Source organism: Vigna umbellata, chromosome 11 (genome assembly GCF_029865625.1).
Source record: "Vigna umbellata cultivar VRB3 chromosome 11, Vumbellata_1.0, whole genome shotgun sequence".
NCBI lineage: Eukaryota > Viridiplantae > Streptophyta > Magnoliopsida > Fabales > Fabaceae > Vigna > Vigna umbellata.
Window position 1 is genome coordinate 12,987,927 of NC_142175.1, and position 60,948 is coordinate 13,048,874.

Below are 60,948 nucleotides of genomic sequence, written 5' to 3' on the forward strand. Positions count from 1 at the left end.
AATTGTACTTGTCCTTATACCATAACAAATTGCCCAAAACAACTGATCCAAAATAAAATCCCATACTAACCTCACGTTAACACTAATATATAATGACTGTAAATGGAAATGCAAAGGAAATCATAAAGGAAAGGAAACAAACCCACAAGGAACTCAGAATCTAAAACTGAATTGTAAAGTTATTGAATGATAAAGCATAGAAAGTAAAATCAAGTGCAACATTTAACATAACAAACTCAAAGGTAAAGTGAATCGAAACTGGAACATAAAAGTGCTTTATTGAAAAGTAAATTCAGAATTTACAAGATACCAGAGTTTTTTAGAGAGCCAATATATGTCACCCAATGGAAGCTCCAAGAACTCCAAGGATCAAAGTTTCTACCTACGAAAGCTGGAAATTCTAAAACTAAAGCGAGAGAATGATAACCCTAAGCTAGATACACAGTCTGTCACCCAATGCACATCTAAACCTAGGAATGGTGCCTGTCACCCACCACTCGTGCTTTGCAAAGTTACACACTCTGAACCACTTTGATCTTCAACCGTCGACTGCTTCGCACGTGCCTCCAACCTCCATTCTGACCGATCAACATCTTGGGCTGGCCTCCTTTGGTTAATTTTCTGGATCATCATCCTTTGGGCTGTAAAACCCGTTTCTCTCACGCTCTCTAGAGGCTCTCTCACGAACCCTAGTTGCTGGGTTATTCTTCTCTCATTTGAACTTTGCTCAAGAGAGAGTGCTTTCTCCTCCAAATGAAGTCTCGAGCTCAAACCCCCAAAGCTGCCTTCTTTGAAACTTATCGTTTCACTTAACCCATATCCATGGAATCGGCCCACCTAAGAGCAGCAACTTCCAATGTCCAGCAGTGCAGTAACTAAGAAGGACCCAATGTAGAATGTTCCAAATAGCTCAGCATTAGCGGCCCAAGTTGTGTAATTAGATCAACCCCTATTTTTCCAGTGCAGCAATGCAGCGATGTAGAACAGCAGTCGCGGCCCAAATCCAGCCAATGCATTTTAGCCCAATTGCTCCTCCGTTGAGAAATGGTCCAAACCCAGTTCCTAAGGCCCAATCTGCAACAAAGAAAAATTAGTAGAGAACTAAAGAAAGGAAAAGAAATTTAACAAATAAAAAAGAAATGTTTTTATCAAAAGATTTTCTAAAAAAAATATTAATTCTCAAATTATTTACAAATACCAAAAATACTCCTAAAAACCTATTTTTAACTAAAATTTCTATAAAACTAAAGAATTGAAGGAAAAACCTAAAATTGTCCTATTTCAAGACAATTAGAAACGAAAAGAAGCTAAGAAGGACTCCTAAACACAAGAAAAGAGGGAAAAAGTGAGAGTTATCATATATTGAATTAAGACAGTTGGAAATATGAGGCCTACTTGAGATTTTCATACAAATATGAGGACCATTCAAGGGTTTAAACCTAAAAAAAAGGATTTTAACTCGCACATTTGACATCGGTTTATTTCTAACCGAAGCAAAAAATGATTCGGTGACATTTTTGTAATTATCGCAAACGTATATATCTCAATTATATAAGGACAGATGCCTAAAGCTGGTGCGGTGGCCTTTTTGTAATTATCACAAACGTATATGTCTCGGTTCAAAAAGAATTGGTGTTGAAAACTGTCGCGGTGGCATTTTTGTAATTATCGCAAAGGTCTATTACCTTGGTTGTTTAAATAACCGGGACATAAAAGAGCTGAAATTTTTATTTTTTATTTTTTTGAGAGGGTTTAGGCATCGGTTCTTTATAGAACCTAGGCCGTAGACCCTTATTGCCTCAGTTAAAAAAATAACTGAGGTAATAACATGTGTTTAGGGTTAAATTTCGCGAACAAAGACAGAAGTTGCGTCGCTCCTCTCTTTTCTCCTATTTTCTTTCCTTGGCGAGAGTGAGGCTTCCTTCCTCTTCTCTATTCCGATGGAGGCACGGCGGAGGGATCATCAATGAAGCGACGAAGACGCAACAGAGACACAATGGGGGCGCAAGGGCGCGGTGGTCATTCTCGTTCTTTTTCTTCTTCTATTTGTTCTGAGTCGCAGTAAAGGAGGAAGCTTCCTTTCGTACCCTTTTTCTGATTTTGATTGGGTTGTTTTATATTTGATTGATCTCTACAGGAATGATGGTGTTTGATTGATACTCTACAGGTGATGGTGGGAGTGCGCCATTCTCGTTCTTTGTTCTTCGTAGTTGGAAATCTTTGATGATGGTGTTTGAGATGGAGCGGTGGGCGTTGATGGATTGTGGCCAAGGGCTAAAACCTCACTTGGCGAATGGTGAAAAAAAAATGAAAAAACCCCTTTACTACTGATGACAAATTTATGAACACCGAAAAACGGCGCCAAAAACTTGTTTAACCCTTGGCAAGTGTGACCGAATCGTATCAAGTAATAAACTCGGTAAGACCAAGTATCATTCTCCCAAATGACTCACGGCCTAGTTAATTATATGATTTCTTGATTATTTAAGACTTGAGAACAAATTGTTATAAGTTTCAAATGCAAAAGACAAAAAGTAAACATGTATGCATGTGATGATCAATGGGAAAGAAGAAACAAAACACGTGAATTGAAATATGTGGATGAGTATGTTGTTGGGGCAATCAATTTCATCTTATGCACTGTCATATATTTTAGGAATTCATCATTCTTTTCATCAATGTTAATGCCACTCTCTAAATTACCTTGCGAAGAAAGCCTATCCTTAATTACGAGTTCATACATTTCCTAGCATCCCTAATAATTAATTCTGAAGCACAGAAGCTTAAAGGCAACCAACCCTCATACCCCTATGTCTAGGCAATATGCTATTGGGAGAATTTCCTCGGATCTAGATTTCTCCTTATGTGTCCATATCAACAAAATCAATAATCATGACATCGAATGAGTTAAACAATGCATGCTTTGAGCAAAGAGGAAAAACCCTAACTATTAATAAAAGAAAGCATGTATCTCAAATAAGATGTTTAAACACAAATTCCATATATGAGAGCTTCAAAAGATTACATTGATTCCCCAACAACAACAAAAGTTTATTTCACCATATTCATGGTGACGGCTCTCCTCTTCTCTTTCTAGGGTTTTTCTATCTCTTCCATTCTTTCATTATTGCAAAGATTTCAATCAAGACATGCACATGCTTTAGTGTTCACACAAGCACATACTATCCAACAAATGCTTCTTTTCATGAATGATCAATCAACTAAGCAAAGATGTTCTTATGTGTTCATGGAATATTTTCTCACTAGATAAAGTGTTTCACTCAAACACACAAGTGTATAACAGGTATTCACTCTACTATCACAATGTCACATGAATTGACTTTGCCTTTCATTTAACCACAATCAAATACATTCACAAGCATGCATCATCACAAGGACTTTTCAATGGCTTATAATGTGGTTGGGCTAACAAGAAAAATTGGTTTTTCTAGATCGCAAAACCCTTGAGTTAAGAGAATCATCTAACACAATCATTCTTACTTATTCCCAACTTTCCTTTTGCATTGAGCTTTTCTTTTTCTTCTTTTTCTTTTTTTTTTCTTTTTCACATCTTACCTCTTAGCTCAATGCTTTTAATTTCCTTTTCATAACTTACCAACAACCGGAAACTTGAACATATATCAATACCACAAAATATTTTCTACCTAACTCAAGGTAAAGCTTTTCACAAAGGGTTTTCAAATCTTGTTCAAGGCTAAGGGTTCAAAGGATAGAACACATAGTGCTCTCTTTTGTGGGGCTAAATTCATGCATTTGGCTAATAAAAGGGTTACCAACAAATGGCCTTGATCATATGATGCAAACAAGCAATTGATTCAATCATAGAAAACCTGGGCAAAGTCATTTATACTTTCAAAGTAATAGCATTCAATCACAACAACTCTGGAGCTCAAAGTCTCACATATAAGCTCATTCACATTCCACATATACATATCCTTCTTAGTATCATAATCACAATCACAACATCATGCATTTGTTCACAAGGCTTGTGAACCACTTGTATAAGCATATAATGTGCACAATCTCAACATCAATCAATATCAAAGCATCATCAAGCACTACTTACCACACAACAATCATAAGCCAGCCATCATAACAAACAAAGTTTCTAATTGAGTACATCAAACCCTATTCTACTAACAGAAGCAAATAAGTTTAGAATAAAATAGAAGATATAACAAATCCTACTCTAGTGCTGATAGCATCCATCAGTAAATGCTATCTCAGCTCCTCATCAGTCTGTGTTGTCATCTGCATCCTCCTCCATGGCTGAAGCTTCAGCTGCTCCAGCTTTGCCGCCTTGGGCCTGCTCCTCTAGCCAAGCTACCACATTATGGAACTCATCCATAGTCCACCTGTGTGCTGGGGGTGTATCATACATTCCAACAATGATGCTCTCTCCCAACCCCAAACTTAGATGGAAAACTAGTTAGAAAGTGAGTGGAAGGGAGATTTTCTAACGAGGAATGAAGGGGAAAATGTAGAGAACCTTTGGAAAAGTGTTTAGGAGTGAGTGTGCAGAGAAGAATCTGAAAATAGAGGCCAAAGCGTGACTTAGGGTATAAAAATACTGTAATGGGCTCGGGTTTTGCTAAGGGGCAACCTAAGCCCATTTTGCGATACCATCGCTCAGCGGCGCTTTCGTGTTGTGCTTTTCTTCTTCCTAGCTTAACCTAGGTGCCTTCTACTCATGCTCCTCACTTGCTCCCTGCAATTAAGTTCTCATATCACTCATGCATCCAATCCCTACCATACAACTAAAGCAGAACAAACAACAAAAATACAATCAATCAACTGGGTTGGCTCCCAGGTAGCGCTTGTTTAACGTCATGAGCCTGACCCAAAATCCTCCAGCACCCTTCAGTAGATGCAAATCTTTCTTACCAACACCCATCAGTAGGTGTATACAAATGTAATATCCTTCAGTAGATACTCTTCCGCCTAACATCCATCAGTCGATGTAAACCCTGTAACAAACTTATAACAAAAATAAAAATACCCAAAAGTTCAAAATTACATCACCAAACCAAAAATTAAAAGTTCTTAAATCACTCGGTTGCCTCCCAGCAAGCGCTCTTTTAACGTCACTAGCTTGACCCAATAAAACTCAAGTTCTTTCTTCTTTTTCTTCTTTCTACTCAACTTCTTCAGGAATTTGATAAAACCAGGAACCTGTTGCAATGTCTCAATCATAGGAACTTTAATCTCCAATTTCTTGAACATTTCCATAAAGCGCTCAAATTCCTTCTTCCTATGATACTTCTTTGGATGAGGATGGAGTTTTTCATATGATTCCTTCTTCTTTCCTTTCATCTTCTTTTTCTTACTTTTCCTCTCCCTAAATTTTCTCTTTTTCTTTTCTCTTATTTTTTTCTTCCCTTCTCTTTTTCTTCTCAACTTCTTTATTTTCACACAAATTTTCTTTCTCTCTTCTCTCTCAACCACTTCGTTTTCTTTTTCTTCATCTTTATCTTTCTCACTCAACTCTTCTTTTTCTTTTCTCTCTATCTTTTCCTCATCTCTCCCTATTTTTTTCTCATAAAAAATCTTGTCACTTTCAGTGACAATGGCTTGACCTTCCTCCTTAGGGTTAACTTCAGTATTAACCTCAAAATCGTCCAATCTCTGACTAATATAACGAAGTTTCATCTCCATCCTTTTACATGATGCTTCAATGTTTTTCTGAGTGGAGATGGACACCTGCAAAAACTATTAAAGTGTGTCATCGAATGTTGACCTTCTTTCTTATAGAGAGGGTTGTTGTTGCCATTGTTGTGGTGGCGGCTGATAACAGTTGAAAAACTGTTATTTTCATGCTTAAAATTGATACTAAAAGCAACCTTTAACACTTAGAAACTAGCTTGAAATCATGCTTTTGGTTATATTTTTAGAAATAAGAGAGTTGGACAGGTTTATGCTTGATTTTAGTGTTTTTGTGCAGGTTTTAAGGTGAATTTGGTGAAAGAAGTGAAGAAGGACAAAGATGGAATCAGAAAAGACATCAAAAAGTGCAAAAGGAGAAGCCGCAACTGCTGCTCAACGACAGTTTACCGCTGAGCGGCACTCAAGCAGTCACGTTGGATCCGCTGAGGGGTGATTTGAGCGCTGAGGGGAAGAAAACAACTCACGCACTTATCGCTGAGCGGTACTATTTTTGGGCTTGGGCCTACTTTTCTGTATTTTTAGAATAGTATATAAGCTTTAGGACGTCCTAGGGTTTGTATCTTTGGTAGAGACGAAGCAAACACTCTCTTTTCCACCCCTTGAAGGAAGATCTTGGATGCACAGGCTACCTCCTCCTCTTTCTAGGGTTTTATCTTTCATTCCTTCATTATTGTTCATGTAGTTTCACCATGAATATGGTAAACTAAACTTTGTATTGTTGTTGGGGAATCAATGTAGTCTTGTGAAACTCTCATATATGGAATTTGATTTAATGTCTTATCTTAAGATATATGCTTTCTTTCATCTTTAGCTAGGGTTTTTCCTCTTTGCTTATTGCTTGCTTTGTTTAACTCATTCATTGCCATGATTATTGATTTTGTCGATACGGGAACGTACGGGTAAGTCTAGATCCGGGGAATTTCTCCCAATAGCATATTGGTTGCCTTTAAGCTCCTGCACTTTAAGAACTAATTACTAGGAATGCTAGGAATTGTATGAACTCGTAATTACGGATAGGCCTTCTTGCAAGGTGATTTAGAGAGTGGCATTAGCATTGATGATAAGAATGATGAATTCCTAAAAATATATGAGAGTGGATAAGATGAAATTGATAACCCCAACAACATACTCATCCATCTAATTCATTGAAGTGTTTGTATTCTGTTTTTCTCCATTGATCAAATTCATGCATACATATTTAATTACTGTCTCTTGCATTTAAACCTACAATCAATTTGTTCTTAAGTCTTAAATAATCAACAAATCACATAGCTAAACTAGGCTGTGAGTCCTTTGGGAAAACGATACTTGGTCTTACCTTGTTTTATTACTGATAACAGTTGAAAAACTGTTATTTTCATGATTAAAATTGACACTAAAAGCAACCTTTACACTTAGAAACTAGCTTGAAATCATGTTTTTCCTCATGTTTTTAGAAATAAGAGAGCTGGACAGGTTTATGCTTGATTTCAGTGTTTTTGTGCAGGTTTTAAGGTGAATTTGGTGAAAGAAGTGAAGAAGGAGAGAGATGAAATCAGAAAAGACAATAAAAAGTGCAAAAGGAGAAGCCGAAGTCACCGCTCAGCGGCAGTTTACCGCTGAGCGGAACTTAGGAGCTTGCGGGAGGTCCGCTGAGGGGCAAAATGGCCGCTGAGGGGAGAAAACAAGTCACGCACTTACCGCTGAGCGGTAGTTTACCGCTGAGCGGCACTCTGGAAGTCACGTAAGGTCCGCTGAGGGGCAAAATGGCCGCTGAGGGGAGAAAACAAGTCACGCACTCACCGCTGAGCGGTATTTTACCGCTGAGCGGCACTTTAATGGGCTTGGACTTGACTTTTTGTAATTTACGAATGATACATAAGCTTTAGGGTTTCCTAGGGTTAGGTATCTCTGGCTGGAACGAGGCAAACACTCTCTCTACCACCCCTTTGAAGGAGGATCTTGGATGCTGAGGCTTCCGCTTCACCTTTTTAGGGTTTATTCTTTCATTCTTTCATTGTAATTCATCTAGGTTCACCATGAATATGGTGAACTAAACTCCTTATGTTTGTTGGGGAATCAATGTAGTCTTGTGAAACTCTCATATATGGAATCTGTTTTTACATCTTTTAATTAAGACTTATGCTTTCTTTCATCATTAGTTAGGGTTTTTCCTCTTTGTTTAATGCTTGCATGGTTTAACTCATTCGATGCATGATTATTGGTTTTGTCGATACGGGCACGTACGGGGAAGTCTAGATCCGGGGAATTTCTCCCAATTTTATATTGGTTGTCGTTAAGCTCCTGCACTTATGAACTGATCATTAGGAATGCTAGGAATTGTATGAACTCGTGATTAGGGAGAAGCCTTCTGGAAAGGTACATTAGAGAGTGGCATTAACAATGATGATTTGATTGTTGAATTCCTAAAATATATGAGAGTGGATAAGATGAAATTGAACCCCAACAACATATCCATACATAAATTTCATTGAAAGTGTTTATCTTTTGCTTTTTGCCATTGATCACAATTCATGCATACATGTTTATTTTCTGTCTTGCATTTTAAACCCCAATTAATTCGTTTGTAAGTCTTAGTTAATTAAGAAATCACATAACTAAACTAGGCCGTGAGATCTTTGGGAAGAACGATACTTGGTCTTACCAAGTTTTATTACTTGAACGATTCGGTCATACTTGCCGATTGAAAACAAGTTTGTGACATCATAATTTGGTGTTCATAAATTTGTCCATCAATTACTTGATACGATTCGGTCACACTTACCGATTGTTCACCAAGTTTGTGGCACCGTTTTTCGGTGTTCATAAATTTGTCATCAAGTCTTTGGCCCCGTTGTCGGGGACTCGTGGTTTAACTAGTTTATTTGTGTGATTATTGATTATCTTTGACTTGTTTTTGAATTTTGAAATTTGAATTTCTGTTTTTTCTTTTTTCTTTTTTTATTTTATTTTATTTTATTTTATTTTATTTTATTTTCTGTTTTCTGTTTTTTATTTTTTGTTTTTATTTTTTGTTTTTTATTTTTATCTCTGATTTTATATCTTCTCTATCTTTTTGTGCTAACAATTATTTTTAGGGTTTTGTGCCTAATGCCTACAGGATGCAATTCGGTCAAGAATTTAATTATATGGGCACTCAATTCTACCAAGTAAACAAAGGAAAGCAAGAGATATCATCTTTCAGGCAAGGCATGGAGGAATCACTAGGTCACGCATGGGAAAGGTACCAAAGCCTATTAAGAAAGACTCCCATGCATGGATTTGACGAAGTAGAAGTAGTCCTAATCTTCCTTGGAGGTCTTGGTTCACAAACCAAGATGATGCTTGACACCTCAGCAGGAGGAAATATCAAATGGAAAACTCCAGAGGAAGCTATAGAAATCATTGAAAATATGGCTACAAGTGATAATGAACTAAACAGTGAAAGAGGAGCTCTTATTCAACAAAAAGGAGTTCTACAGTTACAAACCAATGATGCCTTGCTAGCATAGAACAAGATACTAACTCAACAATTGGAGACTCTCACAAAAACGCTTGCACAACTGCCAAAAGAGTTAAAGACTGTTGCACAAGTTCAACCACAGTTGTGTGAATTATGTGGGGGTGACCATATCAATGGTCAATGCGCCTTTCCAGCAGAAGCTTTAGAGGATGTTAACTTCATGGCTAATCAATTTTCATACCATCAGGGGAATTTCAATCAAGGGTGGAAAGTACACCCAAGCATTGGTCACGGACAAAGTGGGCAAGCTGGACAAGAAGGGCAATTTAACAACCAACAACAACAACCAACCTTATGGCAACAAATTTCTATACTTAATGAAAGATCAACAAGGTTGGAAGAAACTCTTCAGCAATTCATACCGAAAACTAAATCTTCTCAAAAGAGCACGGAAGCCGCTATTAAGAACTTGGAGATTCAAATGGGTCAGATTACCAAGCAATTGGAAGAAAGGCCTGACAAAAATTTTGGGGCTAATGTTGAGGTTAACCCCAGGGAAGAGTGTGAAGTGTTAGTGAGTGTAAATGTTGAAAAAGTTGAGTTGGAAAAAGAAGAGAGAGAAGAGAGAGAAGAGAGAAAAGAGAGAGAAGAGAAAGAAGAAGAGAAAATTTGTGTGAAGATTGAGAAAGTGAGTAGAAAAAGAAAAGAAAAAAAGAAAGTGAGAGAAAAGAGAAAGAGGACGAGAGGAAGAGAGAGAGAATCATATGAAAAACCTCTTCCTCATCCAAAGAAGTATCATAGGAAGGAAAAGAAATTTAAGTGCTTCATGGAAATCTTCAAGAAATTGGAGATTAAAGTTCCTATGATTGAGACATTGCAACAGGTTCCTGGTTTGATCAAATTTCTGAAGAAGTTCATTAGAAAGAAGAAGAAAAAGAAGAAGGAACTTGAGCTTTATTTGGTCAAGCTAGTGACGTTAAAAGAGCGCTTGCTGGGAGGCAACCTAGTGATTTAAGAACTTTTAATTTTTGGTTTGGTGATGTAATTTTGAACTTTTGGGTATTTTTGTTTTTGTTATAAGTTTGTTACAGGGATTACATCTACTGATGGATGTTAGGCGGAAGAGTATCTACTGAAGGATACTATGTTTGTATACACCTACTGATGGGTGTTGGTAAGAAAGATTTGCATCTACTGAAGGGTGTTGGAGGATTTTGGGTCAAGCTCGTGACGTTAAACAAGCGCTACCTGGGAGGCAACCCAGTTGATTGATTTTATCTATATTATTTGTTTTGATTCTGCTTTAGTTGCATGATAGGGATTGAATGTTTGAGTGTTCTGAGAACTTAATTGCAGTGAGCAAGTGAGGGGCATGAGTAGAAGTCACCTAGGGTAAGCTAGAAAGAAGAAAAGCATAACACGAAAGTGCCGCTGAGCGGTGGTATCGTAAAATGGGCTTAGGTTGCCCCTTAGCGGAACCAGAGCCCATTAGGGTATTTTTATACCCTAAGACACGCTTTGGTCTCTATTTTTAGATTCTTCTCTGCACACACACTCCTACACACTTTTCCAAAGGTTCTCTACATTTTTCCTTTCATTCCTCTTTAGAAAATCTCCCTTCCACTCACTTTCTCACTAGTTTTCCATCTAAGTTTGGGGTTGGGAGAGAGCATCATTGATGGGGCTGAGCTTTTCAAAGCACTAGAGCAGGATTTGTTTTATCAATCACTTATGTTTTTAGAATAGGATTTGATGTACTCAATTGGAAATTTTGTCTGTTGTGATGGTTTGCTTATGATTGTTGTTTGATAAGTAATGCTTGATGATGCTTTAATATTGATTGATGTTGAGATGTACACATTATATGCTTATACAGGTGGTTCACAAGCATTGTGAACAAATGCAAGATGTTATGATTGTGATTATGATTCTAAGTAGGATGTTATATGTGGAATGTGAATGAGCTTATATGTGAGGTTTTGAGCTCCAGAGTTGTTATTATTGAATACTATTACTGTGAAAGCATGAATGACTTTGCCCAGGTTTTCTATGATTGAATTACTTGCTTGTTTGCATCATATGATCAAGGCCATTTGTTGGTAACCCTTATATTAGCCAATTTCATGATTAGCCACTAAAAGAGAACACTATGTGTTCTATCCTTTGAACCCTTAGCCTTGAACATGATTTGAAAACCCTTGTTGAAAAGCTTTACCTTGAGTTAAGATGAGAATATTTTGTGGTATGTATAAATCTTCAAGTTTGGGGTTGTTGGAAAATAGAAAGGGAAATTAAAAGCATTGAGCTAAGAGCTAAGAATTAAGTATGTGAAAAGAAAAAGAAAAAGAGAAAGAAAAGAAAAGAAAAAGCAAAGCTCAATGCAAAAGAAAGTTGGGAATAAATAAGAATGATTGTGTTTATATGTTTCTCTTAACTCAAGGGTTTTGTGATCTAGAAAAACCAATTTTCTTGTTAGCCCAGCCACGTTATAAGCCATAGAAAAGTCCTTGTGATGATGCTTGCTGGTAAGTGTTTTTGATTGTGGTTAAATGAAAGGCAAAGTTGATTCATGTGACATTGTAATAGTAGAGTGAATGAGTGAATATCTCCTATACACAAGTGTGTTTGAGTGAAACACTTTATCTAGAGAGGATAGATTCCATGAACACATCAGAACATCTTTGCTTAGTTAATTGATCATTCATGAAAATAGCATTTGTTGTATAGTATGTGTTTGAGTGATCACTAAAAGCATGTGCACATCTTGATTGAAGTCTTGATGATGAGCTAAATTGAGTATTTACTTGTCTTGAAATTAAATATATGTATGTACTGTTGAAGTGTGTCCTCCAATGTTGTCCTTCTTCCCGATAGAGAGGGTTGTTGCTGCCAATGTTGTAGTGGTTGATTCTTAAATTGTTCGACAGCTTGCCAAAATTGACTTTGATCCATGCTTGAGTGAGGTTCCCACAAGTGGTTGAAATTACCTTGGTAGAATTGAGTGCCCATATAGTTAAATTCTTGACCGAATTGCATCCTGCAAGCATTAGGCATAAAACCCTAAAAACAATTGTTAGCACAAAAAGATAGAGAAGATACAAAGAATAAAAGATAAGAAGATAAAAGATAGCAAGATAGAAGATAAAAATAAAAACAGAAAATAGAAAAATAACAGAAAATAGAAAAAAAATAAAAATAGAAAACAACAAATAAAAACAGAAAATGAAAAATAAAAAATAGAAAACGAAAAAATAAAAACTGAAAACATAAAAATAAAAATAAAAAAAAGAAAACAGAAAAAAAGAAAACAAAAAAATAAAAACAGAAAATGAAAAAATAAAAACAAAAAAACCGAAAATAAAAACAGAAAAATAAAAACAGAAAATAAGAACAGAAATTCAAAATTCAAAATTTTAAAATTCAAAATTCAAGTCAAAGATAATCAATAATCACACAAATAAACTAGTTAAACCACGAGTCCCCAAGAACAGTGCCAAAAACTTGATGACAAATTTATGAACACCGAAAAACGGCGCCAAAAACTTGTTTAACCCTCGGCAAGAGTGACTGAATCGTATCAAGTAATAAACTCGGTAAGACCAAGTATCGTTCTCCCGAAGGTCTCACGGCCAAGTTAGGTATATGATTGTTTGATTATTTAAGACTTGTAAAAACAATAACTTTGGGGTTTCTAATGCAAAATACAAAAAGTAAACATGTATGCATGAATTTGATCAATGGAAAAGAAGAACAAAACACTTGGAACAAATTATATGGATGAGTATGTTGTTGGGGTTTATCAATTTCATCTTATCCACTCTCATATATTTAGGAATTCATCATTCTTTTCATCAATGTTAATGTCACTCTCTAAATTACCTTCAACCCGATGTCTCGGCGAAGAAAGCCTAATCATAATCACTAGTTTACAATGTCTTGTCTCCCTAGCAATTAATCATGCATTATAATGAACAGAATCTTAAAGGCAACCAATCATCGTACTCCTATGTCTAGGTTTAGACTACTGTTGGGACAGTTTCCCCAGATCTAGATTTCCCCGTATGTGCCCATATCGACAAAACCAATAATCATGACATCGAATGAGTTAAACAATGCATGCTTTGAGCAAAGAGGAAAAACCCTAACTATTAATGAAAGAAAGCATGTATCTCAAATAAGATATTTAAACACAAATTCCATATATGAGAGCTTCAAAAGATTACATTGATTCCCCAACAACAATACAAGTTTAGTTCACCATATTCATGGTGAAACTAGATGAAAAATAATGAAAGAGTGAAGTATAGAACCCTAGAAAGTTGAGTAGGTAGCCTTAGCATCAAAAATCTTCCTCCAAGGGGTGGAGAGGTGTGTGTTTGCTTCGTTCTCTACCAAATATACTAACCCTAGGTCACCTAAAACCTTATATAGAGTTCTAAAAATTACAGAAAAGTAGGCCAAGGCGTCATCAATCCTTCCCTTCAACTGCATTTTTACCCCTAAGTGGTGCCAACGGGTCTTCAAAAGTGCCGCTCAGCGGTAAATGGCGCCGAGCGGTACTCGCGGCTTCTCTTCTTTTGCACTTTTTGAGTTCTTTTCTAATTCCATCTCTTTCCTACTTCACTTCTTTCATCAAAATCATCCTAAAACCTGCATAAAACAATGAAATCAAGCATAAACCTATCCAACTCTCTTATTTCCAAAAATATATGCAAAAGCATGATTCCAAGCTAGTTTCTAAGTCTTAAAGGTTGCTTTTGGTATCAATTATAAGCATAAAAATAACAGTTTTTCAACTGTTATCACAACCCCAAACTTAGAACTTTGCTTGTCCCCAAGCAAACAAGATGTAACTCAATCTTCCACCAATCAATACAATGGTTCACCACATTCAGAAATCTCTTTTTAAGATAAGTAAGTACTCAATTAAGCTCATTGCAAAGACTTCAATCAAGACATGCACATGCTTTAGTGTTCACAAAATCACATAATATCCAACAAATGCTATTTTTCATGAATGATCAATCCACTAAGCATAGATGTTCACAAGACATGCATGTTTTTAATTATTCCCAACTTTCCTTTGCATTGAGCTTTTCTTTTTCTTCTTTTCTTTCATTTTTCTTTTTCTTTTCTTTTTCACATCTTAGCTCTTAGCTCAATGCTTTCAATTTTCCCTTTCAAAACTTCCCAACAACCCCAAACTTGAACATTTATCAATACCACAGAATATTTTCTACTTAACTCAAGGTAAAGCTTTTCGAAAAGGGTTTTTCAAATCATGTTCAAGGCTAAGGGTTCAAAGGATAGAACAAATGGTGCTCTCTTTTTGTGGGCTACAATCATGCAGTTGGTTAACAAAAAAGGTTACCAACAAATGGCCTTGATCATATGATGCAAACAAGCAATTGATTCAATCATAGAAAACCCGGGCAAAGTCATTCGTGCTTTCAAAGTAATAGCATTCAATCACAACTACTCCGGAGCTCTAAACCTCACATCTAAGCTCATTCATATTCCACATATACAACATCCTACTTAGCATCAAAATCACAATCACAACATCATCATTTGTTCACAAAGCTTGTGAACCACCTAATCAATATCAAAGCATCATCAAGCACTAATCATGCAATGAGTCATAAGCAAACCACCATAACAGACAAGTTTCAAATTGAGTACATCAACCCTATTCTAAAAACAGAAGCAAATAAGTTCAATATTACAAAACAAAAGATAGAAAAGATCCTGCTCTAGTGCTGATAGCATCCATCAGTAGATGTTATCTTAGCTCCTCATCAGCCTGTGATGTCATTTGTATCTTCCTCCTCTTCATTATCTTCAGCATCCTCAAATGCGTCATCATCATCCTCTTCATCTTCCTCCATGGCTGAAGCTTCAGCTGCTCCAACTTTGTTGCCTTGGATTTGCTCCTCTAGCCAATCCACCACACTATGGAATTCATCCATAGTCCACCTGTGTGCTGGGGGTGTATCATATAGCCCAATAATCATCTCAGCATTTGCCACCTGTCCTCTGTGGATGGATTGTATATGTGCATCTATAAGAGACATGTACATGTCTCTCATCTCGAATGGCTCTGCCTCATAAGTCTCTATAGATGCCTGACTCTATGTTGGTCTTCTTTCTCTATGAGGACGTTGTGGTGGAACTGGCTGAGCTTCTTCCTCTCCTCCACAATACTGCTTATAATAAGATTCATCAATGGATTTTCTCGGCCTTTCAAATGGTGGAGCAGAAGTGTCCACCCCAACTATCTTGCAAAAATGTGTAATCAAGGAAGGATGTCCTAAAGGTGCCTTGTTGTTCATCGTGTTGGCACACATTTGTATTTCATTGGCAATCACTTGGCCAATGTTAATTCTCATATTTCTAAGCACATAGTAGAGCAGAAGTGCCTTGCTGAGAGTGATGTCTGAAACATGAGAACACGGCTGAATGTTGGCATGGGAGAATGTCATCCAATACTTAGTAAGAGAAATCAGATCAGCCCTCCTGATATTCACCACTGCACCATTTATGTTCCTCTAGAAGTGTCCTCCAGGTACACATAGAACACTCTGTTGAGAGGGTCACACCTCACACAAAAAGTGACTCCTAGGTCGTCTCTCAAGGACCAATTTGGGTTCAGTCTCAGATCAACACATAACACATAGTGGGGGGGTTTTGAAAGTGTTTTTGTGAATGCAGATGAACTAAATTAAAACGGGGATATAAACACGGATGTAAACACATGATTAAAAGAGTTGGTCACTTAAGCTAACATCACAACTTAATTACCACAACTGAACATAATAGACAACATTAAAGTAAATGAAAATATTAAACCGAACACTACAATAAATAAATACCCCAACACAATTTTGACTATTAAAATGCAACACTCAATTAAAAAGATGACAAGCAATTGAACATATAATGTAAAATATTCTAAAACAAAAGAACTAAGAAAATATAAATTTTTCTACCATTTCACGTGACCCATGTACTCTTTTCAAGCCAAAGGTAAAGTGGAATTTCTTCTACAATGGAATCTGTGCCTCCTTCAAGGTGTCACATGTGCATCCTCAAATGGAATAAGAATTAAAGGGAGACATTCTCTTTCTTCCAGCAACCAAGACGGTGCTTTCCCAAGCAATGAATTAAACTTCTCCTCTCAACTTAACCACTGTACAAGTACACCTACCCCCATCTAATCACCTCTTCATTCTCAAACAATTGGCTGCAGCAATGTGCTCACCATTCCAGCCGTGACACCTCCACCTAATGAAATGCACGTTCCTTCAATGCTTGCAGTTGGACGTAAGCCTCCACAAGAATTCACCTAATAATTCTGGATATCTTCTTCTCCTCCAGCGAGGACGTGTCAGCTGCTCAACATAATAAAATGAAAGTGCTTCCCTAAAATTAAATTCATCACAGGACGTAACACATCCAGCGTGTTGCTGGAACAACCCCCAGCCCCTCACAAGTCACCGAATGCTTCTAAAGAAAGAAAAAAAATGAAATCTGCGTTAAAAAAAATAAAAGCTGCCAGCGTGGAGGATTTCTTCCGGGCCGTGCACACCACATTCACGCTGCTTTAAGGTTGTGACGCTTGTGTGCTGCTCATGGACGTGGCAGTGATGACCGAGACCTCCTCAAGCTTCATCAACTAAACATGAAATTAAATGCCCAATGCAATCAGCCCCCCTTTCCGTGTGCTTCTTCTTTTTCATTTAATAAAATTGCTCAAGAAAAACCAAAGTCACTGCTGGACAAATCCCTTTTACTAAATGAAATAACTTCTAATTGTGCTCCACGTCACAATCCCTACATGCTGTTGTTGCTTCTCAATGTTCCAAGAGGTGCTTCTCATAACGCGTGGCGGCTGGAGCTCTCCCTATTCAACAACCATTTTTTTTCCTTCAACCGAGAGCCCCTGGACACGTAACTCCCTCTAAGGACGTGGTAGCTCCAACTGGGTGCAGCAAGCTGAGCGTGTCTCTCCCAAAACCCAACCAATCTCCGTGTGAAAGCAGGCCCTTCATCCCATCATCACCAACCCGTCAGCATATTGGAATTAAAAGACAAAAAGAACATTCAATCAAAGTGTTGTAACCAAATGGAAGCGGCAATGAGAATTCAACAAAGATGATAAAAATTCATTCCATTCCTTCAATTCAAAAACAACGTTCAGCCCCTAAGAAAAAGTTCCTCAACTACAGTAGTCTCCACCCCCCCCAAAACTCCAAAGACCGAGAGCGTGTGGCAAGTGGCGGCTAACCTAAAGGCCGTGTGTCTCCCCTTTAATGAGGGTGGGTCCACACAAAAGAAAAACCCTAGGGTCCAAGTCACTCATCTCTACTTTTGGGTCTAATCTAGTTTACCAAAAATTGACCCAAAATGTAAGAGTTGATTCAAAAATTCTAAACTACTGAATTACAATTTAATTAATTCTAAAATGTCTGTGTGGAGAGTCTTGAATTTAATTGCATTCTTCTTGATGTCCCAAAATGTATCTCCAAAATTTTTACTGCAATCAATGATGAAAATAATTAACTCAGATAATTCAAATTAATTAAAATAAGAATTTCTGGTCAAATTAGGCACAATTAGCAAAAACGAAAAAATATCGGACATTTAAGCACAATTCCCTAATTAATTCTAGCACAATAAACTAGGTGAAGTCAAGAAAATATTGACTCATCACACTCTCCACATCATTAAAATCAATGCCTTCCTCCATACAGAGAGCAAACTAGCACTGCTCTCCAACCCATTCAGTACCCAAAAACCTATTGATAGAGGTAGGATCATACCTAATAGCGTAGCCTCTCACATAGCTTAGGTACTCCTCAGCTGGATAATCACCTATCCTCCTTGCATTGGTGTAAAATTCCTTTACCACTACTATATTGGCTGGTGCAGGGTAGGTGGCTAATCTCCTCCAGTTTCTTCCCATCAGTTGCTCTCCAAACTAAGGAACAAAGTTAGGTATCATTCCAACTTTCCTCTCCATCAGGAGTCTCCTATCTTGCATAACCTTAAAATGCTTCTCATATTTGCGAGATAGGAACCTACTGGAATGAGGTTGTTCAGGTTCCTTGTCTTTCCTCTTGGAGGCTATGGTCTTCAATCTTTTGCTGAAGAGGATGTCATCCCTACATCAAACACAAATTACAAAACCACAAAACATGTTGTTAATCATTAGTAAACCATAAACAACACCCCAAATCCATGTTAAACCACAATTGGGAGTCAAAAGCACCCCTCAGCGCAACCAGTGCACCAATCTAGCAAGAAAAACAGCCAAAATATCAAGTCTGTCAGAGTCGCGCTCAGCGAAAATTTCCCCTGACCGACGATTCTGCAGATTTTTGAAAATGCTCTTTTGACACTTCCTAACTCCACCCACATGCAATTTTTATATTTCCAGACCAAAATCAAGCATTTCAATCGGTTCAAACATCAATTAATTCATCAATTCATGCATAGAAATCAAAATCCCTAAAGAATCATGCTTCAACAATCATATTCATGCTTTTCAAGAACCCTAGAATGAAAAATGCTTAACTTACTTGGGTGGAAATGCTTGATGAGTAGAAAATGCTCTAGTGATTTGAAAAACTCAGCCCCACTAATGATGCTCTCTCCCAACCCTAAACTTAGATGGAAAACTAGTGAGAAAGTGAGTGGAAGAGAGATTTTGTAAAGAGGAATTAAGGGAAAGGTGTAGAGAACTCTTGGAAAAGTGTTTAGGAGTGTGTGAGAAGAGGGAAATCTGAAAATATAACCAACCTGCACCCTGGAATATAAAAATACCCTAATGGGATCGGGTCCCGCTAAGGGTAAACCTAAAAACCCAAGTATGCAGTGATACCGCTAAGCGGTGTTTTCCGCTGAGCGGCACTTGCGTGACTTATTCTCCTTCTTCCTAGCTTGCCCTAGGTGTTTTATACTCATGCCTCTCACTCACTCCATACATGTAAGTTCTCAGATCACTCATACATTCAATCCCTATCATGCAACTAAAGTAGAATCAAAACTAACAACAAAGATAAAGTCAATCAACTAGGTCCTCGTTTTTTTTTTCAGTCTCAATGGGGTCCATAAACTTGTAAAAATAAGCCAATTAAGCCATCTCCGTTAAGTTTTCATTGACGCCGTCTAATTGTGATGACGTGGTGCACACATATGTATACATCTTTTATGTTATATTATTTAATGGTTCAGATTAGAATTTCTTCATATTAAGAGATTAGGGTTTGCTTTCTGCCATGGTTGCAATGGATTGGGGCTTTGATTCTGTACTTTCATTGATGGGTCCAAACGTCACCTCATAGCCCTTGGCCAAAAACCTTGCACCAATCCCACCGCCCTCCTCCAACCACCACACACTTAACCCTCGCCGCTTCCGCCGTGGAAACTGTCGTTGCCCAAGAAGAAGCCCCTCCAACTCTCTAATCCAAGGTTCTCTTCTCACTTTTCGCTCCCAAACATTCAAATAATGCTTTCAATTTCTCTCATTTATCCACCTCTTTTAGAATTAGAAAAAAAAATCTCTTATTTATATTTAATTTATTTTTGGTGATTAATAGAAGCTTGGAGTGGTTGTGAAGGCAATAGAGAAGCCAAGACTTGTGTTGAAGTTCATTTGGATGGAGGAGTGTTAACCCTCGACAAGTGTAACCGAATCGTATCAAGTAATAAAAATGGTAAGACCAAGTATTGTTTCCCAAAGGACTCACGGCCTAAACAGTTATGTGATTTGTTGATTATCTTAGACTTGTAACCGAAAATATTGTTGTTGAACTATGAAAAATAAACATGAATGCAAGGTTTTGATTAATGGACTTGAACAATGCAAAAACGGTTGATGAATAATATGAATGATTATGTTGTTGGGGTTTACCAATTCATCCTATCTACTCTCATTTATTCAAGAATTCATCTTTCTTCATTAATGTTAATGTCACTTTCTAAATTACCTTAAACTCAATGTCTTGGTGAAGAAAGCTTACTCCTAATCACTAGTTTACAATGTCTTGTCTCCCTAGCAATTATCCATGCATTACATTCACACAGAAGCTTAAAGGCAACCAACCATCATATTCCTATGTCTAGGTAATACTACTATTGCGAGAATTTCTTCATGTCTAGATATAACTATATGTGTCCTTACAAATAACATCAATGATCATGCAATTGGATGAGTTAAACAAAGCATGCATAGAGTATAGAAGAAAAACCCTAACAATTAATGAAAGAAAGCATATATTATAAAGAATCAATTCAATACATGAGAGCTTCAAAGGATTACAATGATTCCCCAACAACAATGAAGGTTTAGTTCACCATAATCATTGTGAAACTAGATGAAAAACAATGAAAGATAGAACCCTAGAATTTGAAGAGTGGAGCTTGAGCATCCAAAATCCTCCTCCAAGGGGTGAAGAAAGTGTATTATGCTTCGTTCCAGCCAAAGATGACTGACCTAGGTCGACTAAAACCTTATATATTATTCTAAACATTACAAAAAAAATGGCCCAAGGCCCATAAAGAACACTGCTCAGCGGTAATTTCCACTGAGCGGTACTCGTGTCTTATCTTTTTGTGCACTTTTCACCTCTTTTTTGATTCCAACTTCTTCCTACTTCACTTCTTTCATCCAATTCATCTTAAAACCTTCAAAAACAAGGAAAACCAAGCATAAAACCCATTCAACTCTCTTATTTCAAAAACATAAACCTTGGATGCAAGGTGTGGATATTCTTCTGAAATTTTTGAGGTCATAATGCAGAAGTACAAGTTGTAGGATAGATGGAGCTACCACTATAGAATCTAATTTTTCTTAAGAATTTATAAATAAAACCAGCAGAACATTGATTATTATCCTGACTTGAGAGTGGAGTAATAGAGGCTCCCAGTGGATCCTTATCTTAGTAGGTCTCCCACTTACGTCACAACAGTAGAATCTTTTGCCCTAAATAATTAATAGTTTAATTAAGCCATTGTTTGGATGAGAAGAATAAAGGTGAAGTTAGGATGATTTGAAAGATGAAGAAGAAGTGAGAGTGAGAGAGTGTGAATGGCATCATCGTCGTCGGCGTTCATGGTGATCTGCATCCTGCACTCGCTCATAGCGGTCACGTGCGGGGCACTGATGATGTTCTACATGAAGAAGGTCTACATGTTCGGCCACAGAGTCCAAACTTCCACCAAGCTCTTGGGATCGACGCCCCACGATCAGCTCCTCATCAAGACTTCTAATTCCTTCTCCGGCCTTCTCCTCGTCGCCATTGGCTTCCTCCTCTTCATGGTCTCCTTCGTCAAGGATCACGATTTTCAGGTCTTCTTCGCCAAGGGCCGCACACTTCTCCACCTCTTCATGGCCATGTGGAGGATCTACTTCGAACGCAAGGTCGAGGATATTTCATTTGGAGGCCATCAATGAAAGTACAGAATCAAAGCCACAATCCATTGCAACCATGGCAGAATGCGAACCCTAATATCTTAATCTGAAGAAATTCCTAATCTGAACCATTAAATAATATAGTTGTACAAGACTTAATAACAAGTTAAATAAAAAATTCAACGTCATATAAGATGTATACATATGTGTGCACCACGCCATCACAGTTAGACGGTGTCAATGAAAACTTAACTGAGAGGGCTTAATTAGTTCATTTTTACAAGTTTATGGACCCGATTGAGACCGAAAAAAAAAACGAGGACCCACTTGAGATTGGCACACAAATACGAGGACCAAATGAGGGTTTAAACCTTAAAATAACCATTAGAATTCCATTTGTTAAAAATAATTTGTAAAAAAAAATAGCTTGTTTGTTGTTATAAAGGAAAAAATTTATTAGCAGTTAAAAATACTAATATAAATTAGGAAAAAACTGTAAAACTAAAAAAAATGGTACTTTGAAAGTGATTATATTTTAAAAGTAATAGGACTCGATTATTTTAATATTAAATTATTTATTTATAAATATTTTTGTTATAAACGAATTTTATTTTTTTAAAACATACCATTTATCTAGAAACCACTTTTCTAGAGTTCTTTACCTTCTGTCTAAGAGTTCTAACATCTGAGTCATCTCTTTGACAATCAAATGATACCTAAACGACCATATATTTCTACCCGATAAATTTCTAAAATAAAGCAAATAAGTTTCGACTCATGTTTCTCTTTCGTCCCTAAATTTATTTTCCGCCCAGTGATTCTTGTCGCATGCGTCTTTTTGTCTCTTTTCCTAATGTTTAGAGTTTCTTATGCGGGAAGCAAAAAGGGGTGCATTCTTAAAACTCGCTAGCGTCGGTGTAAGGTGAGGGAAGATAGATGTTCAATTTTAATTAGTGTTTGTTATTTAATTTTAGTACTTGCATGTATATCAAAATGGTTGAATTATATGTTTAAAATGTTTATACTTTCTTAGTTCAATTTGGTAGAGTTTTAGTTGTTTGATTGGGTGAATTCTGATTTGATACAGTCGTGATGTAATTACTGATGTGAATTAGGTGTTTTATATGTATCTTGGATGTTTATAATTGGTTGAAATGTGTTTGGAGTAATAAGAGACCAAGTCATGAGTTTTAAAGCTAAAAAGGGGAGGGGGTTTACTAAGTGAGTTGGTGAATTAAGTATTAGTGTAAGAAAACTAATATTCAAAGTCTGTTATGAGAACAATTAAAGGTTGTTAGAAGCATGGTTTGGGTAGACGCTGTTTTGGAACTAAATACGGTGGTTCATGGTTGGTGTTTGAGTGATTTTTAGTGTAAACGTGAGGTTTGGGTAGTGAAGGTCTATAGTAAAGTGTTGGGACAGGTTTGGGAAGTTTAGGGTCTGTAATTGAGTCAATAAGAACTTGTCTAGGCCTTTAGTTTTTTGTTTTGGTGTATGGAATGGTAGAATTGGGTTTAGGTAGTCAAGAATGGGTAGTTTTTGGCTTGGAGTGGTCATTTTGAGTTAGAGGCTTGTTTTTAGATGTCTCTTAATGCCTAAGAGGTTATAGGAACAATTTAAACTTGTGTAGATGGTTACCAAAGTCAAAATAGGTGAATTTTAGAAGCTGATGCAGCGCCCAAGTGCCCCCTCGGTGCCCCCCTGAGTGTTATTGCACTAGTTATTGGGTTTTAGGTTTCAGGATCTCAAATTCGTGGTTTCAGATATCAGTTTCGGACGTTCTTTAGGTTGTTTTTAGGGGTTTTTATCCTTTCGGAGTTGTTGGTGAGGGTGTCCAAGCCATTTTTCCTTGCCTAGTGTGGGTATCAAGCAGCTGTGAAGAAAATTTGTGCTACTGTGTGATTTTTGATGACTTGTAAGGGTGTTTCTAGTTATTTAATGTATGGTCAGTAGTTTCGTGTATTGGTATACTATGTAAAAGTGAAAGAAAATGTGTATAAATTATCAAGTGGATTCAAAGTTATGAAGGTTAGTGCCAAGGTGGAACTTCTTGGTGTTGGTTTTAAGAATCATTAGTATGAATGTAGGGAACTCAGTCTTGGAGGTTATCCTAACACTCTAATGGTCTTTCATTCTCAAGTAGAGAAGATTGACACATGTGGTGAGATTAGTAAGAGGTCTTAGTCTTGGGTGCTTCTAGTATGATCCAAGGCGTGGAACAGACTAACCTTGTGAGTGTAGTAGAGTGAAACTCATTGACAATGACTTTGAAAAGCAGTAGAAACCACCATAAGTGCACAACCCGCCATAACTCAGCATTCATTCTAAGTCCGGACAGTCTAGTCAAAGTATTGTCATGCATAAAGGCTCTGTTCGCATGAGAGGAATTCACTGTTCACAGTGATTTGCGAGCGACGATGGACAGAGGTGAGCGTGTTCGTTTCAAGTGATTGTCGAAGACGGAAATGGACGGATTTGCGGGATGGCATGGTTTCAACGATCTTCGTATAATTGAGATGATTTGCGCGGATTCTTACCCATTTACACATTTGCCCTGCCTCATTTCCATAATACCGTATACATAATAACATAAAATATTACCCACGTTTGGCATATGCTTGCTGTAGTGACATGAACCATAAAGTGTGCTGTATGAGGATGAGCTGAAGTTCTGTGCAAGGAGAGGAGGAGTTCATATCAGGTAATGGTGAGGTGTGAAGAGTTTTAAACGTTCTTGCAGGTTGGAGGCATGTGTGTGGTGGAGGGCCGGTGTTGAAGACGAAGAAGGGTGGTGTGTTTTGAAGGGAAGGAAATGGCTGGGTGAAGATGAACCATGCGGTTGAAGAGGAAGAAGACAACCATGGTTATGTAAAATACAGTGCAGAGATGTGGCTACGGGTGAAGGAAGTTAAAAGCGAGGGTGGTGTAATCGGTTATTGGAGGTGTAACCAGTTACGCTGAAGAGGATGAAAACGAAGCCATACGTAATCGGTTACGCACTGAGTAACCGGTTACCAGCATTCGAAAATTGGTGGTCCTGTAATATTAGATGCCGAATGAAGGAGACGAAGGTGGACAATGGCGGAGCCTGGACGATGCACAGCGGATGGCCTGCAGCTTGTTGTTCTTCTTCACAGACCCGCATGAAGGTGAGGAAGGTGGAGGATGGTGGATGATGGTGGAGGCTGGACGTAGCAGAGGATGGGATGCAGGTTGTTGTTGACAGACAAGAGCTGAAGGTGACGAAGGTGGATGATGGTTGAGGGTGGAGGATGGAGTCTAGATGGGATCAGAGTGAACCATGCATTATGCGTGAGGAAGGTGAGGATTTACCACAAATTCAGCGAACCGGACCGGTCCAGACTCTGCTGGCTCTGAGGAACGTAAGGTTTCTGCGAGTGTCAGAATGAACCGTGTTCGACCGGTTGAAGAACGGAAACCGCAACATCTTCGAAAAATTCGAAACTGTTCGAGCTCCTAAACGCAAAGAATCGAAAGAATTTAACGTTAGTTTTCGGAAATTTACTTTGAAATGCTATAATTTTCATCATCTGATTCGAAATTGATTCAATTCAAAATCATTTGCATTTCCTGAAGCGAAATTTTCTCAAAATTACGTTTTCCGGCAGCTGATATTTTTAAACTTTTATTATTTTTATTATTACTACATTATTACTACATTATAACTTTTATTACTACATTATTACTACATTATTACTACATTATAATTTTTATTATTTTTAAACATTAATTTTAACAATTATTTCTAATTTTTTCCTCTATATAAACATTTTTACAATTAAATATAACATTACAAAATTACATTTTATAATACTTTTATAACTAGGGGCAATTTGGTCATCTTCATTTTCTACCAATTAAACTAATTTTTAAAATCTATCACATCAATCAAATCCTACACTAATTCTCATAAACTTTACTTCTAAATCCACTCTCAATTATCCACAAATCCACTCAAAAAAACAACTACAAAATTACCCTCAAATCCACACAAATACATTCAAATCATCTCCCCCAAATTCCCCCAAAAGAACACACCCAAAGTGTTGGTTGTTTTTGTATGATATATTTGCCTTGTGTATAATGTTTAAATGTTCATATATATATATATATATATATATATATATATATATATATATATATATATATATATATATATATATATATATATATATATATATATATATATATATATATATCATTAATTATTTTGTATTCTAGCTTACCCTTTCTTTCTGTGTTGTTTGTCTATGTGTTATTTTCTCTTTTGCGATGATCACCTTAACCGGTGTGAGCTTAGGGAGGCAGTCTTTTCAGTTGTTTCAACTAGAGGTGAGGATGAAACAGATAAGTTGTTAGATGGTTCTACAAAGGTAGATCTCTATTTTTATTTTAGGTTTGTTTGGATCTAGTAGTTTTATTATCATATATATAACGTTTTAAATTCTAGTAGTTTTATACTATTAAAATGGAATGTTACAAAAACAAAAATAGTTGATTTTATTTAGTGTTGCCAAAATGGGTTGTAACTTGCGAGCCAACCTGGTCCACCATGGGTTTGAGTCGGGTTGAGTTGGAAAAAAATGAAATTTTTTTATGCGAGTTAGTTTTCAACCCGGCTCACTTAGAACCCAGCTCACCTGGGTTGAACCCGTGGTGAGCCAGGTTGGCTAACCATCCCACCTAATTTAATTTAATTATTTATTATTTATGTTTCAATATTACTAGTTAACAATTTTTATTATATTGTAGATGGGATAAGAAAAGATGTTTCAAGGAAGAAAAATATTATAGATTTATCTATTTAAGACTCTAATATTATAGATAGACAAATGATACAAAAATTATCAATATTAAAAACTTATGTGTTCACCTTTTGTGCTTGTTTTTGGATTACGCTTGGATTGTATGATATTTTTTTTTAATTTTGAATTGTCATTGGTGTTTAACTTCATTTTAGAGTGAAATTTTTTTAGATTTAAATTAAAAAAAAATTATAATTTTTTATTTTTAAAAAAACTTATAATTAAGTGAATCAGTAAGTCAACCCGTTTAACCCACCAACCTGTGGTAGGTCGGGTCGGGTTCAAATTTTTTCAGCTCACCAATAAATGAGCCGGATTGAGTTGACTCACTAAGTGACCAACTTGTGGTGGGCTGGACCGAGTCGAGCCGAGTTACCAGTTTTGACAGCTCTAATTTTATTATTATTTTTTTTATCTTTTCTTTCATCTTTCACACAAAATATTATAACATGGGTTAAAAGTCAACACAAATAAAAGTTTATGTTAATTATCCAATAGACGGGTAATAAAGTCTAAAATCATAGACATTATATCATTAACATTTTTAAATAAAATTCTAATTAAAGCAGTTTAGTACAAGTCAATATTAATAATTTTATTTTAAAATTTATTTAACTTAGAGTTGATTATTAAATTATAAAATTTATTTAATTTAGAGTTGACTATTAAATTTATTTTCAGTATTAACTTAATTTTTATTAGTTTAATACAATATTTTTGAATTTTATGCAATGTTTTATTGTTTCAACATATTTTAAATATTAGAGCTTGATATGAAATTTGTATAGTTTGAATAAAATAAATTGTTATTTGTTTATTGATTTTGTGTTAGAATAGTGTATCTAGGACAAATTTGTTCCATTGGTTGCTTTTTTGAAACCAAATATTTAACGTTAGGAATGAGAATGTTTTTGAGTTTGATGTATATAAAAGGAGTTTGAATATAAATGTTGAATTGAAAGTAGTGAATGATTATGTTTAAATTATAGAATGTACTTGTCATTTTGAATGTGTTTGAGAGTTTTTTTTTTTCAAACTAATTTTGAACAAAATAAATTTAAAAGTTATTTGGCTCTACTATTGATTTTTTTTTATTTTTTTTTTCACTTACATACCAACATATTGACTCCCAGTTTTATTTTCGATCAAGAAAAAAAAATTCTAGCGAAAATAGACTTTACTTTATGCATTCGCACAAACGAATTAACTTTTTAACTTTTTTTTTCGACAAAAACAAAATTGTAACTCAAATTTTTATTCAACCAAATTTTTATTTGAGTGATGAAATTTTCGTTTAAGTAAAAAAAAAAGATTTTTTTTATTGTCTTTTTCTCTTGTATCTATAATAAATTATACCTAGATGAGTGTCACGCCCCAATGTCTCTGTGTTTCATTAATGCACTCACGCCCCTCCACGTGCTGTGCCATTAATGTGCACTTTCATTCTCTGATTAACTCTGACATGTGTCACATCGGAAGGTTCTGCACTCAATTCTGGAAGCCAGGTGTCAGCACAGGAAGGAACGTCCGTATGAATTGGTAAGAGAATTAAATTCCTCTGAACAACTCTTCCCCCCTCTGCGTACACCTTCCTCTTCCCCAGAAATTCAAAATCTCCATTTTTCTCCTCCTTCTCTCTAAAACCTTTCTTCTTCTCTCTTCTGTAACTCACCATCCTTTGCTCCGTTCACGTTTCAGCACCGTGAGAAGCATCCCTGCACCGTGAGCTTTCCATCAAACCGAACAGTTTTGGATTCTGAAACGGGTAAGTTTCACGTCCTTAACTGCTCTTCATTTATCCCCATGCAAGCCTCGTTTTGAACTGCATGCACTTTCTCTGAACCCGTGTTGGTTTGCTGAAATTTTAGTTTAAGGAGTTTGGGTTGAAACGTAAAGGGTAGAAGAGTTTATACTGGGATCTGGTTTTCCTTTTGAAGAACGAACGCGCAATCCGGGTAAGGGAAGCTTTAGTAATTTAATTTAATACTTGTTTGATGTATATGAAAGCAATAAAGTGTACTGGATGTCTGAAATGCATGAAATATTTGATGTTTAAGTATGCATGAACGAACATGGTTGCACTGGATGTATATGATGAATATTGTTTGAACTGTATGCTGAGAATGAAACGTATGATTCGGAGTATGATTAAAATTACTGTATGGTTTGGGATGATAATATGAATTTTGTAATGTATGAGATTTATGGTGGAGAGAAATTATAAGTTATGAATCATATGAAAACTGTAAAGTTATTGTAAAATGATAAATCTGGAAATTTTCATATTCTCTGCTTGATAATGTACGCTCGTCATCGAACGGTCTTATACCGATCGGTTTCCCTTGAAATAACTCAGAATAAGAATTCTTTCGTTTGGAAAGGATTCTGATTAAGAACGAGCGTCCTTTGAGTGAAGGGTTAGGTTCGAGCGTTCGGCTCAGCCTAGCGTGTCCAACGATTGAAATAAATTGAAGTATTTTAGTAACGCTCGGTTTTATATTCCAGCGTTCGTCATAGGTAGCGCTTAGTCTTATACTGAGCGTTCGTTCAAATGAGCTCTCTGTCTTAGATTGAGCGTTCGTCCTAGTTAGTGTTCGGTCTAATACCGAACGTTCGTTCTAAATGAATGTTCGTTCTATTTAGTGCTCGGTCATCTACCGAACGTTCGTTCCTTCTTTAAATTATTGGCGAACGGTGATAGCGTTCGTCCGGAAATTTAAATAGCGTTCGTCCAATAGTTCTATTGACGTTCGTCCAAGTCCTCCGTGACGTTCGTCCAAGATTTTATTAAAAGCTTATTTTCGCGCTCGGTCATTGACTGACAGTTGTCTCCTGAATTAAAATCTTGTCCAGTTTATTTATCTAAACAACTTGTAATTTCACCTATCCATTGGATTCGTTCAAGTGTTACTGAACTTAAATTTTTCTAAGTATTATTTGGATCGTACTGGAATCAGTTCATTTAACTGATTCGAAGGAGTCTTTCTTGGTACAGCTCTTAACGTTCGTCCTCGTTATGAAGGGGAGTGAACGTTCGTCTTTTTATGCAAGTGGAACATAGAATGAAAATGCATTTAAGAGGAAGAATTAAGATGTGCGAACACTATAAGAGTTGAAATTATGATTATGCTTTTTGAACGAGCGTTCCAGGGAGGAACGACTCTTAGTTGGAAATTGAGATTTGTAAGTATGAACGTGGTAAGCTTAGATGGTGGTTCATCCTGATATTCCGTGAGTGCTCGTTCTCAAGTAGAGATGAGTATGTCATGCGTGGGAATGGCAGGAGGTCTAGTCCATAACTGTAACTTGGACAGAACAGACTAACCTCATGTGGCTACTGATGAGCATTCCAGTTACCCCACTTGAGTGCACGGACGCCTTAGCTACACAGGATTCATACAGTCCGGACGGTCGGTCTAGCATCAGGGTTTGGATGGAATTATTGTATGAATGGAATGTACATGTTTGTGAATTTACTTGTTGTACTTGATAAGTATGAAATATATGTTTTACTTAAGTTAAATTCAATAAGCTTACCCTTGCACTTTCCTTGCGTTGTCTGTATACGTGTATCCGTCTTGTCCTTGCCATGATCATCCGTGTGGATGTGAGCAGAAGGTGATACTTCCCTGGAACAAACACTCGAAGAAGAAGTCCTAGCTGAGGAGAATCTCGTTGAAGTGGAAGTGAAGGCCGAGCAGTAAAGACGTTCGGTTTTCAGTTAGTATATTAGGATAGCGAGCGGCTGTGAGCGAGCGCTCTTTTGGGGATTGTAAATAGTTGAACGTTCGGTCAATATTTTGTAAACCGTTCGTTCTAATTCTTTTCTGAACGCTCGTTATTTTGTGTGTATATGTAAGGCCGTTCGGCCATTTTTGAACGCTGCTCTCTTTAATTGTAAAACTGCTACATAATATTAATACATGTTAATATTCTATTATATGGTTGCTGACTGTATAAATTTGGGATGTTACATTATTGGTATCAGAGCAGTTTTGTTCTATAAAAAGGACACTGTAGGATATGAGTGCACTGTGCTTTTGCTGGGTGCTTATTATATGTTTGGTGAGTTATTGTTTTTAACTCTTAAACATTTCTAACGTTCGTTTTTCTCTGGCTCAGAGAACTAATGGCGCCTAGACTTCCTCCTCCTCCACCACCCAATGGACCAGACACGTCCGATAGTGCCAGGTTGTTGGAAACTGTGATCGAACGGTTGCAACAACAAAACGCTACACTAATGGAGCAGAACGCAGCTGCTTTAAGAAGTCTTGAGGCCGCACGCGAGAACTCTGAAGCTACTCAGAGACAATTAATGGAACTCATCGCCGCCACAAGGGGCACACCAGGAGCGTCCTCTTCCAATGCCGTTCATCATACCGAGTGGAGTTTGGAGAACTTTCTTCAACACCATCCGGCCAAGTTTAGTGGGAAGGGTCTTCCGGATGAGGCAGATCAGTGGCTGCAGGATATGGAACGGATTTACAACGCCAAGAGGTGTCCAGATGAGAATCGTTTGGCTTTCACGGAATATTTGCTTACTGGAGAAGCAAGCCATTGGTGGGCGAGCGTGAAGGCTTTATTGACGGACGCTCACAGTCCTATTAACTGGGAAATATTCAGAGGCAAGTTCTATGAGGAGTACTTTCCGGATAGCGTTCGTTTTTCTAAGGAAGTGGAATTTTTGCAATTGGTACAGGGAGGAAAGTCAGTTTCTGAATATACGAACAAGTTTAAACACTTGGTTCGTTTCAACACCATGGCAACCAGTGAAGAGTGGCAATGTAGAAAATTTGAGAATGGGTTGAGGAGCGATCTAAAGGTATTGATCTCCAGTCTTTGCATTCGGTCTTTCCCTGCAATGGTCGAGAGGGCTAAAGTGTTAGAGAAAAATCTGGCTGATGCAGAACAACATAAGAAACAACAAGCGTCAAGGGGACCAGTTCTGTCGAGGCCCAATCTGAACCGGAACAGGACACCGTACGCTCGTCCAGCACAGAATAGTGGATCTCAAGCGTTGGTAGTTGCTGGACAGTCAGGACAACAGGGGCCGGTTAGATGTTTCCAGTGTGGAGGACCCCATTTCAGGTCGTCATGTCCTCAGTTGATTGGAGGGAAATATTGCACTCGATGTAGAAGGAACGGCCATCTGGAGAATGAGTGTAATATGGGCGGACGCGCAGTGATGAGGCCACCGAACGCTGGAAGGAATCAACAAGGAAGAGGTGGACGAGCCCAAGCTGTTGGGCGTGTGTATGCGATCACTGGGGCGGAAGCAGCGAGCTCAGGTACGCTCGTCACTGGTACCTGCTTAATTCATGGAATACCTTGCTGTGTGTTATTTGACTCGGGGGCGACACACTCCTTCATCTCGAAGGCGTGCGTTGCTAAGATGGGAATAGCTGAGAGCGAGATGCAGTTTGATCTGGTGGTGTCGACCCCAGCAGCTGGCGAAATCAGGACATCTACTGTGTGCGTTAGATGTCCTATTGAGGTAGAAGGGCATAGATACAAGGTGAATCTCATCTGTTTGCCTCTCAAAGACTTAGAAGTAATTCTGGGAATGGATTGGCTGAATACCAATCGCATTCTCATAGATTGTGGAGCTAAGGAGTTGATTTTTCCAGAAGAAAATGAAGAAGAGTTGGGGGTGACGCTCGGCCAGTTGAAAGAAGACATCATGGAGGGCGCGAGTTGCTTTTTGATCATGACGCATGAAGACCGAGAGGGTGCGAATAAGAGCTTTGAACGTTCGTCCAATAGGTACACTGAAAGACGGACGGTTGTGGACGAATTCCCGGACGTCTTTCCGGATGAAGTGCCAGGACTACCTCCTGTTCGTGAAGTGGAATTCACGATTGATTTGGTAACGACCGCAGCTCCCATATCCGTTCAACCATACAGAATGGCACCTGCTGAATTGGTTGAGCTTAAAACGCAAATTGAAGAATTGATGGACAAGAGGTTCATCCGCCCAAGCGTGTCACCTTGGGGAGCGCCCGTATTGTTGGTGAAGAAGAAGGATGGCAGCTCACGGCTATGCATTGACTATCGTCAATTGAATAAGCTGACCATCAAGAACAAATACCCATTGCCTCGGATTGACGACTTGCTGGACCAATTGCATGGAGCGAGCGTCTTCTCAAAGATAGATTTGAGATCCGGCTATCATCAAATTCGAGTTAAGGAAGAAGACATTCAGAAGACGACCTTCCGTTCACGCTACGGACATTATGAGTACGTAGTCATGCCGTTCGGTGTGACGAACGCTCCAACAGTCTTCATGGACTACATGAACAGGATCTTTAGGCCGTACTTGGATAAGTTTGTGGTGGTGTTCATTGATGATATTCTCATCTACTCCAAGAGCTGTGAAGAGCATGAGGAACACTTAAGGGTGGTACTTGGAGTGTTGAGAGAAAAAGAGCTGTACGCTAAGTTGTCTAAATGTGAATTCTGGATGAAGGAAGTGCAGTTCTTGGGTCATGTTGTATCCGCGGGTGGAATTTCAGTTGATCCGGCTAAGGTACGAGCGGTTTTGGAATGGGAGAGTCCACGCTCGGTCACGGAAGTGAGAAGCTTCGTGGGGCTCGCAGGCTACTATAGGCGTTTCATTGAAGGATTTTCTAAGATAGTAGCACCATTGACTCGTCTTACAAGGAAGGATCAACCGTTCGCATGGACTGATTTGTGTGAAGAGCGCTTCCAAGAGTTGAAGAATAAGTTGACGAGCGCTCCAGTTTTGGGGATTCCGGACACTGCCAAACCCTTTGAAGTCTACTGTGATGCGTCTCACCAAGGGTTGGGGTGCGTTCTAATGCAAGAAAGACGAGCGGTGGCGTATGCCTCTCGGCAGTTAAAGATACATGAGAGGAATTATCCAACGCACGACCTAGAACTGGCAGCGGTCGTCTTTGCCTTGAAGATTTGGAGGCACTACTTGTATGGATCCGTTTTCCAAGTCTTCAGCGATCACAAGAGCCTCAAGTACCTCTTCGATCAAAAGGAGTTAAACATGAGACAAAGGAGGTGGCTTGAGTTCTTGAAGGATTATGACTTCGAGTTGCTTTATCATCCTGGTAAAGCGAATGTTGTGGCGGACGCGTTGAGCAGAAAGGTGGTGCATGTGTCGTCCATGATGGTACGTGAGTTGAACCTTGTGGAAAGTTTTAGAGACCTAAGGTTGCAGTTCGAGTTGGAGCCGAACAGTATTAAATGCTGCACCTTGAGGATATCAAGTGATGTGTTCGACCGAATCTGGAGGAAACAACGAGAGGATGAAGAATTGATGAAGATTTTAAGCGCGCTCGGTACGGATCAAGCCAAGCATTTCAACGCTGGAACGGACGGCATGTTACGTTACATGGGACGGACGTGCATTCCCAATGATGGCGAGCTGAAGAGGATTATCTTGGAGGAAGGACATCATAGTCGTCTCAGCATACACCCTAGTATGACTAAGATGTATCAAGACCTTCGACGTTCGTTCTGGTGGCCAGGAATGAAGAATGACGTTGCACGTTTTGTGGCATCTTGTCTGACCTGTCAGCGAGCGAAGGCGGAGCATCAGAGGCCGGGCGGCCTATTACAACCTTTGGAGATTCCTGAATGGAAGTGGGACAACATTTCAATGGACTTCGTGACCCACTTGCCTCGCACGGTCAAGAATCACGATTCTATTTGGGTAATAGTGGATCGTCTAACAAAGAGTGCTCACTTCCTAGCGGTCAACTTGAAGATGTCCATGACTAACTTGGCCAAGCTCTACATCAAAGAGATCGTTCGTCTGCATGGAGTGCCGTCCAGTATCATCTCTGACCGAGACACAAGATTCACCTCTCGGTTTTGGCAGTCGTTGCAAAGCGAACTGGGCAGCAAACTCCAAATGAGTTCAGCGTACCATCCTCAGACGGACGGTCAATCCGAGAGAACCATCCAGACGCTTGAAGATTTGTTAAGAACGTGCGTACTTGATCACATGGGCGTTTGGGATGAAGTCCTGCCGTTAGTAGAGTTCACCTACAACAACAGCTTCCAATCAAGCATTGGAATGGCTCCATTCGAGGCTCTTTACGGACGCAAATGCCGCACACCACTTTGCTGGTTTCAAGAAGGAGAAAACATATTGACTGGACCCGAGCTCGTTCAACAAACGACTGAAAAGGTGAAATTAATTCAAGAGAGGTTGAAGACGTCCAGAAGCAGGCAGAAGTCCTACGCAGATAAGAGGAGACGACCCTTGGAGTTCGAAGCTGGCGATCACGTTTTCTTGAGGCTGAATCCAACTACTGGAGTAGGCAGGGCGTTACGACCAAAGAAATTATCTCCCAAGTTCGTGGGGCCGTATCAAATTCTAAGGAAGATTGGACCTGTAGCGTACGAGTTAGCTTTGCCTCCTCAATTATCCAACCTTCATCCAGTGTTTCATGTCTCGCAACTCCGAAAGTACGTGGCCGATCCCTCGCACATATTGGAGCTGGAGAACGTTCGTCTTCGACAAGACCGAACGCTAGAGATGAACCCGATTCGCGTTGAAGACGAACGCACTAAGTTATATAAGGGAAAGGACGTTCGGTTAGTTAAAGTAGTGTGGGACGAAAAGACGGGCGACTCTACCTGGGAAGTGGAAGACGCTATGAAGGATTTATACCCTCACCTCTTCCCTGGTAAGATTTAATTTTCGAGGACGAAAATTTTTGTAGTTAGGGGGATTGTCACGCCCCATTTAATGTCTCTGTGTTTCATTAATGCACCCACGCCCCTCCACGTGCTGTGCCATTAATGTGCACTTTCATTCTCTGATTAACTCTGACATGTGTCACATCGGAAGGTTCTGCACTCAATTCTGGAAGCCAGGTGTCAGCACAGGAAGGAACGTCCGTATGAATTGGTAAGAGAATTAAATTCCTCTGAACAACTCTTCCCCCCTCTGCGTACACCTTCCTCTTCCCCAGAAATTCAAAATCTCCATTTTTCTCCTCCTTCTCTCTAAAACCTTTCTTCTTCTCTCTTCTGTAACTCACCATCCTTTGCTCCGTTCACGTTTCAGCACCGTGAGAAGCATCCCTGCACCGTGAGCTTTCCATCAAACCGAACAGTTTTGGATTCTGAAACGGGTAAGTTTCACGTCCTTAACTGCTCTTCATTTATCCCCATGCAAGCCTCGTTTTGAACTGCATGCACTTTCTCTGAACCCGTGTTGGTTTGCTGAAATTTTAGTTTAAGGAGTTTGGGTTGAAACGTAAAGGGTAGAAGAGTTTATACTGGGATCTGGTTTTCCTTTTGAAGAACGAACGCGCAATCCGGGTAAGGGAAGCTTTAGTAATTTAATTTAATACTTGTTTGATGTATATGAAAGCAATAAAGTGTACTGGATGTCTGAAATGCATGAAATATTTGATGTTTAAGTATGCATGAACGAACATGGTTGCACTGGATGTATATGATGAATATTGTTTGAACTGTATGCTGAGAATGAAACGTATGATTCGGAGTATGATTAAAATTACTGTATGGTTTGGGATGATAATATGAATTTTGTAATGTATGAGATTTATGGTGGAGAGAAATTATAAGTTATGAATCATATGAAAACTGTAAAGTTATTGTAAAATGATAAATCTGGAAATTTTCATATTCTCTGCTTGATAATGTACGCTCGTCATCGAACGGTCTTATACCGATCGGTTTCCCTTGAAATAACTCAGAATAAGAATTCTTTCGTTTGGAAAGGATTCTGATTAAGAACGAGCGTCCTTTGAGTGAAGGGTTAGGTTCGAGCGTTCGGCTCAGCCTAGCGTGTCCAACGATTGAAATAAATTGAAGTATTTTAGTAACGCTCGGTTTTATATTCCAGCGTTCGTCATAGGTAGCGCTTAGTCTTATACTGAGCGTTCGTTCAAATGAGCTCTCTGTCTTAGATTGAGCGTTCGTCCTAGTTAGTGTTCGGTCTAATACCGAACGTTCGTTCTAAATGAATGTTCGTTCTATTTAGTGCTCGGTCATCTACCGAACGTTCGTTCCTTCTTTAAATTATTGGCGAACGGTGATAGCGTTCGTCCGGAAATTTAAATAGCGTTCGTCCAATAGTTCTATTGACGTTCGTCCAAGTCCTCCGTGACGTTCGTCCAAGATTTTATTAAAAGCTTATTTTCGCGCTCGGTCATTGACTGACAGTTGTCTCCTGAATTAAAATCTTGTCCAGTTTATTTATCTAAACAACTTGTAATTTCACCTATCCATTGGATTCGTTCAAGTGTTACTGAACTTAGATTTTTCTAAGTATTATTTGGATCGTACTGGAATCAGTTCATTTAACTGATTCGAAGGAGTCTTTCTTGGTACAGCTCTTAACGTTCGTCCTCGTTATGAAGGGGAGTGAACGTTCGTCTTTTTATGCAAGTGGAACATAGAATGAAAATGCATTTAAGAGGAAGAATTAAGATGTGCGAACACTATAAGAGTTGAAATTATGATTATGCTTTTTGAACGAGCGTTCTAGGGAGGAACGACTCTTAGTTGGAAATTGAGATTTGTAAGTATGAACGTGGTAAGCTTAGATGGTGGTTCATCCTGATATTCCGTGAGTGCTCGTTCTCAAGTAGAGATGAGTATGTCATGCGTGGGAATGGCAGGAGGTCTAGTCCATAACTGTAACTTGGACAGAACAGACTAACCTCATGTGGCTACTGATGAGCATTCCAGTTACCCCACTTGAGTGCACGGACGCCTTAGCTACACAGGATTCATACAGTCCGGACGGTCGGTCTAGCATCAGGGTTTGGATGGAATTATTGTATGAATGGAATGTACATGTTTGTGAATTTACTTGCTGTACTTGATAAGTATGAAATATATGTTTTACTTAAGTTAAATTCAATAAGCTTACCCTTGCACTTTCCTTGCGTTGTCTGTATACGTGTATCCGTCTTGTCCTTGCCATGATCATCCGTGTGGATGTGAGCAGAAGGTGATACTTCCCTGGAACAAACACTCGAAGAAGAAGTCCTAGCTGAGGAGAATCTCGTTGAAGTGGAAGTGAAGGCTGAGCAGTAAAGACGTTCGGTTTTCAGTTAGTATATTAGGATAGCGAGCGGCTGTGAGCGAGCGCTCTTTTGGGGATTGTAAATAGTTGAACGTTCGGTCAATATTTTGTAAACCGTTCGTTCTAATTCTTTTCTGAACGCTCGTTATTTTGTGTGTATATGTAAGGCCGTTCGGCCATTTTTGCACGCTGCTCTCTTTAATTGTAAAACTGCTACATAATATTAATACATGTTAATATTCTATTATATGGTTGCTGACTGTATAAATTTGGGATGTTACAATGAGTATTATAATTGTAAAGTAAATGTTCATTAACATATTTAATTGATTTATGGTTTTTTTAAATAATATATATTGTATGAAAGCGTTTATTAAGAACAATAAGAATAGTATGAATTTGAGGTTCAAAATCTAAAATTGTCACATACTAAGCCTTCCACGTGTATGCTTGTGTTATTTTCTTTCCCTACTCTTTCTCTTGTGTATAAAAAAACAAGCTTCCTCTGGTTAATAAACTAAGATAGACTTTCTTTGCTTTTGTTCAATATTTCTCTACTTCTTCATCTCTGCTCTGTTTTCTCACATAGTATCAGAGAGTACAATATTTTTTTTTTCAAATGGTCTCTGCTTTATCTACTGTGCTAACCTCAGATCATTCCACTTCTATTTCCTCAACCTTTCTCCCACATTCTTTCAACAATTATATAATCTGGAAACAAGTTTTGGTAACTGTTGGTAGTTTGAAACTTCTGTAGTTTCTGGAGGGTTCTTTTGTCCCGCAAAAATTTCTTACCTCTGCATACGCGCCCACCAATGTTTTTAATTCTTCTTACATCAATCATGATCAGCAAGATCAATTGATTCATGCATGGCTTCTTGCGTCCATGACCATTCCTATCTTGGTTGGTTTCTCATAATGTTTGGCTAAAGCTTCGCACATATTTTGCTTCTCAGACTCACGTAAATATCAAGTTGAAACTTCAACTTCGAACACCTAAGTAAGACCAATCTGTCTCTGCCTATGTTTTGAACATCAAGAAAACAGTGGACCCTCTTTGCGGCTGTTGGAACACCAATTTATTGAAGCAATCCTTGATGGATTATAGGAAGATTATGATCAGTATTTTACTTCTATTACGTCTAGGCTAGACCCTTATATCGTTGAAGAAGCTTTACTTTGACACAAGAAGAACATTTTGAAAAACACAGAGTAAGATATTCTGTATTAATTATTGACACTTTGTTGTAACAAATATTTTGCTAGTTTCATGGTCTAGTTACATAAAATCCTGAAACTGAAAAAGAATTCTTACACAACATTACATGAAGATGGACAAATTAATAACTTATAAATTAGTTTCAAGTTGACCACCTAACATAAATAAATATTAAAAATATGTTATTAATAAATATTAAAACTATGTTATATTAATGTTAAATTATAACATAAAAAAACATTACAGATATGTTATATTGATGTTAAATTAGATCTAATTTTTAACTAAATAGGTTAAGATCAAATTGTGTAAATATAATTAAGTATGCCTTTAATACTCTTCTTTTTAGTAATAAAAAATTGAAGGATAATCATGTTTTTATTAGTTAAAAAAAACTATATTTAAGTTTATATAATTATTTAAAATATTTAGTTCTAGGAATCATATTTGGAATTATAAATTTAAGATCTAAATTTTATTTTTATTTTATTATAAAGTGGTAAAATGTGATAAAATCCTAACATTGTATGTCTCGAATTAGATGATAAAAAAACATCAATGTCTTCTTAGTTGTTACTCTTTTCTTTTTCAAGAACTTTAGGAAAAAAAATTAAAATGAAAATTTTAAAAAAATATTTACAGTAAAAATTATCATAAGATATTTAAAATAATATGATATAATAAATATATAAAAAATAAATTAAGACTTGAAGTTATAAAAACATCAATTATGATTTGAACTGTATTAACTAGTATTTTCAAAAAACCTTCGATATTAATTTCCTAAATGTTTGCTAACATGTATACATAAATAGTTTATTTCCAAATAAATTATTATTGACTTATTCGTCAAAGCATTTCTTTAGCCAAACATAAAAGTTTGATTGATAATTGACTGCATCACAGAACACCTTCAACTGACAATTTCACAATTACAACCTAAGTATTGTAGGTCATATATGTATTAACTAGTATACATATCTCTCTTAATTTATATTTTCTATATATTGCGATTTAATAAAAAGTTTATATTAAATTATTTGCCCAAACCTTATCCCGTCTTTGAATGAAAGAAATTATTAAAGTAGTTTACCAAAAAAATTTAGGTAGTACTACAGATTTAGAGAAGGTACCTATACATATTATTTTGTTTCTCCTCATCCTTCCATTTATTGACTATATACAAATTTTACTCATAATATTTCAATTGTCACTGATCAGTTTTCATACACAATCAGAAACAAATACAAAATTTCTTCCTAATTTATAATTTTAAATTTATATATAATCTACTATATTTTGTTTTTTTTTTTCTCACCATCCCTTTATTATTCCAAAATTTCATTCTTCCCATTCTAGATTCCTTCTTTTCTCCACTTTAGGAAGCATTTCAATTTTTATTTTTATTTTTAACAAGCATACTTACAGACTATTTTACAAGAAAATTGAACATGTCTCATTCCTTCCCTCTATCATCAAAGAGACCTATTATATTTGGTTAAATTTAATTAAAGAATATTTTGAAATCCAAGATTAACTTTAGTCCAAACCTGTGGCCTCATGTAAAATTAATTTATACTATAAATGAATCCCAATTTCACCTTAATTGATATAATATCTGTCAACAATTTCCCGAACACAGAAAAAAAAATGTAACAAGAAGTGGCAAAGACAGAAATAATCTCTAATATAAATACCATCTAAAATTAAATCTAACTGTTATTTAATTCATAGACTTACTAAAAAAAGTTGATTAGTTGGCATTAACAAAAAAACAAATTTGAATAAAATTTTAATTAGAAAAAGTTACATAATTTAGTAGTTTATTTACTACTTTTTAAATTCAAAATAAGCAAAGTTCTTTACTCCTTTATCTTTAGAACAACACATTTGATTTCATGAAGAATACCCGTTCCTACTAGGTATTCTTTAATGCAAATTATTAGATTAAAGAACTCCATTATCAAAAGTAAATTAGAATAAACAAAACTTAAAGAGAAAATAAAGCATCTTGAGTTTGCTTGGAACTAAGCTAGCTTCATCAGAATTAATTCCCTTCAACCATTGATTATAACATAAAGTAACAACTTTTTAACACTTAGAGAAGTACAAACACGAGTGCAAAACATAATATGCATAAGGTAAGTTCTAGTACAGTTACTTAAGTAGAGACATGGATAAAGCTGAAACCCTACAATGAAAACCTCTAGAAGGGAGAGACACCTACATTAGCTGGTGCGAAAAAACCATCTTTGATAAGCACATCCTCTGCTTCCTAGACACTCACAGAGAAATATTTCAGATTAGAAACCCTAGAAATTTCACATTGATACGCTGCCAAAGGAAAATGAGGTAACAGTAGCTAGGGTTTTCAAGTACCTGACGAACATTAGCTTTCTTCACGGGTTGATGATCAGGCATAAGTCCGAAATGAATGTGTGGAAAGTGGGCCCACTGAAAGGAAAATAGACCCCACATGAGAAAGAACAAAACATTTAACCGACAATTCAACAAGTACTAGTTTAGACATCTGGATTAAACAAAAAGAAAACTCTTCAATTAGTAAAATTTGAAAATAATCTAGAATGGGTATAAAGTCCCTAAGAGAGTAAGGTTTAGAATCTCCTTGGATCTCACATTCTTTGCAGCTGCACTAAAGGCCTCTCTGTGACTTATATCAGGGTTCCCAGCTTTGATACGTTGGATCTCATCCCTACAAAATTAAATGATTCAAAAGTCAATAAAGATTTGCATTTATGATAAAGATTTCAAGATTTGAGTTACTACACTAAACTAAATTAATCTTTTAGGGTGTGTATGTTACCAAGTTAATAGAACTTGCTAATTAGAATTAACATAACAGTAAATTAATGTTACTAAACTTACTTGATGAAGCGGTTGTAAGCAGATGGAACTCTCTGTCTCTTCTCTGGAGCTGGACATGCAACACACGGACAATGCACAGGCAAACAGACAGGAACATTAAATAACTTGGCTCACCTTTTTGCCTAATGCACACACTCTCTCTATGCCCTCTTTCTCTCTATTCTATCATTACCTCATCATTATCTTTAACAATCACTCTCCCAATTGATTCAGCACTATATTTTCGGGGGAGGATTCTGTCTCACTCAGTGTATGCATGTAAGGAGACATGCATAGACGCAAAGAGAAAGAAAATGAATTTACATATTTTAGATTTGATTTCTTATATCTCCTTTAGGAGGAAAAAACTTGGTTTTTTTTTCACCATTTGAAATTTCATTATGGTAATTGAGAAGATCAAAGAATATGGGAATGTGCTGCTTCAATTTGAAAAACAATGGAAACTGCATGTTTAGTCAATTTTGAGAACAAAAGCTGGATTTCTCGTGACTCACTACAGTGTACATTAATACAGGAAAGGGGAAAGAAGGCAATGCATGAGATAAATGTGCTAAAGATTGTTCTCTCTTTGCCACTTGCAGCATACGGAGAAACTGGTCAGTCTTTAGATTGACAAGTGAGTTTTGATAGGGATAGAACAATTTTTAGGTTTTGTTTTTCATCCTTTATAGGTTAAGTGATAACATTGTGAGGTTAAAAGAAGTGTGAAATGGACTGAATGGTATCAGAGGAGTTTCCTTTTCTTTTCCTCTATCTTTTCTTTTGTGGTATCAGAAGGATCTCTGATCACCGCACCCGAGAAATAGAGAAAGGAAACTTGGTAAAAAGAAATTAAAAACAGACATGAAAAACAGGTGGAGGTTTAATTTTTAGGTGACCACACAGAAAGAAAAAGGTGTTAAGAAAAAAAAAATCAGAAAACAAGTGCGGCTTTTTCAACAGTCATTAGGATAACAAAATAGAGAAAATTCTCACGTCTATTAGCCGATGGAGGCTTAGGAGTTTCTTCAGGTCCTCCTCGCATGGTGCTGGTGACCAAATCATTAGGGTTTGGCATCTGATTCATCACCATGTTTGCGGAAGGTGCATTACGAATCTCCTCCTGAAATATCAAACCAAATACTCATATAATTGGATCATTGCAGCTATGATTTAAATTCTTCTCTAGTATATAATTAGACAAAATAAAAGGAGAAAGAATTTATGAATTGAAAGCCCTAGCTGTGTGTGGCTGACACATGCAGATAAATATATATACCAGAAGATTTTGAGGAGTGAAGAAGGTGTGGCCAAGGTGGAGCTGATTAGCCGAAGGAAGAAGCAGGCCACGCATGTTGACGGAGAGAAGGTTGGTGCAATGACCACATCTCACAGTGACAGTCTTAAACAAACTGGAGCAAGGAACACTCACCTAAATTTTTCAGAAGAAGAAGAAGAAAAAGAAAGAGAGATGTGAAGTGAAGGCAAAGAGATGCAGTTTGATTGATTGCATTAGAAGAGAGATGATGAGAAAAGTGAAGAGGAGGGTGATGGATGATACCGCTAGGACAGTGTCACAGAAGTTGCAATGGACATAGCAGAGCTGGTCGGAGGGAGAGAGGTGTTGGTCCGGTGAAAAGGAAGTGGATGAGGAGGACATGTTGTTCCTCTTTTTGTTGATTCCCTTTTCTCTCTTTCTGATGATTTGATTTGATTGATGGGATTGACTGATCAGTCGCGGTTTTGGTGATGGACAGATAAACTTCCTATGGATCTGATCCTCTTGATTCTTGAGTTACTATTAAGGAGCTGCTTAGGGAGAGAAAAAAAAAACAAACTCACTAGCAAAAGAAAAACAGAAACACCGTCCAGAGATACCACTTAAGTATTGAAGAATCCAAAACTCCTACAAAGCGCTCTCTTTCTCTCACCATTTTCAGACCTATATATTTATATATATATATATATATATATATAATAATAATAATAATAATAACAAGTATACTTAGTCAATTTCAGAACAATTTACTGTTCATCTCAGCAAGATTATACAGTTTCCACCTGGGTTTATCTTTAAGATGTTTTCACACAGAAGAAGAAAATCCAAACATTTTTTTTTTCTGTGGGTCTGATTATTGTCATAGTTTTAACTTACAGCATACTTTTACATTTGTCATAGCCCACCACCATATTATCACCATAAATGTGCATGGTTGCATATATACATTAATTCAAAGGAGATACACTCAGAATATATAAAATATTTATACTGTTAAACAGTTTGTAATCACTTCACGTGATTTTAAACATATTCAAAATAAATAGGGTCTCTGATTGCTGTTTAACAGCATGTGAATTTGAATCTTTTCACCTGAGGTTTACACAGAAGAACTTACTGTGTTTTAGTTTAGTAATAGATGCCCTCTTAGTGTATCCAAAGACACTTGACTTCATGTGAAAATCATAATTACAACATAATGAAGTTAAGTCATAATGCAGAAACATAGCTAACAAAGTAACGTTTATAGAGAACATATATAACAGTAGTAAGAGTGGTTGTTAAGTAAAAAAGATATAGAAGATAGATAGTATGAGATGCATTTGAGAAAAGTGTGTGAAGTGAATAAAAAAGAAATAAATGAACGGTTGGCATTCCCAATGGATGTGTGTGAGAGAAAGAGGTAGCAGAGGCGGCAGAGGTGGGGGAACGGAGAGCGAAAGGGACGTGTGCATGGGAGTGATTAGCTTTGGCTCATTCACCTGTTGTTTTCAAAGTTAAGAACGTTCACAGAGTGTCCTCGGTTTTCTACAATTCCATTTCGTGATCACATTTTATCTCTATCAAATCAAATCAAATCTTTGTTCTTTCTAAAGCCTCTCTGCGTTTAAAATGCAGCAAGAAGCCCTACGATGGGCCAGTACTGCAATCAAGATGTTATGTTAGAGCCATCTTGTTTTCTAACCCTTTCAGACTTCAACGCTTGTGACCCACCTCACTCTTCTGTCATTAATTTCCCCTTTGCAATCAATTCACTCCTTCACACACAGTACTTCTACTATCTCATCATCTTTATTTCCATTTACCACTGTTCATTGTCATTCCTTTCTGCTCTTTTTTAATTAATTCGCATGGATCCCATCCTATCCAACCATTTTTTTCTTATCTATGTAATAACCTAATACCATATGTCACTTCAAATTTTCACGTTTTGGTTTTAACATAAAGTCCACTTCATAGTACATTTGTTTCTCAATAAATAAAATTACCAGGCATCCTATAATACAATGTTCAACTGGTTCAGATGTCCAATTCATTTTTGCATTCATTCTTTTTAAAATGTATCGGAAAGAAAGAGACAAGTCCGAGAATTTGAATCCTTTAAACTTTAGTCTTTTATTTGAGGCTCATTTTGAATCTGTTACCAACCTCTGTTTAGTTTTCATAATAGTTTGACTATGTTCGTATTTTAATTATTATATTTTTTTATTATGAAAAAAATTGTTAAAAGAAACTTTAAGTGACACTGATAGATAGATACTGAGAAAAAATGAGGTCTTCGTATACTAATTTTGAACTTCTGAAGATGTAAGAGTTCTTTTAAAATTTGAATAAATTAATTCCATGATTTCTAGAAAATATAAAATAATTAAGAGAAGACGCACGCCTATGCACACAAATGTACCATCCTTATTAAAAAAATACTATTTTCAATCTAATCATAATTGAATTCTAAATTAAATAACAAAAAAAATTATTGTTATTTTAAAAGAAGTTATTCCTCATCTTTTTCTCAAAACAAAGCAGTTGTTTAATTATAATAGGGTTTTTGCTATTATTCACATACAAAAATGATGCATAAGATATTTCAACTCACCAAACAAACCAACTTAGAACAATATAACAAGACTGATTTACATTCCAATTAACTACATATTTTCAAATTATTGATATGGGTTTATACCATTGTCAAGACAACCCACAAGGATATCAGAGGAAACTAACCATTATTAAATAAAGATTCCAATATGGAGCAGCATTTAAGGCCAAACTATATAATGTCAAAATTAATATTTCTACACCACATGACGACAATTTATATTTTTTATTTTTTTCTAAATATGAAGCTGTCTCCATTTTTAACATAAAAAAAAGGATAAACTTTGAGAAATGGTCGAATCAAAATAAGATAAGCTTTCGTTTTGACAAGTTACAATTTGGATGAGATAAATGAGATAAAGTGTTTGTTGATGGTGTTGCTTTTGGTTTTGAAGTCTTGGATTGGAACACTATCTTATCTTTTTTGTTTTCCAAAAATGTAAAAGGATGACCAAACAATAACGCAATTGGATTAAAAAAATCTAGAATATTAGTGCATGAGAATGATATACTTGGTGACCACATCTATCCAATAGTTCATGGGATGTCATCCCGTGACCATGTCTTCACCATTCAAAAGTACAGGTTGATTAATTTAAGGATCCATTTGCTTCAGCTAGCATTCAAGGTACAACAATGTTGGTGTGTGTATTTTCTTATATTTGCTTTTTAACAACATTGTCTGTGTTAAATGTTTTTTTGTCTTACAGTAATATACTATAGAACCCCACAAACTCTTTTTAGTTATAGGTTGATTCTTTTTCTGTTTTATATTTTATGACAACTTTTTACCTATAATGTGAGGTTTTTAAGAATATAATAATACTAATCTCTACTTTATTTAATGAATCGTGATAAATTTAAGAATATGATGTACTGTTTTAAAATTTTAATTTTGATTAGTAAACAATGTAACAACTTGAATATATAGTTGTAGGTTTCCTGTATCACTTATTTTAGGTTTTTGCTTATTATAAAAGGAAATTAACAGCAACTTGAAGTACGGTGACTAAATTTATTTCCATGAAATTAATATATAGTATGTATGTTTTGAATAATATTGAAAATGGGTTTACAACATTACAGCATACATACACATGCATGATGAAGCATGATGAGCTGTGAAGTAATGTAGTATTTATGGCATTGACTGCAATGGCATGACTGGCCATATTTCTTGAGATTCAAAATCAGCTAAAAGGGTTGAAACATGGTAGCCAATTAAACTATATTTAGGCTCTAACATATCATTAAATGCTACAAAAAATAAATGGAGATGTAAATTTTTACACTATTCATTTTTTATAGATTTTAAAAATTAATATATATTTTTTCTATAAATATTTTCTTACATATCATAAACATATAGCAACTACTGAAATCACCTTTTTAAGAAGAATAACTAAAGAAATAGAGAGACAAATAAAATAAGATAAAATATCTTATGTGAAGGTAAACACTTATTAGCTTATTTAATTTTAACTGGGCATTCATTGTTCCTTGGATCACACTCACCAATGAAGGGTTCTGTATCAAGTGTTCTAAATTAAAAGTACCTATTTCTTCAATTTGGCTTCATAGTGAAAAAAATATATATTTAATTTATAAAACAAATTTGCTTTTATATATGAAACATGATAACAAAATTTTACTTCTAGGATGATTGACATTGCACTCTAATAAATCTTCAAGACTAATTAAACAAAATATATGATGTCTCCAGAAAAATTAGCTACCTTAATTAACACTATTTCTGAAAGTTATTGTTTGTTTTTGAGAAAATATGTAATAACACTAAAATGAAACAAAGGGATATTCTAACTTTCACACAAGAAGAATTTCATGCCTGAAATTTGTAATAGAAATAAAAGGGAGGAGAATTCCTATTCCTTATTTTTAAACCGTATTGGTGGTCATTTACAACTAATTCATCAATCAATGGTTTGAAAATAACTTCTAGAAAACAGGTCCACTATCATGAAACAAACATTGATAATATACAAGGTAGTCTAATATTTAGAATGATGTAAACACACAATAACATCTCCACCGTAATTCATAAATGAGATTAAGATAAATTTAGTTGAAGTGTGTTTCAAAAAGATTAATTAAAAAGATATAACATCAATAATATTTGTGCTTAGATCACAACTCAAAGATAATAAATTTCTTACTCTTCTTCCATATAACATATTTAACTTTATTATTTTCATCTCAATTAGATAAATTTAAACTTATACTTGAATAAATACACAAACACCTATAATTTTTTAATTAGTCTAATAATGCAAGAGATTTTGTAACTTTTCAACAAACAAATAAGAAGTTTTTGGTTGGGTAAAAATGCAGTAGATAGTAGGAGAAATATGATGAGGCTAGCTAGAAGAAACTCAAGCTGCTATATATTTGCTAGGTCTAACCCAAGCCTAGTCAACTAAGTTACCTTTTCGTCTCAAAAATCGATGGAATCGAACACAAATTATGGTGATAGTTCAGAATTTACCAAACCCAAAGAAAAAAAAAAAGCTAATACCTATCTTTGTCTTTTGCTACACCTTTTAACTCCACCAATTAATCAACAAATTCCATTTCTGTCTTTGTCTAAGAAAAAGGATTTCACTCTAATCCATTTAACTTTAGAATCCAAAATCACTAGTTATGCTTTTACACACAAATCCGGGGAATACATTGCTGATTTGACTCCTCAGACATCACTTTCTCATACACACATACATGTAAATACCTGTCAGTGATAGCAGAACGCAGAGATCTTTAAATTTCGTTGGTTTTCATTTGTCCTTTGCAAGAGCGTTCATTCATATCTGTATATCTACACGTCAATATATATATTTATAAATTGTTTTTTCTTTGTTTTAGGTTACTGAATTGAATTTGGTTAGATCTCTGGTAATATTGTAGCATCTAGAGAGAGAGTTTTATTACCTTTTTGGAGATGCTTGCAAAGTAACCCTAACTTTGCTCAAAAAGATGGCTGTCACTTCCAGCGATACTTAGAAGTTGTAGAAAGCTATTACTTTGCATGCCACTTGTCCAATGGAGCTTATTCGTGTTTCTGCATACCCAAATATGTTCATCACTGTCTCTAACGGGTAGTGCACATGAATTAGCTATAGCATGTTGAGTTGAAAAAGAGATAAGTGGGGTCATACCAGTAGTAGGGTTGGTTTAGTTTCAGCGTCACTAGCGCTGGGGCATCAACAAAATCCTATAACGTATCATCACAGAACCAACTATTACATCAACCAAAAGAGAAAGAATAGTAATCATGATTCTCCGTAGAATGAAATGATAATTTTAAACAAAAAAAATGTCAAAAATAGTTTATCTGAATTTCTCTTTCCCAACATATTCACCCTTGTTTTAACCATAAAAAGTCACAGACCTATGAATGTGATCATATGGTTTTTTTTTTATATGTCAAATTATATATCAGTTCAGAATTTTTGTTTGAATACTTCAGTGGCCTATTCTGAATCCTTGAATATGGTGTTGCATAGATACATAGATGAAAGATACTTTATATACCCTTGTTTAAGATGGTCACCAATAGATGAGTTTTGGTGAATCTAATTAAGCTAAATATTTGTTTAGGATTTTTCACTGAAGTTTATATCATAAACAAGGACACTGATAGATGCTAAGGTTGCATATCCTTAATAGAAGAACAAAGTCTCTTGAAATAAATCAATATTTAAAAAAAAAATGATTTATTCTCAATGTAATATAGGTTTCACATCAAGTATTTTTCTAGGGATTTTTCTTTATTTATTCTGTGTTATATGACAGATTTATTATATTTAAACATGAATACTTTTATTCTAAATATATAATTGGCAATATATATATATATATATATATATATATATATATATATATATATATATATATATATATATATATATATAAAGACTGGTTAGGAAATGTGACTTATTATGGGACATCTGTGTAACCGTCGATAACTTATTCAAAAATACTTTTTTACTTAAAAAAATAATCTAGAATAAATTGTAGAAAAAAATATTAAGTTTTAAAGAATACATGTACAATGATGATAAAAAAATATATTAAATATTTAAAATTCTACCTATGACAGGTAAAAAAATTTATTATTATTTTAAAACTATGTAACATGTTTTATTATCATATGATAAAATATTAGAAAGTTAGAGGAGAAAAGTAGGAGAAGTTTATTATATTTTATCACTTTTTATTTTGACATATATTTAAAAACAAAACTATGTGTGGACAGTATTATAATAAAAAAAACATCTAATATATGCATAAAACAAAAATTAAACTCTCAAGTTAGATAGATATATGTCCCTCCTGACACTAATGATGAAATTGGTAAGAAGTGAGTTATAAAAAGATAATATTTTATGACAATTGTTTCTTTTAGGTATTTGTTCCTGTTGTCTTCATGGCTGCTAGTATCATACAAGAGAAAATGGCTCCATCATAAAAGCTAAAAATATTATTAAGACACAAAATAAAAAATATATACAATTACATCTTAATTAAAATGTGTACGAAATTGTGCATCTGTATAAATATATACAAAGCATATTAAAAAAAACAAAGAGATTTATGTTTTTAATAAATTGGTGTAGTAATGGCCGAATGAATAATCCTATGGAAATTAGGATTAAACACTGAGATATTCATGCATTATATCTTAATAATTTCTGGTGAAAATTAGCTATATATCATTTTGCATTGATAATATTTGATTAATGATGTTGACATGTATTTCATTATATTACATCTCTACAATTTTTTCTTTTTAAATTGTTTCTATCTTAACCTTTTTCAAGGAGAAATTATTTTCACTTTTTTTTTATTTCAAAATTTTCTATTATAGATTTAAAATTGATTTATGTATTTTTTTTTTAGTTTTAATGTCTCCGAAGGTCCCTATTTTGGTTTTGAATTTCAAATAGGTCCTCGTCATTTTCGGCGTATCAATTGAGTCCTTGTTTTTGTAAAATTGAATCAATTACAGGCCTGCCGTTAATTTGGACAAACGCCCGTTACGGTATTGGTTAGGTGGCATGGTTGAGTGCAGTAACTAATCCGACGTGGCATTTAAAACGGTTTTTGTATTAAATAATTGGTATGCACGTGTGTTTATTCAGTTTTGGGTAAGGGCATACTAGGAAATTTGAAAAAATTCAAGGCCAACAGGTTTTAATTGACGAATGCACATGAGATTGGGGGAAGAAATTAAGGGTTTTTAATATTAGGGTTCGCGTGAGAGGCCAAAAATGGGATCCTAAGTTGGATCCAAAAATCAGGTGTATCTTTGTTCGATTGGAAGTGGGAGGGTGCGCGTTCTTTGTTGGATTCGAAGTTGGAGGGTGCGCGTTCTTTGTTCGATTCGAAGTGGGAGGGTGCGCGTTCTTTGTTCGATTCGAAGTACGAGGTCGAAGTTGTAGTTTTGCGACGCAGCTGGGTGTAGTACTAGTTGTTCGAAGAGAATGTCGAAGGAGCACTCTTGGTATTCATCGAGTTGCAGTGCCAGGCGGAAGGAAAATGGTACGCCTTCACCGATCTGCTACTGTGGTCAAAGTTGTGTGGTGAGAACTGCCAAAACTACGAAGAATCGGGGCAAGCAATTTTGGGGATGCTCCAAGTATAAGGTATGTTAGATTCAACTCAACGTAATCAAGTTCTGGTACTGTTTGTGAGAAGAAGGTGGTACTCCCTAATGAAGTTGAATGTTGTCTTTACAGAATGGTGGTGAAGAAAGTGGTTGCAACTTCTTCGAATGGTGCAATGATATTGGTGGTGACGAAAGGGGAAGTTTGTTCAACAGTGAAGGAAAGAAAGAAACACTAGTGAAGAGTGAAGACATGGATAGTACTAGGAAAATGATACTGAATTTACAAAAATCAGTTTTCATTGTTGAAAAGTTGATGAAGGTGGTGATGTTGTTGGTGTCTGTTTTATGTGTAATACAGATAGTTTTAGTTTCAATGTTGATGACGAAAGGATGATTCCTTGTAACTTTGTTGTAGGTTTTGTCTGTTGTAATGAAATGAATGAAATGGAAGAGTTGTTATAAATTCAGTCCATATACTGTGTACAAAATTACTGCTAAATTAAACAATTGTTATAATGGTAAATCATATTTATAGAATAAGCAGTTTGATTGATGAAATGCTAAATTACAGCATTGTTATCCTGATCAGACCACAATTTGATTGTTACATTGCTGAGATAGTATTGACGAGCGTCCAATGCGGGTCCTATCTTGACGAGCGTCCACTGCGGGTCCTATCTTGACGAGCGTCCAATGCGGGTCCTCGCTGGACGAGCGTCAACTGCGCGTCTTCGCTGGACGAGCGTCCACTGCGCGTCTTCGCTGGACGCGCGTCCACTGAGCGTTTTTTCTACCGTGTGTATCGCTCGTCAAACTACGTCCCTGTTCCCTAGCGTTCGGTTTAGTCGTCCTCCCTCGTGTACCGCTCGTCCACCTACGTCCGTGCTCAAGACCTTTCGGTGTGGTCGTCCTACCTTGTCTAGCGCTCGTCCAACTACGTGCGTGCTGAAGACCGTTCGGTGTGGTCGTCCTCCCTTGTCTAGCGCTCGTCCAACTACGTCCGTGCTGAAGAGCGTTCGGTGTGGTCGTCCTCCCGTGTGTAGCGCTCGTCCAACTACGTCCGTGTTGAAGACCGTTCGGTCTGGTCGTCCACCCTCGTGCATCGCTCTTCCAACAACCTCCGTGCTGCAGAGCGTTCGGTCTGGTCGTCCTGTATCGTTGTATATAAGACGTCCGTCCAAGAAGGAAATTGTAATATAACCAAAACATTTTAATACATCCAAAACAGTTCCTGGTCATTGACAAAATAGTTCCTGGTCATTGTAATACATCCAAAACAGTTCCTGGTCATATCCAAAGTAGTTCCTGCTCATTGTAATACATCCAAAACAGTGTAATACATCCAAAACCATACATAGTTGGCATCATTGTAATACATCCAAAACCATACACACATCTATAGTTCAGCAAAATTACAAAGCAGTAAAACAATCAACCTTGTTCCTTAGACTATTACATAACCAAAGTTCCTTAAACTTGGCATCGTTGTCATTTATACAGACATCTATAGTTCAGCTTGCTCATCATTCATACACACTTCAGATAATTGCGATGATGGCATGATTGGTTCTTGGGTTGCTTTCGGGCAACGACTCCTGTTGTGCCCAACCTCCCTACATATCCCGCATCTCTTCCGCAAACCACCCTTGCTCACTCGTGAATCATCCTTTCTGATCTCCCACTGCTCCAGTCTTCTTTTCCTTTTAGGTCTTCCAGGCATAACCTTTTTCCTAGGAGGCATGACATCCGGATGTGGTGTTAGGTCCCACATGTTGTTGCCGTTGATGGGATATACGATTGATGCATAGGTTTCTTCATATGTGGACTTTAGAAAGCAAGCCGGAATGAACTGCTGGCCATCAATATTAAGAAACTTCATTGCGGCAAGGGAGTGACAACATGGAATTCCTGTGATGCTCCATCTCCTGCACGAGCATGAGAACTCGTCTATGTTTACAACAAATTTTTCTCCACTTTGGGAGACGTGTCTTACTTCAAACAGTTTGTGTGCTGACCAGCTATAAAGAAATAAAAAATTTAAACAACACATTTAAGTGTATGACATAAAGTTTACCAAGGAATGAATAAACATTTATGAAGTTATGAAGAAAGTTACCTAGGTATCCAATTCTTGGTTGCTTGGGATTCCTTTGTAAATCTGGCCTGGATCTTTGGACAAATTGGTCCTGAAAATGATTGTATCTTATCCCTGTTTTTTGCCCATCTTTGCATTATGTATACCCTAATTTCTTCCAGCATTGTTATGATTGGTTTAGTCCTGGTGTGAACCAAGACACTGTTGAAAGCCTCACTGATATTGTTGACCAATGTGTCACATTTTGGTGTTGGACTGAATCTGGACCTTGACCAATATCTACAACAGATGATATATACACATGTTAAAACTGCAACTAATATGGACAAACATAAAATAATATACAAAGGGCAAAAATAATTAATACAAATTGTCAACCTTGGAGGGATGGCAATCAAATGCTTGAATGCGTCTTCATTTATATCTTTAATGTTTCTCATCTTCCTTTCCCAGTTTTGTGGATGAGTGGCAGTAGCTGCCCTCCACATCAGCTGTTTCAGATTTTTACCATTACCTTCAACTTCTCCTTCCTCATTAGTAATGTCTTCAAGCATATGAATGACTTCGGGATCAGAAACTACATGGACAACGTATAAGTGAACTTCACCATTAAGCCTAGCTAAGTTAGCCATATGCATGGCATCTCTGTCATCAATCAATTGTTCCAACCTATTTTCGAACACTAAACCCCCTCCTAAACAGTACCATAAATCTTTAAAATTCTCATATCCTAAACTTTTCACTACACTGACAATCACAAAAAAACTCCACGTGTCAGGGTCAAAGGACAAAGTTGTTGTCTCCCCTTCATACTTTAGGGTACTATCATTAATGAACTTTCCTCCATGGTGGAACACACACACAATAGCGTCCTCCATTACGCACAACACACAATAAATATATCTACAGACCTATTATGAAAACATATCACGACAAAAAAAATATATATTAAAACAGGCACAGAGATCAAATAACTTTAAACATACGCACTCAGACAAAGTCAAATAACTTTAAACATACATGGGGGACCACCAAAATGCAATCAAAACCAGAGACCAAACCATACAGCAATGGGGGACCACCACAAGTGATTGTAGTTTCGATTGAATCAAAACGAATACAATAAAGCAGAAACACTTACCTCCACTGACCACGTGCTTCAGCTTCTTGCTTCCAACAACAAAAGGACCCACAGACACCGCCCACTGCATGCACTCTGCCGCTTCAGTCTCAAACTTACGATCGCGATTTTTGGCCTCTCACGCGAACCCTAATAATAAAAAGGTTTAATTCTTTCCCCAATCTCAGTTGCCCAATCTCAGTTGCCCTTATAATTTTTTCAAATTTCCTACTTTACCCTTACCCAAAACTGAATAAACACACGTGCATACCAATTATTTTATACAATAACCGTTTTAAATGCCACGTCCACCTAACCAATACCGTAACGGGCGTTTGTCCAAATTAACGGCAGGCCTGTAATTGATTCAATTTTACAAAAACAAGGACTCAATTGATACGCCGAAAATGACGAGGACCTATTTGAAATTCATGACCAAAATAGGGACCTACGGAGACATTAAACCTTTTTTTTACTATTAACAGTACCGTCTAGTATAATAACAATGGTAGATTATGAACTGGTACGTCAGGTTCTCAAGAAAAAGAGTTGGATCACCAATATACACACTTATTTTCTTATACATGTATTTTCATTATACCACACTTTATAATTTGTAGCAAAAACAATTATTTAATAATGTGAGAGATCAAACTAACTTCAATCAAAGAACATACTCAGGTTTATTCTACAACACTGTCTATCTTAGTAACAGTAGCAATAAAATATGACCATGACTTTGATATCGTAAGATAACACCATAAGAAACTAAAATTAGAAGAACAAAACATAAAGATGCAAAAGACAATAAAAGGTATTCACTACAAAGAAATTGATTATTTCTGTCCGAAAACCAACTCAAAAGAACAAAAATCAATACAATAGATAAATAGAGTTTGACTTAGCATTGCGAGATGTAGCTATGCAAAAAGAGGTAAGCACTAATATTACAACTCATAGGTTAAATAACCAATACAATAATGAATATTTCTTTTTCTTCTTTCTTTTTTGTTTTTTATGAGTTTAGCAACCCTATTACTCATATTAATATATTTGTTCTTATTAATAAAAGAAATAATAAATATACTTTTCAACCTCAATTAATTGCATTATTCAAAAAAGTCATGAAAATAGTGCTAGAATTTAATAATAAAATATAATTAAAATTTTGAATGTGAACTTTCAAAACAGAGAATTGAAACTTTTGAAAATCATCAGTTCCAATGTAATTTCAAAGTGTTACAACAAAAAAAACCTATGTGATAAATGATGTAATAACAGTTTCGTATTGCAAATCATATTTTAATTGTTATTTATAATTGATAAAATATCCTTTAAAAATAAAAAAAATAAAAAACATATTTATAATTTATTTTTTAACAAAGAACAAGATACTACATTGGTTAGGATAAAACTGATGTAGTATAACTTTTGATTGATGTGTGCATTTTTGTTTTCGTTTTAAGAGTTTTTTGTCCTTTTTCTCGCATCTCTTCTCGTTTTCATTCTCATGTTCTCTCTTCTCCATTCCGTTTTGTTTGACCTTCATTGTTGGAAAATATCATTCCATTTTCCCTTTTTCACTAGAACCATCACAACTCTGCGTTTTGGCTCTTTATTCTCGCCTTAGCTCTCTCACTCACCGTCGTTGCATGCAATAAGAATGGTCTTTGTGCTATCATTGAGAAGCCTCGTTCCCATCAATGTTGGTTTCATCTCTTCTTGCTAGTTTCACCAATGTGGCCCTTCACCACTTGGAAGCCTCCACATTGCGTTGATGTTGTGCAAAGAGGGTGTCATCGCTGCTATGCGAATGAGGTATCGACGCTACCGTGCAAAAAAGGTTTTTCCGCTATCGTGCGAAGGAGGTGACACAACTACTATGCAAAGGAGGTGTGACCTTTCACCATTTTCCTCTCTCCATTCGAAATGTTGCACAGTCGTGGGTTTTAGGTCTCCATTCACTCCTTAGAAGAACTTCTCTCCTACCATTGGTACAGTCATTGTTGCCTGCATGAAGCACCCTTCCTGTGTCGTTGTTATCTTGTTGATGTCGGTTTCAGTTTTTTCCTCCCTCCTTGCACTCCATTCACCGTCGTAGGCTTCCCACACCATCCTACTATTGTTGTGTTGTAAAGGAGGTTTCGCAAGACCCTAGTCGTCGTCATTACTTCGCATTGAACCCTAGCCACTACCACTAGCTTGCGTTGAATCCTAGTCCCTATCACTTGAACTCTAGCTTGTTTCGCAACACCTACCTTTTTTAAAATAAAAAATTAGGAAATATAACATAAATTCTCAAAGATATCTAATGTTATATGTGTTTCACTTTGTTGATAGGGGGACCACAGTGTTAGCTAAACCCACTCCCTTTGATGTTTGTTTTTGATGATGACAACACATTGTTAATAAAAATACATGTATGTGTACTGTGTTATGTGTTTTATGTGTTTACGCTTATTGTGAAATATGCACATATTGTGATTGTCACATTAGACATATTGTTTTGATTGATGCATATATACTACTGTGTTTGTAAAGTGATCATATCTGTGTATGCACAATATATGTTTTGGAAATAGAAAAACCACATGCACAAAAGCATATTTACATGACTTAATTTATTACAGTGTTGTGATAATCAATTAAGGTCATTAAACAACTTGAGTTTTAAACTATGGAAAAACAACCAGTTTTGAATCGATTACATTAGTTGGTAAATCGATTAAAACTCATGTGTTTGCACATATCTTTTTTAAAATGTGCTGTGATGAATTTGGGAAAGAAAAGTTTTCAAATATTTGCTAAGTGTTGAAGCTTAATCGATTACATGAATTATGTATTCAATTAAGTCTGTTAAGATTTGAAAACTAACTTATGCTTGTCTAACTGCTATAACAGTCATATTTTTGAATATGTTTGACTAAGCATTTAATGGAAATCTATTGTACTAATTGCGTATTCAATTAAGGAGCCAAGTTGGTTGTAATTTTGTTACACCTGTTTAATGTAACCGATTACATAAGTTGGCTAATCGATTTAATTGCGTCAGGATTGACTTAAACTATATATTGATGCATTGATTGTTTTTTGTAAGAAGAATTGATTCTAACATTTTCATATCTGATTGTTGGAGTTTAGAAAGCTTACAGATTACTCAGAAATCCAAGAATCAAGAACATGAAAGATTAAAGGATCTTGAAGAATTATTGTGAAGCAGACTACTGTATTGAAGAGACTGGTCGTTCTGTATAACTAAGGCGTGCTTGTTGTTTAATCAGGAGAAGAAGATCAGGAAACTTTGTGTTGTTGTTCCCTGTGTGTGAGGCCAGGAAGAAGAACGAGGAGTTCTTTGTACTTTGAGAGGGTTCTCAAAGGGGTGACTACAGGAAAGGATTATTCTTGCTGCAGGTTTTTGTATTGGCTATATTAGATTAGTGAGTTAGAGAGGTTGTTTACATTTTGACAGATTGGTCGCCGTAAAAGTCTTGTTGTAAAAATTGAGATCTCTATAGTGCAATTGGCTTTCAATCTAATGTTGATTGAAAGGACACTGGATGTAGGCATTGAGGTCGAACCAGTATAGAAATCAGAGTTTGATTTTTCTTCTCCCTATCTCTTTGCATTAATCAATTACATTCTGTTTTTAATTGATTACACATATTGTTACATTGCACGCATATTGCTTACTGTCCAAGAAAGGTTTAAAGAATCATACTATTTGTGAAAAAGATTTCAAAAGCTATTATTTTTATAAAACACCAATTCACCCCCTCTTGGTGTTGAGAAACAAAGCTCATCAATTCTAACACATTTTTTACATCGGTTCGTCAATTGATGCTATATGTGTTTCACTTATTTCATCATTTTAGACAACATCGATTTCTAAATCGATGTAATATATCTTAAGTAACTAATATAATATGTCATCTTTATAATAATAATAAAAATAACATTAAGAAACATTAAGCTTATTTCTCTTATCAAGAGGGTGGGTGAATTGGTTTTTAATGAAAATACTTTCTTTTACTATTTTTCTGGAAATCTTTAGAATGATCTTTAACACGCAAGACAATAAAATAATAATGCAGTAAAAGAGTTTAAGGAATAGAAAAACCAACAAAGATTTTTATACTGGTTTGACCAACTCTACATCCAGTCTCTTCAACAACCTTAGTTGAAGGATACCACTATAAAGATTGAGTTTACAAACAAGAATACAAATACTACCTCTCAATCCACTCTCCTTCCCCAATCAAAATCAATTACAGCAAGAGAGTGGTGAACACCCTCACACTCTCACAACCCAGAAAGCAATTTCCAACTTCCTGTAACCTTAGAGCAACCCCAACTCTAAGAAAAACCTTTAGAGCAATCCCAACTCTAAGAAAAACCTCGAGAGCAATCCCAACTCTCAATGAGAACAAACACAGTCCTCTCCTCTGGCACAAAATGCATAGAAATACAATCTACACATTGAAAAAGATAAACCTGATCTTCATAGTAGACACTCTAGTAGTGCAAATATGATTAGAAACCTTTCAGCACAAATATTGGCAGAATCTTGATCTATAAACCCGAATTTAATCCTTGATTCTTAAGGATGATTCTTGTATAATCGGTTAAGTACTATACTTAAGCAAATTTTGAAAACTTTTCCTTCTCAAAACTCATCACAGTACTCAGCAAACAGATGTTGGCAAAGACACGAGTTTTAATCGATTATGCATATAATGTAATCGGTTAAAACTTGTAGTTTGCTACAATTAAGCATTTTGGTGATATCAGATGAGACTAATTGATTACATAAACATTGTAATCGATTACTTCATACATATATGCTTTGTGCAAGTGGTTTTTGTCATTTAAAACATGAGTATGCATACAATAGATATAAATGCATGTATGACCACAATAAGTATGCAAACCAATAAGTTTAAGAACATACAAACATATAAATGCTTATGCATATAAAAAACGTTTCAGTGTTGTGCAAGCAACGAAACATATAGAAACATTTATGTTGTTGTCATCATAAAAAAACAAAGTACACAGGGATTGGGTTTACATTGCTCCCCTATCAACAATCTCCCCCTTTTTTGCACCTCTATACTTGTCCTTACCCTTTGCTCTCATGAATTTAGCAAACCTTTTTATCATGAGGCTCATATTCTCCTCATCATTAAAATCATCATCATCATCCCTTTTTGAACTCTTCCCTTTGGAGATTTTGGATTTGATGGCCAAGGTCTTCTTTTTGCCTTGATCTTCTTCCGCAATCAATTTGTTTAGCTCAAGCTCGTGCTCATGAAGCTTTCCAAAGAGGATTGTCATCGACATTTGGGATAGCTTTTAGGATTCTAAGATGGCTGTCACCTTCCGTTGCCAAGACCTGTCCAATGACTTCAAAATTTTTACATTAAGCTCATCAACATCAAAAGTCTTACCTAACCCTATTAGATGGTTCACGATGTGAGTGAAGCGCTTCTGAACATCAACTATTATTTCTCTAGTATGCATCATGAACATCTCGTACTCCTAGATAAGTGTGTTCTTCCTTGCGTGCTTTATGTCGTCAGTACCTTCATGAGTGACTCTAAGGACTTCCTACATCTCCTACGCTATCTTACACACAGAAATTCTATAGAACTTATCAAACACCACAATAGAAGATATAATATTACAAGCTTTAATATCTAATTAAGCTCTTCTACTTTCCTCAACAATCCATTAACAATACAGTTTTTGTTGTTCAACCCCATCAACAGTTCTCATAGGAATATAAGGGCCATTTGAAATGCTTTCCAGATGCCTATGTCAACATACCTCAAAAATTTTCATTTTGATTTTTCAGAATGCATAGTTATCACTAGTAAAAAGTGGTGGTCAGTTGATGGAGGCACCCTCAGCCTAAACTTGGTCATGACCATCAATTTTCAAAATTTTTGAAGAACTATCAAAACAAGCTCTGATACCAAATAATAGTCTATCTGCACAAACATCTTCTAAACAAGAAAACTTCTAAGTGTTCTTACATCAACAAAGTTATTCCTATACAATTAATTCTACAAAATGCTTTTTAATGTAAATACAACAAGAGTCTTCAAGTCTTCATCTTGTAACATCATCAAAACTTCAATAGCTTCAAGATACCAATGTTCCTCATTGGTAACATAGATATCTTCCTTGGAGTAATACCTAAGCTAGTAAAAATGCACAAATTTTTCTTCCCTATTCAATCCATTATGTAGGTATAGTTTGTTTACCCTATACCTTCCTGGATACCTCAAACAATCCTTATAAGTTTCCATCCTTTTTGTCCATTTGTTAACCTCAGAATCATGCACATGAGACATGTAACCTTCAGCCTTTAAACCAGTAAAAGATAGTTGGACATCATCATCAATTATGATATTAACACCCTTTTCCCGAGAGTGTATAACTTCATCGACAACTTTTAGATTTGTATAGAAAACTTCTACTAAGTCAGGATAACAATCACCTTTTATTTGAACAAAGATGGGATTAACAACCTTTCCTCTTTTTTTCCTTACTTTTGAATTTCCTGCAAAATCAGATGCATTGTTTCTAGATTTCATGAACTTAGTAAATTTCTTTACCATCATGTTAAGCACTTCCTTTTCTAGTACTTCTGCATCAGAATCAGCATCTGTGTCATTGCTTCTTGAGGCTTTTTTGCTAGAAATCTTGAGAGTTACGGAATGCTTCTGTTCAGT

General features: G+C 36.2%; 4 protein-coding genes across 4 annotated transcripts; 2 read left to right on the forward strand and 2 right to left on the reverse strand.

The window, feature by feature from the left end:
- The first annotated feature begins 21,218 nt into the window (after positions 1 to 21,218).
- On the forward strand, positions 21,219 to 21,584 carry LOC124825470 (uncharacterized). Its single transcript, XM_047298078.2, has one exon. It carries the CDS (start codon positions 21,219 to 21,221, stop codon positions 21,582 to 21,584), a length of 366 nt encoding a protein of 121 aa, XP_047154034.1.
- An 8,913-nt stretch (positions 21,585 to 30,497) lies between these two features.
- LOC148191006 (uncharacterized) lies at positions 30,498 to 32,022 on the forward strand. Its single transcript, XM_088101247.1, has 2 exons — positions 30,498 to 31,883; positions 31,996 to 32,022. The coding sequence occupies exons 1-2, from the start codon at positions 30,498 to 30,500 to the stop codon at positions 32,020 to 32,022; spliced, it is 1,413 nt and encodes a 470-aa protein (XP_087957373.1).
- Positions 32,023 to 40,648: 8,626 nt separating this feature from the next.
- Positions 40,649 to 43,415, reverse strand: AFO (Plant-specific transcription factor YABBY family protein). The gene is made up of 7 exons (XM_047292206.2): positions 43,058 to 43,415; positions 42,776 to 42,928; positions 42,493 to 42,619; positions 41,518 to 41,566; positions 41,269 to 41,344; positions 41,011 to 41,085; positions 40,649 to 40,906 (listed from the first exon to the last, which is right to left on the reverse strand). Exons 1-7 carry the CDS (start codon positions 43,154 to 43,156, stop codon positions 40,838 to 40,840), a joined length of 648 nt encoding a protein of 215 aa, XP_047148162.1. The 5' UTR covers positions 43,157 to 43,415; the 3' UTR covers positions 40,649 to 40,837.
- Positions 43,416 to 52,500: 9,085 nt separating this feature from the next.
- Positions 52,501 to 53,969, reverse strand: LOC148191007 (uncharacterized). The gene is made up of 3 exons (XM_088101248.1): positions 53,470 to 53,969; positions 53,113 to 53,370; positions 52,501 to 53,014 (listed from the first exon to the last, which is right to left on the reverse strand). Exons 1-3 carry the CDS (start codon positions 53,967 to 53,969, stop codon positions 52,501 to 52,503), a joined length of 1,272 nt encoding a protein of 423 aa, XP_087957374.1.
- Positions 53,970 to 60,948: the final 6,979 nt, after the last annotated feature.

Excerpts from the sequence above, each read along its gene's own strand:
- LOC124825470 (XM_047298078.2), top strand. The coding sequence starts at position 21,219 with ATGGCATCATCGTCGTCGGCGTTCATGGTGATCTGCATCCTGCACTCG.
- LOC148191006 (XM_088101247.1), top strand. The coding sequence starts at position 30,498 with ATGGCGCCTAGACTTCCTCCTCCTCCACCACCCAATGGACCAGACACG. Across the intron at positions 31,884-31,995 it reads TAGAAGGGCATAGATACAAG|AAGAAAATGAAGAAGAGTTG; the intron begins GTGAATCTCATC and ends TGATTTTTCCAG.
- AFO (XM_047292206.2), bottom strand. The coding sequence starts at position 43,156 with ATGTCCTCCTCATCCACTTCCTTTTCACCGGACCAACACCTCTCTCCC. Across the intron at positions 41,567-42,492 it reads GCCTCCATCGGCTAATAGAC|CTCCAGAGAAGAGACAGAGA; the intron begins GTGAGAATTTTC and ends TTGCATGTCCAG. Across the intron at positions 41,086-41,268 it reads TTAGTGCAGCTGCAAAGAAT|TGGGCCCACTTTCCACACAT; the intron begins GTGAGATCCAAG and ends TTTTCCTTTCAG.
- LOC148191007 (XM_088101248.1), bottom strand. The coding sequence starts at position 53,969 with ATGGAGGACGCTATTGTGTGTGTGTTCCACCATGGAGGAAAGTTCATT. Across the intron at positions 53,371-53,469 it reads TTGATTGCCATCCCTCCAAG|ATATTGGTCAAGGTCCAGAT; the intron begins GTTGACAATTTG and ends CATCTGTTGTAG. Across the intron at positions 53,015-53,112 it reads ACCAAGAATTGGATACCTAG|CTGGTCAGCACACAAACTGT; the intron begins GTAACTTTCTTC and ends ATTTCTTTATAG.